Below are 72,089 nucleotides of genomic sequence, written 5' to 3' on the forward strand. Positions count from 1 at the left end.
ATTTTTTTTTGATATTTTGTTCTTAAGTATAGGCTGACAATGTTTTTGATGTCGATATTTTGGTCCCTATATTTTGATATGAGGATATTTTGAGGGTCGATATTTATTCAGTGAACCAGTGGGGATCTCTGTACATAAAAATTGGGAGAGGTGTAGTACAGTAGCGGCCGGTGGTGGAAGTGCTGCGGCACGGTGAGGCGGGGTTGGAGTGGAGCAGGGTGGGGAGTAGTACACTATGGAATACGGCTGAATAGAGGTAAGTATACAAATAAATAAATAAAACAAACTTCATTGCGCGTGTAGCATTGCCAAATGCGATGCAGCGCGGGCAACGAAATAGCCCTTCTGGATGACTATTTAAATATAAAATGCAAGTTGTGTATCAGGTCGTTTTGTTTCTAATTTCTAATAGAAGATTTTGTCTTTTGTTTTCCATCATACTATTGACTTTTATTAATGCATTTGATTTGGATTTTGACAATATTTTCTCAGGTGGTTCATTTATATGTTGCTGTTTTATTGTGCTATTGTTGCGGAAATTGATGTCTATCTAGTTACATCCCCCATGCCCCATTTAATTTTCGACTCACATCACATGCCCCATTTTATTTTTGACTTACTTCTCTCTTCATGGTGGTATGCATCACTCCATCTATTGGTCTTTGTGCAATTCCAGTGCAGTTACTGCTTGGTGGCCTCCTTACTTGAAAGCTCGGTTGTTTGTATAGTTGAGCATATATTGAAATACTACTTGATTAGGTCTGATTGATTCATTTGCTTTATAATATTACGCCCAGGCTCATTTGCACTTCTGTAGGTTTCTCAAGTGGACTTGCACTGCCCTCGCAGTGCCTCTCCTCCATTTGTTGCTTCGCACACCGATTTTTGAGTAAGCTACATTTTGGGGTCTATGGCTTTATTTCTAACTTTCTAGTTTTTTTAGCAGTGAGATAATACGTTCCTGTTGGAGAAATATTATGCCAGAGGACGTCTTGTTTTCACAGAATATATTTCAGCACGTTATTTTCAAAGTGGAAAATCCCCTATTGTCGGGATAAAATTTGTGAAATAGGCCCGCGGTGCTCCGACCACATCGAGATAGGAGACAACCCTGTTGTGTCGGGCGAGGTGGCAAACCCGACACTGTGGTGGTGGACCTTTGTGGGCTACAGGTAGGGGCTATGGCTATCAATAATGACAGGAGCCAGATTGCGTGTTAACTACTGGGCTTCGCCTCAGACGCCGAACTGGCGTACGTTTACAAGCCCATTACTTTTATTCAACAATGGTCCCAACAATAAACAAAACGAAAAGAACAACAAAAGTATCACTGTGAAAAAAGTGATGATCAGCAGGGTCTACATCAGAAACACCCCAGCACTCTTAATAGGCCATAACAGTATATGGAACAGTCTTACGTGAAGTAGTCCTTCAGCCAGGAAGATTGTTCCAGGTTTCTCTGCAGCAGATATTGGGACTGGCTTCGCCCTCCGACGGGAAGCCCAATCTGTCCCCCGAGGTATCTTCACTACGACTGCCTTCCAACGGAGCAGGAGACACCTCTGGCTCTGCCTGGCAGGGTTCAACAGGCCCGGAGTTATCCAAGCCGCCTAAGTCATCATAAGCACTCGAGAGAGCCCCTCCCATAGCCCCACTGCAGCTGTCCTCACTTTCCGGTCGAGTTGAAGGTAATCTCACTGCCTCAGGTTAATATCTCTTGAAATGGGAAACATTCTGTGCCACGGTCTCACGTCCTCGAGTGGCAATGACCCTGGTTCCTTTTATACTGACCACAGTCCATGTCAGTTTTTCATATGGTAGCTTAAACTTTCCTGTGGACAGGCAATTCTTGAGCAGTACCAGGTCCCCTTCCTGAACTCTTGTAGGTTGGGCATTTCTCCTTTGAATTAATTGAGCATACGCCTGCTTGCGCCGAGCATCAATCCTGGAATCAACAGGGTTTTGTGGCAGCCAGCAAAGATGATGTGGTATCGAGTCCGTGACTACTCGGCCCATCAGCAAATGAGCCTGCGCTACTCCAGTGGTGGAGTGAGGGGTTTTTGTCAGTAGCTACGGAGAAACGTGAATATTGCCAATTCTAATGACTGTTTCTTGTCATGTGCAATCCTGATTACCTTGTTGAGTATCCTCATGAATCTCTCCGCTTCACCATTGGCTTCTGGCCATCATGGCGTTATTCTATGGTTTCGAATACCAAGTGCAGCAAGATATGTGGCTAGTTCTTGTCCCTGAGAGGGAGGCGCATTGTCAGTACGCAACTCCTGAATCAACCCGTGTGCAGCCGCGATCTTCTCCATTTTGGTTATTACTTCCGCAGCATTGGGAGATGCCACAATCTCGAACTCTGGATACTTGGAGTGGTCATCAATGGCCCCTAGAGTGTGGGGGCCATCAGGCAGACTCCCAAAATCCATGCTGACACTGGACCACAGTACTCTCGGCCGAGGCTCTGCAATGACTGGAGCCGTACGGGGCTGGTCTCCAGTGGCTTGACATGATATGCACGACCGAACAGTGGACTCTAACAGCTCGTCCATTAACAGGAACCACACCTTGGTCCGAAGTCGAGACTAGGTTTTTACCATGCCCTGATGCCCCAAATGGGCTAACTGTACACACTGGTCCATTAGTGATGTGGGGATGACTAGCCGATGTCCTCTCAGCAGGCAGCCTGTCGGATCTTCAGTGAGTTCCTCTCTGACATGGTATAGACTCTCCATGAATCGCTGAGCTTGGGCCGTCAGGATTTTCCACTCATCCTTAACTTAGTGCCAGTTATTGCGTTGTAGAGCCAACTTTGCTCTCTGTAGGCATTCATCTGTGGACGTCACCTCTGCCAAATCCTGCATGGACAGAGGAATAGGGCATGACCGGGCCGTGACACACTTAACATATTCTTCAGTGTCAGCCGTGTCTTCCATTTCTTTGCTCGTAGCCGCTCGGGGATGTCGGGACAAGTAGTCCGCTGGATTGTGGGACCCCGGTTGGTCCGCTACTTTACAATTGTAGTCTTGGAGCTGTGGCATCCACTTCTCAATTCTCGGCGGAGTTGTTCTCCATGCGCTATGGGGGTCTTGAACTGCCCTAGGATCTTCAGAGGGGTTACTTGTCCGTAGGCAAACACCGTGATCGCGGAGGGGTATGGTACAGGTGCGGGAAACAGTTTCCGGTGTAGAGCTGCTGCCATGATGTTGATGTTGGCTCCGGTGTCCACTACAGCCATGACTTCCTGAGATCCCACATGGATGTTGCATTGTGGCAAGCAACGCGCTTTTCAGGTGGCGATGCTAACCATTTGTACCTTGTGTACCACTTTTTCTTCCGCCTCATCATCGTCCATGTCGCTGGGTGTCTTGTCCCCCTCTACCACTGCATTGGCCCTCTGTCACGGCCTCTGATATTTCTTGGATCGGCATAGTTTTTCAAAATGGTTGAATCACCCACGCCAGGAGCATCTTTTCCCTTTTGCTGGACACTCTGCTGGTTGATGCGGGGAACCGCCACAATATCCACACATCTTGGCTATTCCGGCCATCGCGGCAGTAGATCCTTTGTTGGTCCATTTTGTCGTGGGTTTGGTGGTCACCGTATTGACTGGTTCTGTCTTCACCGGGACTTGGAGGGCGGCCTCCATATGGGCAGCACAGGCTTTGGATAGCTCCTTGGTACGCCCCAGTGTTAGGAAGTCAGCGAGAGGATTGCAAGATTCTTCTAGAATGCGTTCTCGAAGTTTGGTCGAAGCACATCCCTGAATTATTTGACCCCTTATCTCCTTTGTTACGTCCTGGAACCCACACGTGGAGGCAAGGTTCTTCAGCCTCGCATAGTACGTGTCCAATGACTCTTCCGGAAGTTGTCGCGCCTGTCTGAATATAAACCTCTAATAGTCCTGATTAGCCACTGGCTCAAAATCCCCATTGAGCGCATATTTATGAGTGATGTGGTTCTTTGGCGAGACTTCCACAAGCGTTTTGACGATGTTGTGTATGTCCTTCCATCCTAAGTGCAACAGAATTGCACGTTTTTGATCCTTGTGCACCTTAGTGGCCTCAAATAATATTTGTACGCGATCCACCCAGTCTTTCCATTTGGGCGCAAGGGATGACGGGGACCCTTCCACAATGAAGGGCTCTACCGGCGGTATCTGCGACATGATTCAGTCTTAGAGAGCAGCGGCTGTTATCCCTCTTGGTGTTGTCATTCTCCAGCGTCCACCCGCCTTGGGGTTCCCAGCAGTGAGGCAAGCAGTGTTCCTATGAGCACGAGATGGTCGTCTACGTGGCTGGGGGGCACTTCCGTGATCAAATGCACATACACGTGCTGTTCTTAGACCGGTGCACTGTATTCCTTGGGGCTGTCTTGTCTTCCTAGTCCCCTTTTCCTTTCCTCACCAAGTTCTGATGGCTGTCCTGTGTTTGTCCGTATGTATTACCGGGCAGTCTTCACCCTGTTCACTGTACCTGCTCACCAGGCAGTATATTCGTGCTGCTTACAGCCTCTTACGTGGGCTTTTTCTTTCTATTTTAGGGCCTTTCCTCAAAGGGGCATGGCTTATTTGGGCCCAGGCCTGCCGGAGCACTTCACTTGATCTCCCAACGTGGCAGCACCGGCTCCGATGTAGGAGCGCTCCAGGGTGTGGGCCGCACTCGCGCTGCAGGCAGAGATCAGGTAGGACGGCCCGGCACTCAGAGTCTTTGGGAGGGGGCATGTCCGAAGGCCGCACCCAGCCGCGATGACAATACATGCGGCGGACGGCCCTTCAGGGATGTTGCGCCAGAGCAGCCTCACCTCCTGGCCGCACCAGGCCTCAGCAATACACGTCCCAGCATGGGACGGGGGAACCATGCCAGCTCGCTGGCACCAGGAAACGACGGCAGCAAACGCCAGGGGATGAGCACCGCGAGCACCAGGGCACGCTCGCGGCCGCCTCTCCAATGGACACGAGGGTACGACCACCCTCATCGCCAATTGTTGTGTCGGTAGAGGTGGCAACGCCGACTCTGTGGTGGTGGACCTTTGGGGGCTAGAGGTAAGGGCTATGGCTATCAATAATGACAAGAGCCAGATTGCGCTTTAACTGCTGGGCTTCGCCTCCAACGCCGAACTGTTTATTCAACAATGGTCACATGGTCACATGACCAGCACGCCTATCGTGTGATCGTGATGTCAACCCTGTCACGACATTATAAACCCTACACACTTGACAATTGCAACTGTATATTGTCACCGCAGTCGCACCCAGTTTGAAATAGAGATCGCAGTTAATATATTAATTGAGAGCTAGCTTATCACCTTTCCCAACAAATGCCTGAATTTGTTGTTCAGGAGTTATTTGCGTTTGCCTATTTCATCAACTCAAATTATTCTATACACTTTTAAAAAGCTTAATTGCTGTTTTATTTTGTCTGGAGTTCTTCACTCACTCACAACAGTGAACTGATCAGTGTCATTTCAGCCAATTATAAATTTGATACCTGCACCGAAATATGGTTTGAGGTACATGTTTGAGCATATGTAAGCAAGACAATTTTAATTAACAAATATCCCCATGGCATTTCGTTATTGACATCTTTCCACGGTGTAACACCATTTAAATTTAAAGATGGAAAATGATTCAGACAAAATGTAGTTATATGCGGAACATCGGACCTATAATAGCTAAGTTGCCCAGTGCGAACACAAAAAAAACTCGACAGTTCTTTTCCATGCACTTCATTTCTTTCAGCCGAGGTTATGTAAGCAAGCTGTTCATTATTTCTTGTAGGCAGGCATAAAATAATGATAGAAAGCTCGGCGTGGACTTGACTTTCTAAGTAATCTTCCAGCTAGGGGTCACACAGTAAACAGTATGCTTCTCTAATTGTTTATCATAACTCTGCGGCTCCTGGGCGATATTAACTGATGGCAGTCAGGCAGAAAGCATTAAAGGAGATGTTTCTGAGCAGAATAGTGATGCGTGAGCTCGTTAGTCCGTTTCTAAGCCACCCCCCCCCCCTCCCCGCACTCCAAGCTACAGCCCGCCCAGTCAACTCTGCCTTCCACCGTCTTTTGCATTGTTTGGTTTCAATATCGTTCTCCATTTCGACGCCGTTGGTACAAATCTTTCTCACGTTAGTGGTACGTGCTTCATTTTTTTCCTCTCAGCAATCCTTTAAGCATTGCCTCATAGAAAGTTTCAAAACTGATACTGAAACGTTTGTGACCAGTTTTACAAACTTCTACAAAGGTTTTGCTTCTCTTTGATTCTTGGCTAAGCCCCAAGTTTGTAAATTCACCAATAAGCAAAAGAAGCTCCCCCAATTTTTTAAGTTGACGCCCTTCTTTCTCAATCCAATTAGATCGTATGATTTAAAGTACTTTAACATGGCCTACTTATCAACCACTAGTCCTACTCTTTTTGTGAGTTTATATCTCAATCCGTAGTTACAGATGTGAGTGGATAGGATGCCTTCTCAATCTATTTATTCATTCCAATAGGAATGGGACTCAGTTCGAATCAGTGGAATAAATAAGCATTTTACTGTGCGAAAGCAACTGCTCGACCCATTATGTAATCTTTCGGCTATTTCTCCTCCTCAATCTGCAAACTGGGGGTTTTCTCGTAAGAGAATGTTAGTGTGATTTGATAAAGGAAGATGCTCCCAGATCCATCCATATTCTGCAGTCCATCCCACCTCAGCTTAGACAGTTATATGCAAATCAGCCTTGACCATGCTCCAGTAAGTAACAGTTCAGTTCGAACTTCCAGGCCACAGATTCCCTGAACCGGAACACAAACAACCCAGGACAGATTTCACCCTGACTGGAGCCTGATAATCAGGTGCAGCGTGGCTGCATTGGCAAAGTGAGCAGGAGACCCATGTCTGGTCATACCCATCTCACGTAGGCCATAACGCTGATGACTACAGAAAAGTTATGGATGGAATGCTTGATTAATCTCAGCCACTGGTAGTTCACAGGCGTCTTCCCAGTCTGTCGTTATTTTGCACAAAATGCCACCTCACCTTCAACAAAATGTGATGATTACTAACCAACCAGTCTACATTAGGTCCAGTAGGAGATTTTTGTGAGTCCTCGTGGAGAAATCAGTATTGAAGCAAGTAGGATTAAGGTAAGTTTAATTGTAATGCACAACCTGGCATCTGACCACCTCAGCAGTCCAGTACAACTGCCAACTGTCAAGTGACGTACGCCTGACATTCGGAAGATACAGAACATGGAATGCAACAAAAATGTGAGGAATTCAATATTCACGAAACAGGTAAGAACACATCATAACACACATCCTCTCCCTTAGTGAATAAAACAAACAAAACAACTACAAAAAAAATTAAAAAGTAACATAATATTTCATATACATGGGCGGTCTATGAACCCTATGATCCGCACTGACATTACTATCACTCCCACCCCTAATATCCTCACCTTGCAAGGTATGAGAAAAGACTTCAGTGGACTGTTGAGAACAACTGTCTTTGTAGTATGGATCAGGCATAAACATAGCACCAGAACATTCATCATCCGAATCAGAAACTTGACTGACACAACCTCCTCCTTTCTGATACAAAGCTACACTCCGTAAATTCCATCTCTCATCTCCTTCAACAACAGCAAAAAATTTGCTCACACTGATAACACGGAAAGGTCCCTTAAATTTGTTCACGCCAGCTTTAGTTCTGCCTCACTTCAATTTAACCCAATCACCAACCGTTATCCTGCCAGAAACAACTTCCGGAACACTCTGCCCACCTGAGTTTACCCAATCTTTCAACCAAGCCGGAATTAATCTTGAACCTGGAGAACGTCCACTCATAAGTTGAAAAGGTGACCTTTGTGTGACACTGTGAATGGTAATGCGATAAGACCAAATCATCTCCTCAATAAGACTTCTAGGGGACAAATTATTAGGTAAAGCCAATTGAATAGTACCTTTAATTAGTCTATTCGACCTTTCCACCATACCGTTTCCCATGGGATTATAGAAGGAAGTGCAAGAATGTTTAATTGCACACTTTTCAAAAAAACATCTCATCTCATTAGAAGTCAATTGAGTGCCATTGTCAGTCAAGATCATGTGTGGAAAGCCTTCCTGCAATAAGAGATTCTCTAACACTTCTATAATAGATTTAGTTGTGATATCTTTCATGAATTCAAAAAAAGCCATCTTTAGTGGACATTAATGACAACAGCAGCAAAGTGCATGTCCGCCGATAATTCAGAAAGAGGGCCTACCAAATCTAAACAAATTTTGATCCAAGGTTTTCCTGGATCAGTAATGTGGCCCCTTCTGCACTGAAGAACAACTCTCAATCTTTCCTCGCTCTCCTTGCAACAATAAGAAGCTTCCAACCAAGTATTAATTTGGTCATCCATCCCTGGCCACCAAAACTCGTGCTTGATCCTTCTAATGGTCATCCCTTGCTCTAAATGACCTTCATGTGCTAGTTTAAAAATATGTAATCTCAAACCACAAGGTGGTACATAACGATCTCCTCTCATAACTACACTCGTACCAGAAATAGGCAATTCATCTAACAGTTTCCAAAATGGTCTGACAGGAATAGACACCATACTCTCTCTAGAAGCACCCCTCTTTATCAACAATATGACTTGCACTTCCAGATCCACATCAGCCCCAAGACCACCCTCAGAGGCACCCTCATCTACAGACCCCCGGGACCACGCACACAATTCAGCGAAGACATCGCCGACTTCATCAGCCCCAACGCCCTCCCCTCCGCTGACTACATCCTCCTCGGGGACCTCAACTTCCACCTGGAGAACAACAACGACCGCAACACCACCACCCTGCTGGACAACCTCGCCAACCTCGGTCTCAAGCAGCTGGTGACCACCCCCACCCACTACGCCGGACACACACTCGACCCTGTGTTCTCATCCAGCAAGGACATCGCCTTCAGCCACGCCACCGGACTCCACTGGATGGACCACAGCTGCGTCCACTTCAGCTTTAGAAGGACCACGACCCACCACCACCAGCAACAGGTCGCACGCAGAAGCTGGAACAAGATCACAGCCGACCAGCTCACGACCTCCCTGAGCTTGAACCCTCCCACCAGCGTAACGAACCCTAGCCAGGCGGCCACCAACTTCGCGAAGTGGATCAGCAACTGCGCAGACGACCTCGCCCCTCTGAAGACCCCGCCCAGCAGACCCGGCAGCAAGAAAGCCCCATGGTTCACCGACGAACTCAAGAGCTCCAAGAAGAACTGCTGAGCCCTCGAGAAAGCCTGGCGCAGAGACCCTACACCGAACAACATGACTGCCCTCAAGCTCGCCACCCGAAAACGCCACCAACTGATCCACGCCACCAAGAAAACTGCATTCAAGGAGCGGCTGGACAACAACGCCCACAACAGCAAGGAACTCTTCAACATCGTTAAAGAGCTCTCCAACCCCAACGCCGGAAAGAACAACATCACCCCTTCGCAAGACCTCTGCAACTCCCTCGCCTCCTACTTCCACAACAAGATCGCGGACATACACAACAGCTTCAGCCCTCAACCGGCGCATGCCACGATCGAACCACCACCCCCCACCACCACCCTCCGCGCCTCGACCCCGATCCGCACCGAAGACACCATCCGCACGATGAACTCCATCCACTCCGGATCTCCGACCGACCCCTGCCCTCACCACGTCTTCAACAAGGTCGACGCAGTCATCGCACCCCACCTGCGAGACATCATCAACACCTCCTTCGACACCGCTTCCTTCCCGGAGAGCTGGAAGCACGCAGAACTCAGCGCTCTACTTAAGAAGCCATCAGCCGACCCCACCGACCTCAAGAACTACCGCCCCATCTCACTGCTCCCGTTTCCTACAAAAGTCATCGAGAAGACCATCAACAAGCAGCTGGCCGCCTTCCTCGAGACGAACGGATCCCTCGACCCATCGCAGTCTGGCTTCCGGGCCAACCACAGCACCGAGACCGCCCTGATCGCAGCTACCGATGACATCCGAGCCCTGCTCGACAATGGAGAAACAGCGGCCCTCATCCTCCTGGGCCTCTCCGCAGCCTTCGACACTGTCTGCCACCGCACCCTAGTGCAGCGCCTCAGCAACGTCGGAATCCAGGAGAAGGCACTGGAATGGATCACCTTGTTCCTCGCCGGAAGGACACAGAGAGTCCGCCTCCCCCGTTCAAATCAGAAGCCACCGAAGTCATCTGCGGCGTCCCTCAAGGCTCCTCGCTCAGCCCAACCCTCTTCAACGTCTACATGAGCCCCCTCGCAGCCATCGCACGCCAACACAACCTCAACATCGTCTCCTACGCCGACGACACCCTGCTGATCCTCTCCCTCACCAACGACCCCGCCACCTCCAGAGCCAACCTACACGAAGGGATGACAGACGTAGCCAAGTGGATGATGAGCAGCCGCCTGAAACTGAACTCGGACAAGACGGAAGTCCTCATCCTGGGATCTTCACCCTCCACCTGAGACGACTCCTGGTGGCCCCCCGCCCTGGGCAGCGCACCCAAACCGACAGACCATGCACGCAACCTAGGCTTCATCCTGGACTCCTCCCTCTCCATGACCAGACAAGTCCACGCCGTCTCCTCGTCATGCTTCAACATCCTGCGCATGCTACGGAAGATCTTCCGGTGGATCCCCACCGAGACCAGGAAGACGTCACCCAGGCCCTCGTCACCAGCCGTCTGGACTACGGCAACTCCCTATACGCCGGAACCACCGCCAAACTCCAGAAGAGACTCCAGCGGATCCAGAACGCCTCAGCACGACTCATCCTGGACATCCCCCGTCGCAGCCACATCTCCGGACACCTGAGAGATCTGCACTGGCTCCCGGTCAACAAGAGAATCACCTTCCGTCTCCTCACCCACGCACACAAGGCCCTCCACAACCAAGGCCCAGGATACCTCAACAGCCGCCTCAACTTCTACGCTCCCACACGCCAACTTCGATCGACCGGCCACACCCTCGCCGCCGTCCCCCGCATCCGAAGAACCACCACAGGAGGAAGATCCTTCTCCTACCTGGCCGCCAAGACCTGGAACTCCCTCCCGACCCACCTCCCCCTGACCCAGGACCACCTCGCCTTCAGGAAGCAGCTCAAGACCTGGCTGTTCGAGCAGTAGCGGACCCCCCCCCCCTAGCGCCTTGAGACCCTCCGGGTGAGTAGTGCGCTATGTAAATGTTGTGATTGATTGATTGATTGACTTCTTTTAAAGTTGGGTCCATTTGCATTTCCTTCATCCACTGAGCTTTAGAAAAGGCTCCAAGTGAGCATTCACAAACATCATTCTCTGAAGCCACAGCCTCTTTAGTATCCACATTCTCCACCAGATTTCCATCAACACTCTCCCAATCCACTGGTATTCGAGATAAACAGTCTGCCTGCACATTATTCCAGCCCTGAATAAATTAGATGTTGTAAAGATACTCTTGCAATCTAGCTGCAAATCGGGCAAGTTGAGCAGAGCCTTTCCCTGCTCCACCAGCTGAAAAAATCTTCAACAACGGCTTTTGGTCTGTTCTCAACACAAATTTAACTCCCTACAATTACACCCTAAAGTGTTCAACACTCCAGGCCGCAAAAAGTACTTTGCGCTCTATAACAGAATAATTTATTTCTGCCTGAGTGGGAGTCCTAGAAGTAAATGCAATAGTCTTCTCAACACCACGCTGCACCTGTGAGAAAACAAGTCCAATGCCTGTAAGCCTGGCATCTACAGATAAATCATATTTGCACCCAGCATCAAAAGAAGCTAAAATCCCAGCATTACAAATATAAATCTTAATGCGCTGGAAAGATTATTTTTGCAAATGTCCCCACACACACTTATTACCTTTGCGTAATAAAACTCTCAAAAGCGCAGAAATGTCCGCAAATCCCTTAACAAATTTTGAATAACATTCAACCAGGCCCAAAAATGACCTGAGTTGATCTTTGTCTTTAGGTGCAGGGGCCCTTCTGATGGCGTCTAACAAATTCCTCTTTGGAGAAATACGACCACTAGAAATGGTGTAACCTAAATATTTGAATTGTTCTGTTAGAAAAACACACTTGTCCTTGTTAACTGTTAAACCAGTATTCTCCAATTTCCATAATACTTGATGTAATCTAGCATTGTGTTCATTGACAGACTTCCCTGAAACCAGCATGTCATCCTGGAGAAATACAACACCCAATAACTCCTCAAACATATTAGACATCATACGTTTGAAAACGCTCGCAGCGGAGGCTTAGCCAAATGGCATAGGAGTAAATTGAAATTTTCCCTCTGCCGTAATGAATGCTGTAAGCATTTCAGACTCAGGGTGCAATCTGATTTGGTGGTAAGCACTTCTTAGGTCTATTTTCGAAAAGTACTTCCCACGAGCTACATACTGCAACAGTTTATTGATTTTGGGAAGGAGAAAAGTGTCTGTAATTATATCCCGGTTAAGCGATCTGAGGTCAATTCAAAATCTTAGACGACCATCAGACTTAAGTGTCAAAACAACTGGCGAAATCCTCTCGATTTTAATAAATCTTGTAACACATCCTTAGGACCTTGTCTCACAGACAAAGGTACCTTCCTAGGTATATGTTGACATTGGACTATAAAATAATTCTATGAAGAGAATTTTTAACGCAACCCTACTTATCTTCAAAAAATGTATGTGAAGCATTCCAAATATCACCAATCTGAACATCATCCTTGACCACCATGATGAGGTTGTGTGACCTAGGATTAATGATAATATTTAAATCAATTTGGTGCATCCAACCCAAAATTGGTGGTCCATCTTTAGCAATGTAAATTTTACCTTCAACACTCCTAGTTTCAAAGGTGATAGTACCAGATATATAGCCTAAAACTTCAATAGTCTGGCCTTGATAACCTACATGATTGATGTCTTTTTTGAATAGAGTAACACCCTCCCACAATGAGGTGAAAAGAGATGTGGGAATAATCAGGAACAAGGATCTTGAATCCACCATGAGCGAAACATTCTCCCACACACCATGAATTCTGCAGAAGGTCTTATTAACCAAGAGGATCAACATTGACATCCCCCACAATACTATCAGAATTTCCTTGTACAACCAACACTCTGTTAATTTTCTTAGTGAAATCCTATGATGGTTGTATGACATTAACCTTAGACTTAAACTTATCGGAACTCTCAGTAGACTTACACTTGTCAAAACTCTTGCCTTGTTTGCACATCATAGAATTGTGACCTTTGCGACCACATTTCCTACAAATTTGATCTAAGGCATAACATTTCTTGAAGTCACCAAGATGAAACTGGCTAACGCAACGCCAACAGTCCTTCCCTTTAATCCTAGGAGGAAAACTTGAGGCAGTATTAGATTTGTTAAATCATTTTGAAACTGCATTAACATCAAGACCATCCTCTTTGACATCAAGCCAATCTGGGATGAATTATTATCTCTGCGTTCTAACTCTTTCATACATTTTTGTGATTCTTTTATTACTTTTGCCATGTCTATGGCGTCCTTTAAAGAAGGATTTTTCACTTCCCAAAGTCTTTCTTGAATTTCCTGTGACGACATTGTACAATAAGCAGGTCACAAATTAATTCATCTGTCATGTTACCAAACCGACACTTTATGGAAAGTTCACGTAGTCTAGAAACAAAGTCATCTATACTCTCATTCTCCACTTGTGGTTGAGTATAAAATCTATTCCTGGCCATGACTAAATTAACCTCTTTGGCAAACCTTGTTTCCAGTCTCTTGAGAGACTCTTTATAAACATCTTCCATGGGTTGGCTGTTAGGACCCATTGCTGCAGGAATGTATTAAAAAATTCTCTGACCTTCACTACCAAGAGTGCTGAGTAAAAGTGCCTTATTCCTTTCAGGATGGAAATTTTTACCATCCAGAGCCGCAATATAGTTATCTAACATTTTCACCCAGTCTTCCCAAACTATTACAGGAGTGCCAGGAAGGGGAAGAAACATAGGAGGAGTAACTATATTTGAATTCACAATGGAAGTGAAGAAGTGCTGTGAAAATAATGATCAGAATAATTAAACAAATAACAATACTAAAATGGTTAAAATGAGGCACAATCTAAAAGATTATTTAGGCTAAAAATATCCAGAAAGGTTAATACATATGCAGGTAAATAAGATCAAAAAATGTATGCAAAGGTGTGCAAATCACTGTGAAGAAACTTGCACCAAAGTATGGTAAAATTACTTGAAAGGAACAAGGTGTCCAGAGGTGTGCAAAATAACTGTGAAGAAAAATGCACAAACGTAGATAATCACTAAGTGGAAAGACTACTGAAAAACAAGGTGTGCAAATCACCGTAAATCGATTTGCAGGAATGCTGACAATATAATGTCAAGCTAAATCTTCGTCGGTAAATAAATCATCCGGAAAATTCTGAGGAAGCAGCTTTGAGTAGACGCTGTTCACAAAGAAATCCAAGACGGTGCGCTACATGTCTATGACGAGGTGTGCTACACGTCAATGACGAGGGGTGCTAAGTACATAAGTAGGGACGTGTAGTATGCCCTCCAATGACGTTGTTAGAAGTAAACACAGCAACACAGATGTTGAAGAAGAGCTGGTTTATTCACGTCTTGGTCTCTGCACTGCCAGCCTCTCACACAACGTTCTAACTCAAGCGCCCCACCAACATTCCATGGGCCTAATAACAATGTACCATTGCAGCTATAACTTTACAAAGGAGATTACAACATATTTCGCTCTGTAAGGGGAATAACAATAGTTATGAAACAGACCTCTGGGGGAGGCAAGGTATACTTAAACAGCCCTAAGTTACATAGTCCTTTTGCCAACTTGGTGGCTGGCACACCCTGGTTTCTCTGGCCGCTTGAATGTCCGGAAGATTAACATCCTGGTTTTCCTCACAGTCAGTCATTTAAAGGCACACATCGGGGCAGGCACTTACATTGTCTATGCTCCATGTGCTTCCATCTTCCAGCACCAGCGAGTTATTGTTCACTCTCTGTACTCTTGCTGGTTTGGAGAAAGAGGACACTTTTGCATGTCCAATAACAGGTCTTTTGACTACAACCCATTGTCCAACATGGAACTTCCTGCTAGTGGTGCCCCACTTCTGGTCGTACCTGGTTTTGTAATCCAACTGATGTAAATCCACTTTTTCTTGCACAGACTCCCTGTCCACCCACACCGGACTACCACCATTCAACCAGTTGGGGCTGAGCTTTGACCCCGGATTCCTCCCTTTAAGGGATACGAACAGAGATACTCCTGTCACAGCATTGGGGGAAGAATGATAAGACCATAGTGTTTTTCTTATAGCTCCCTCTACAGGTTCATGCATTGAAACACGATTTGCATAGACTTCTTCAACATCCTATTTGCCCTTTCCACCATGCCATTAGCTTTAGGGCAGTAAAAAGGTTTTGTTATTTGTGAGATTGCTAACTCTGACAAGAACTTTTTCATTATATCCGAAGTAAATTGAACACCATTATCTGTTACCAGGGTGCTCGTTATACCTTCTGTAGCGAACACCTCCTGCAAAAACTCCACCAAGTCTTGTGTAGTTATTGAAGGTACAAATTTGGTACTGATCCAATGAGAGTGGTAATCTATGATTACAAACATAAACCTCTGGTTGGTGTTAAGTAAGTTCATGGGACCTATTATATCAATACCCAACTTGTCCCATGGTTTACTTGGTATCCTTACTGGAATGAGTGGTGCCTTGTGTATTACTATAGATTTGTCACATCTTCCACACGCTTCACAGTCTTTTACCGTGCTCTCCACCAACCCATCCATCCTAGGGAACCAATAATGTTGTCTGACCTTACTCTTCGTCATGCTTCTTCCAGGATGACCTTCGTGCGCTAACGCTATGATCCTGTCTTTCATGCCACCCGGAGGAATGACTTTATTCCCTCTCTATACCTGACCATTCATGTTGGATAACTCATTTCTCACTGCCCAATATGGTTTAAGGTTTTCAGCTAACTCAATGTTATGCTCAGGCCACCCTTCCTCAATCAACTTCCTCAATTTCTTTAACACCTGGTCACTTTGGGATTCATTCTCCGACTCCTTCTTACTGATTGCCGGGTGTCCTACTGCGAGAATTGCATCCTCTGGTGGACCACCCACGTTGTCCTCCCCCTGTATTGGCAACCTTGACATGGAGTCTGCTATGGTGTTTTTCTCACCGGCCACATAACACATGGTGAAATTGTAACCTTGCAATGCCAAAATCCATTTTGCAATGCGTGGAGTGGCCCTCTCAATGTTCTTGGAGGCAACAGGTTCTCTTCTGTCAGGAAGCTGCACATTTTGCTACATAATTTGGGAAAGCACGCTAGAGAAATGTATGATAATTTACCCGAAATTGTTCGCGAAAGCAGTGGAGGAGAGGATGGTGATGCTCCACCAGATGTATATCAAGTTGCTTTGAGGAAACTAGATGCAGAGTTTGGGAAGAAAATTAACATAGTTTTGGAGCGACACAAATTCTTTTCAAGGTCTCAAGGGAAGTATGAGAGAGTTGTGAATTATATAGCAGTCCTTAAAGGTTTGTCTTCCAATTGTGATTTTGGAAACCTCACTGATTCTCTAATCAGAGACAAATTGGTTAGGTGCACATCAGATAAAAAGATAAAAGAAAAGTTACTAGCAGGTGCCCCAGATTTGAAACAAGCTGTGGATATAGCAAAAAGCATTGAGCACACGGCATTCTGCATGAATGAGATGAAGGATGCTGTTGAAGTGAAACAAGTTTGTGAGGAAGAAATACGGAAAGTGTCTAATAAGCATGACAAAAGCAAATATGTACAAAAGGAAGTTCCTTTCTAAGGGCTGAAACCCAAAAGTTGAAATGTTTCCGTTGTGGCAATCCCAGTCACCTAGCGAATAGTGTGAAGTGTCCAGCAAGGGGAGGAAGTGCAAAAAAAGGGGACATTTTACCAAGGTATGTCATGACATGAAAAAAGAGGTGACCCATGTGATTTTGGATGAGGAGGAACCTAGAGGGGACATTGCATTCCAGGTTAACGAACGTCTTGAGAGTTCTGAGCGTAATTACTCTGAGAGTGAGATTATGCTTGACAATGTGCCCTATAATGTATATGCAGATTCTTGTTCACCCTACACACTTATAAATGAAACTACATTTAAAACAAGGTCTGTTGACAAAGAATATGAATTGTTACCCCCAGACATCAACCCAGGAGGATACAATCGTGACACCATACCCTTGGTAGGAATGGTCATTATGCACATCAGATTCAAGGATAGAGTCACTGTGGGGAAAGTGTATTTAACCTAGAAAGGTTCATGCTTACTGGGGTGGAAACATCAAAGAACCTAGGCATCATATTAGATCCTAATGCCCTCGAGCCAGTATACTTGATAGAACAACCAAGCATAGGTACTGAGGTGTGTGAGGATTACCCCGAGGTATTTTCAAGTGAGTTAGGATTATTGAATGGTTTCCTCCATAAGATAAAACTGAAGAAGCATTACAAACCTACGGTACATAAAGCTAGATCGGTGCCGTTGGTGGTGAGAGACGCATTAAAAAATGAACTGGAGAAATTGCAATCCATTGGGGTAATTGAAAAAATTGAGAGCTCGGAGTGGCTCGCCCCCATTGTGGTAGCTTCAAAGGGAGGTGGCAAAGGGATTCGTCTGTGTGTGGATCTCAGGGACCTCAATGACAACATCTTGGGTAGAGAGGCATCCTCTCCCTAGAATAAATGAGATTCTCAGTGTGTTGAAAGGTGCGAAATTCTTCAGTGTTTTGGACCTCTCGGCGGCTTACCACTAGGTTGCCCTACATCCAGAGTCAAAAAGCCTGACTTCCTTCATTACGCCATTTTGGGCATACCAATATAACTGTATGCCATTCGGGTTGGCATCCGCAGAGGCGGTTTTCCAACACATTATGCAGCACATCCTAGAAGGTCTTGGTAAAGTCCTGTGCTTCCAGGACAATAAACTAATTTATGGAGACTCAGAGGGTGAGCACAACTTGAACTTAAGAGAAGTTTTGAGCAAATTGAGTAAAGCAGGTTTTACTACCCAAAAGGACAAGTGCAAGATAGGGGTAAAGTCTGTAACTTACCTAGGGCACACCATTTCAGGAGAAGGAATTAAGCCTAAAACCAGCCAGGTGAATGCAGTAATGTTAGCGCCCGCTCCCTCTAACAAGGATGAGCTCAGATCCCTCCTGGGATTGGTGGAGTACATGACCAAGTTCATCGAAAACTTTTCTAGTCACACACGCACAATAAGGAAACTCTTGAAAAAGGGTAGTACTTTTATGTGGAATTGTGAGTGCCAAAAGGAATTCACGTATGTAAAGTCAGCCATTGCCAAGGCACCCACCTTAGGCATGTTTGATCCCAATGAAAAAACCACACTGACTACAGATGCAAGTAGCAAGGGCCTGGGGGCATCCCTTACTCAAAGGATTGGCGGATGCAAGAGAGTAATTGCTTTGGCTTCCAGGGCACTGAAGGACCCAGAGTCTAATTACTCTACCATCGAAAGAGAAGCCCTAGCGTGTTATTGGGCAATAAATCACTTTAAATTCTTCCTATGGGGAATCCCCTTTACCCTGAGGACCGACCATAAGCCGCTAATTCCCTTATTCTCTACAAAGAACATTGAGAGGGCCACTCCACGCATTTCAAAATGGATTTTGGCATTGCAAGGTTACAATTTCACCATGTGTTATGTGGCCGGTGAGAAAAACACCATAGCAGACTGCATGTCAAGGTTGCCAATACAGGGGGAGGACAACGTGGGTGGTCCACCAGAGGAGGGAATTCTCGCAGTAGGACACCCGGCAATCAGTAAGGAGGAGTGGGAGAATGAATCCCAAAGTGACCAGGTGTTAAAGAATTGAGGAAGTTGATTGAGGAAGGGTGGCCTGAGCATAACATTGATTTAGCTGAAAACCTTAAACCATATTGGGCAGTGAGAAACGAGTTATCCAACATGAATGGTCAGGTATAGAGAGGGAATAAAGTCATTCCTGCGGGTGGCATGAAAGACAGGATCATAGCGTTAGCTCACAAATGTCATCCTGGAAGAAGCATGACGAAGAGTAAGGTCAGACAACATTATTGGTTCCCTATGATGGATGGGTTGGTGGAGAGCTCATTAAAAGACTGTGAAGCGTGTGGAAGATGTGACAAATCTAAAGTAATACACAAGGCACCACTCATTCCAGTAGGGGTACCAAGTAAACTATGGGACAAGTTGGGGATTGATATCATAGGTCCCATGAACTTACTTAACACCAACCAGAGGTTTATGTTTGTAATCATAGATTACCACTCTCATTGGATCAGTACCAAATTTGTACCTGTCAGAAGCAGTACCTGAATTTTCCTGATTGCGTAGGAGCCGATGACCAAGGCTTCTAATGCTGAGTAATTCCAAATTCCCAAACACCCCTGGACCCGGATTTCTCTAAGCCCAGAAATGGAAGGGCAAGGGGAAGTGGATAACAAGCAAAGAGAGACTTCCACACTGGTCTTCATCCGCAATCTCTTGCATTCTGAAAGCTGGCGAAAACCTGTAACATTTAACTCAACATTACTACAGCTCTTGCACATATTGGCATACTACTCTACTAAAGCCCACTCCTCTCTATACCTGTTACTGTGTGGAATTTTGCCCCCTGTCTTGCAGTAATAAATAAGCAACTTGAAGATTGTTGTTCTTGTGCTGGTTTTGAGAACACAACTGGAATGAGACAAGGCGTTCTGTAGCGTCTGGTAGAGGTGGTATATAAAAGTATACTATATGCATATGGTTAATACTGCTATATACTAAAGACTGTCTATACTGCTCTTGCCTTGTAGTAAAGAAAATGATAATTCACAGTTCTCAAATCTCTTGTCGTAGGCAGTTCCTTCTCTGAAGAATTACACCAGAATTCTCTTGATACAAGTCTTTTAAGAGTTCAATGCACTCGACGGAAGTAGGAAGTTTCAGAAAAAACAGTTCAAATAATAAATGCTTCGCTTTACTCTCCAACAAAGCTACGTATTATGCAGCGCCGTGCTTCTCTGACTAAGCCTGCTTCTGGAAGCTTAAGGTCAGCGCTGACAGGACATACGAAATTGGTGAATGGGTATTTCTTACCACTCAAACAAGAACCTGGAGCGGAGATTTCACTTGCCAGAATACATTCCCTGAGGTGCACTGCAGTAGCTGACCCCACCGCACTCCACGGAATTCTCTTAATGCGGAGCTGCGACAGGAGTTCAACAATTCAGGATACCAAACTGAAGCCCAAAGTCCCTCAGAGGAAACCAGAAATAGGACTAAAGCCAAAATAGGAACTACGGGGAGAATTACGACTAAACTGTAAGTTCATAAGACGAGCGATAAGCAACGTCTATCTCCAAGCAAAATGACGGTTGAAGTGCGCCGCTCAATACGAGCAGGCGCGTGAAATGGCGGACGTAGGTAAATACACTAGAGCGCTAACCCAGGAGAGGAATGGAACCATCAGGAAGTGTAACCCAACCATCCTCCAAACTGCCGCCTTGGACCTATCTCTGCATCGAACCTCAAATAGGGAACTGGGGCAAGGCATTACCATGAACCCTAAACATTGATCTTGGGACGGTTCTGACAGTACCTTCAATAACTACGCAAGACTTGATGGAGTTTTTGCAGGAGGTGTTCGCTACAGAAGGTATACCGAGCACCCTGGTAACAGATAATGGCGTTCAATTTACGTCGGATATAATGAAAAAGTTCTTGTCAGAGTTAGCCATCTCACATATAAGAACACCTTTTTACTGTTCTAAAGCTAATGGCATGGTGGAAAGGGCAAATAGGATGTTGAAGAACTCTATTCAAATGGCAGTTTCAATGCATGAACCTGTAGAGGAAGCTATAAGAAAAACACTATGGTCTTATCATTCTTCCCCCAATGCTGTGACAGGAGTATCTCCGTTCGTATCTCTTAAAGGGAGGAATCCGGGGTCAAAGCTCAGCCCCAACTGGTTGAATGGTGGTAGTCCGGTGTGGGTGGACAGGGAGTCTGTGAAAGAAATAGTGGATTTACATCAGATGGATTACAAAACCAGGTACGACCAAAAGTGGGGCACCACTAGCAGGAAGTTCCATGTTGGACAATGGGTTGTAGTCAAAAGACCTGTTATTGGACGTGCAAAAGTGTCCTCTTTCTCCAAACCAGCAAGAGTACAGAGAGTGAACAATAATTTGCTGGTGCTGGAAGATGGAAGCACATGGAGCATAGACAATGTAAGTGCCTGCCCCGATGTATGCGATCCAATGGCTGACTGTGAGGAAAACCAGGATGTTAATCTTCCGAACATTCAAGCGGCCAGAGAAACCAGGGTGCGCCAGCCACCAAGTTGGCAAAAGGACTATGTAACTTAGGGCTGTTTAAGTATACCTTGCATCCCCCAGAGGTCTGTTTCATAACTATTGTTATTCCCCTTACAGAGGGAGATGTGTTGTAATCTCCTTTGTAAAGTTATAGCTGCAATGGTATGTTCTGCACACCCCTTCCCCTTTACATTGTTATCAGGCCCATGGAATGTTGGTGGGGCACTTGAGTTAGAACGTTGTGTGAGAGGCTGGCAGTGCAGAGACCAAGACGTGAATAAACCAGCTCTTCTTCAACATCTGTGTTGCTGTGTTTACTTCTAACAATTTTGCGCCCCACCAACATTTTTGGGATGAACGCAGCAAACAGAGAGGCAATCGCCGATCACCAGGTTGTGACAACAAGACCAGGAAAAACACAGCACGGCACATGATTGTCGCAAAAATTGTTGTGAGTCCTCGTGGAGAAATCAGTCTTGAGCAAGTAGGATTAAGGTAAGTTTAATCGTAATGCACAACCTGGCATCCAACCACCTCAACAGTCCAGTACAACTGCCAACTGTCGTGTGCCCTACGCCTGACATTCAGAAGATACCGAACACGGAATGCAACAAGAATGTGAGGAATGCAATATTCACGAGACAGGTAAGAACACATCATAACAGAGATCTAACTCTTTGTGTTGAATTTTTTGAATGATTGCATATGTTTATGTATGTAAAGTGATGAGGTTTTGCAATAAGGATTTTGAACATTAGAACAAGTGCCCACTGGTGTTAGTTTCTGATCACTAGAGGTGAGCCTTTCTTTAGGGTTACCCTAAGCCAGAGTTCTTCAAGCTGTGGGGCGCGTCCCCCTGGGGGGGGGCGCAACACCATCCTAGGGGGGGGCGCGCACTCGACTCTAATTTTACCTTTCATCTCCGCAAGTCGAGGGAAGAGGGAGGGGAAATAGACGGGGCACGAAGTGCCCATGCTTTTATTGTGTTCACCGGCCCAGGAGGGGGTTAATTCATTCAGCTTCAGCTGCAGTGAGGAGGCATTAAGTCCAACCTGCTGAAACCGAACGGACAGACAGCCTTTTCCTTTCCATTCGAAATTATAGTAGAGGAGACTCCTAGCCTCACACTGCAGCTGAAATGCCTGTCTGTTCATTTGCTTCCACTTTAAGCAGTGGAGACATCCTGCCTCTCACTGCAGCTGAAGCATTTCAGCTCTATGAATTAACCACCTCCTGGGAGGTTAGCACTTCCCAGAAAGGAGACCGAGGGGCATATTTACAACCCCTGCGCCTCTTTTATGCCGCTGTTGCATCATTTTTGTGACTAGCAGCGGCGCAAGAGATTCACCATGGTGCGGGGTATTTACAACGTGACGCATCTGGGTGATGCGTCATGTTGTAAACCCCTGCGCCAGAAGGTGGCATTCCTTTGCAGTGAGGGGCGTTCCAGCGCAGGAACTCCTCCTAAAAGTGGCTTAGTGAAATCTACAAGATTTCACTCAGTCACTTTTGGGACCATGCTGCATCAAAACCCTGCGCCTGCTTGAAGCAGGCGTAAGGATTGAAGCAGCATTGTACAAATAGGGCCCCCAGAGCATTGCCGGAGCTGCGTCGCGCTTGCGATGCAACTCCAGCAATGCGCCACTTTTACAGCACATGTGCCATTTTTGCCCCACAGTGCACCGCATTATAAATGCGGCGCATCCATGGTGGCGGAGCTGTGGCGCACAATAACTGGCTTATCCCCGCTGATAGGTAAGTAAAGAACTTAATTAGCAAACAATAGGATATCTACTGCCCTAATGTGATCCACATATCGTTTACATATTTTTATCAATCAATAACTCTTTGTGCATTGAGCAAAATGTTAACTGTTTAAGCCAGCTTGACTGTCTTTGCAACAATTATCAATTATAATGAACTGTTAGAAATATGAATACCAGAATATATTAGCCATGTTATACTCAAGACAAAATGAAAAATGATGACATGGATGATGAAAATATTGAATACATAACATACTAGTTAAAAGGAAACCTAATGAGAGAGGGATATCTTTAAATAACTGCTTACAAAAATCACGTAATAAATAGAAATGAATTACCGATTACAGTCTGAATCGAGTACAATAAATGTTTGTTGTAATGACCTAGTAGGTATTCTTACTTAAGAATGTTTCTATTTTTAAAAAAATATATCATATAATCACTCAAAATAGAGAAAAGTTAGAAGCTGTTATAGCCTAATAACTATGAAACTGAACTGACCCTGACTATTTACGTTTGCATATATCTGGAGAAAGCAATAACTGCTTTAAACCATGGTTACCAAATGACTGATATGTTTTTTGCTTTTTTACAGATCTTTGTGTAATTTTTTGTCTTGTAATATGTTTGTGTCGTATATGTAGGACGGTCACCTGATGAAGGCTACTGGCCGAAACGCGCGTTGTTTAACAACATATTGCCTACATCTGTAAAAACATCGACCAAAATTACGTTATGTATATGTATTTTTGTATTTTTTTCTGTCTATGTAAAATGTATGTATTTCGAAAAGATTTTATGAAATAAGAAAAGAAGGAAAAAACTAATGGACAAAATAATCATTTTCTAAAAAATATATCAAAAATAAATTATATTTCAAACTTATATTGTACTTATTATGTGCTCTATTTGAACGTCATTTGTTATATGTAAACGATATGTGGATCACATTAGGGCAGTAGATATCCTATTGTTTGCTAATTAAGTTCTTTACTTACCTGTTTGATTAGTCCCTACAATTAGCAAACGTAATAATACGTATGGGTCCCCTGTTTACAAAACAAAATTATCCCTGCTGATATGCAGGGATGCGCCAGTTATTGTAAATATGCCCCCAAGTTTCATTTAAAACTACACAGGCAGGCGCGTAAAATACCAGCCAGCCATGTATTCTTTTAAACAGACTGCAAATTGCTTGTCTATAAATAAAGAAGCATGTTCTCTTTTATTATCAGCCATAGATTATTCAGGTAGCCCTAGAACACAATTAAAAGTTATTTCAATTTATATTTGCTCTTCAAAGTATGCATGGACAAGTAATGACAATACAGCTTTAGGTGACTGCCTATTTTTGTACCGCCTGGGCCATCAAAATAAGGAGCTGGTAACCCTAATCACAAGACTGGAAGTGTTTTGCAGGATCACCACATTATTTATTTCCTCCACCCTCACCCCTCGTTACTGCCATATTAGCAATAGTTTAACACATTTGAAACCCTACACTGCCGCCAATAACATTCTGATTTAGTTCAAGTGTCTGGGAATGCACCTTGCATTCAGAAAACTCGCTTCTCATTCTCGCCCTTCACTGTCATGCTCACCCTGCACTCACACTGATCCCCATGCATTCACACCATTCACCCACTTACCCTGCACTCAAAGTGATCACTCTGCACTCGCAATGGACTTACACTGCTCACCCTGTACCTCACCCTGCAATCACACGAGCACACTACTCAACCTCCTCTCAAGTGACACTTCACTCACCTGTCCCCCTCACTGCTCAGTGTGCAATCTCACTCAAATAAGCCCATCACTAACCATACATTCATTCGTCCCACTCTGCATGTACATCTGCACTCAAAAAATTATATGGTCACCTCGCTCACCCTGCTGTCACTCCTCTTACCCTAATCGCAGACTGGTGCATGGCTCACCGTGCACTCACATGAGCACTCCTGCCACCCACACAGCGCAGAGGGTTAATGTGCCTGCTCCATAGAATGTGTACCATGCAGATCACAGAACTAAGTGTGAGTAAACAATGAGTAGCGCAATAACAAAATAAAGAGAGATGAGGTGCATCGTTGGTGAGTGGTAGTGAGGGAATTCATGGAGAAGGAGGAAATGTGGGAGGGGACACTGTCTCCCTTACAGTCCCTGTTTTGGCTGAAAATGTCTGCAGAATGTTCAGCTTTGAGAGAAACTGCTCTCAAAACTCTCTTGCCTTTCAGCTCATCCTATTTATGCGATATTGGGTTCTCAGCACTTGTGGTATTAAATACTAGGTGGCAGATTTACAAGCCCCCTGCGCCACCAGTACGTCTTTTTTCTTGACGTACTGGTGGCACAGGGGGCTCCTCCATGTTTACAAGGACGGGGAAAGCCACCCTACGTGACTTTTCCTCTCCTTGTAAATACAGCCCTTTCACACAGAGCACTTTGTTTGAAGGGTTATTCCATGGGTATTGCTGTGGGTGTTCCCATGCAACACCCGTGGAACAAGACACATCTCCAAATTTACGAAGAATTGTAAAGCAGGACATGCGTCTGAATGCTACGCCACCCTAGAGGTGGCTTAGCGAGGCGCAACGATGAGAAATGTTTTCATTTTTGTTTGTTTTTCCCTCTTTCAATGTGTGCTGCATTCTACAGCATGCATTGAAAGAGGGAAATGCCTGAAGTGATTGTTTATGTGCAGTAAGGTGCCCCTTCCTGCACAAAAACAATCTACCCACGACACAGGCATCCTTGCACCATGGTACAAGGATGCCTGCGCTAGCGCATGGCTGCAGTTTGTGCGCCAGTGCAGGGGGAAGCACAGAGATGCATCATATTCTTGTAAATATGTTGCATCCCAGTGCTTCGGAAGTGCCTCAGCCAAGGGGCTTGCGGTGCCACGCTGTGGCACTCCCTTGTAAATCTGCCCCTGGATGTGGAGATCAACCTGAGGATGGCAGTAGCAAAAATCCATCCACAGATTGACCGTCTGTGGCGAAAAACAGGCACACCTGTTACATTTATGTTGGTGGTGTTATCGATCAATGTCATGTGTAAAACAAAGCATCCTAGTAAAAACAATGTGTGCACATTTTATCTAGGAAAATGGTGGTTTGAGCTATATAATAATCTGTCATTTCAGCACACCCACTCGCAAACCTGCACTTAACTAAACACTCTTATTATGGTGAACATTATTTGCTGTACCAGATTCCAGAAATGTCTGTCAGGTGTTGGGGGGGCCCAACAGCTAAAACAAATTGAGTTGGGGGGCTCAACCTACAAAAGTTTGAAGACCTCTGCCCTAAGCTGACAATTATTATCTTCTGAAGAATGGCATTTTCAAGATTGAGGGTAGCTGCTGCTCATCCAGATCAACAAGAACATTCAATACCCTATTACTTGTCTACAAATTGACAGTGGACAGCAGCGTTCATTCAGTGAGAAGGACAAGGTGTGCCCCCCCCAGTTATGTAATACCAAAGTACCTGGGGTGCAAAATGCATGCACACAGGCCCATAGCTCTCCCGCCCCCTTAGCAGACTGTGTAATGCATATCATGGTCTACAAAAACTCAATGGAAGTAGTACATTTTAGCAAGTAGATTCTCCTTTTTTACAGTTCCTTTTTAGCAAAAGATCAGTGAATGTAAATGCAGCCCATTTACAAACGTCTTGCAACATTCTGCCCTTTTACAGTGACTACGCTGTGCTGCTATTAGGGTTCTGGTTTTCAAAAGCACTCTGATACTCATAGTCAAAAATATATTTAGCTTTTAAATACAGTGGCCGTGGTTTTACCTCTGTATTGTATGGTTGTCATGAAATAGTGTACTGTGATTTTTGTTTTAAAGCACATAATTGTATGTTGAGATGTTACTAAACGTTTTGTAAAAAACAAAAGGTTTGACATTGCTGACAGAATATTTACATATTTAATGAAAATGGGGAACTACATATCTCTATAGTGGAACAAAATATCTGTCATCAAGGAGGTGTTTTGCTATTTTGCTTGTCAATGGATTCTGTAAATGTAGGGAGAGCAGTTTCCATGGACCATAAAATATAAAGCTGTTACATCACAGATAAGTACACACTTTTCATGAAGGAGATGGCATGGTAGTGTGTGCCCATGGGAAGGCTATTTGCCCTGTAACCCGGTGCATATGGTGCATAATGCAATGCTGTGCCCATTATATAATACTACCCCTGATTATAGAAGATCACGAGGGATCAATTTCCATGCAAATTTGTGATTTATATGAAAACGAAATTCCCAAACTGAATAAATATTCACAAGGAACACACACACATATATACATATATATAGTAATCAAGCCCCACCACCGTCCCCAACGAGAGGCCACGCCCCGGGGATGGTGTCCCCGGGGCCATAAGTGGCCCAGTAGGGTGGCCATGCGGCCCCCTTCCCCAAAATAAATTTTTTTTAAAATCAAAAAAAGGCCGTCCTCAGGGGCCATAAGTGGGCTGAGGAGGGGGGGAACGCAGCACCCCTACTAAAGATTTAAAAATAAAAATAAAGGACATGCCCTGGGGGATGGGGTCCCTGCAGCCGACTAAGGCCTTGGGAAGGGGGCCAAGCGGCCCCCTTCGAAAAAAAAAAGGGGGGGGGTCAGGCCTTGGGGATGGGAGGGGCACACAACCGCCTTCTTAAAAATAATGGGGAAAAAATCCCGCCCCTCGATGCAGCACTAAGCAAACGTGCTCCCTGCCACGTTCGCAGATGGGGAACACATTCCCCTTGAATACTGGGGTCCCTGGGGGCGCACTAGCCCACCAGGAAACTCCAGTATGTGCCAGGGGGCTGCTCTGCAACGCAGCTCTGTGGCACCTAATGGAGGTAGCTGGTGGGCTAATTGCACCCCAGGGACCCTCAGGATTCAAGGGAAGTTAATTCCCCAACTTAAAATGCGCCACGGGGGTGAATGGCGGGGACGGGCCTGAGGTGATATTTGTGCAAACATGCCCTGTGGTGCGTTTTAAGCTGAGGAAATAATTCCTCTTCAATCCTGAGGGTCCCTGGGGGCCAAATAGCCCACCAGGTACCTCCAGTAGGCGCCAGGGAGCTGCGCTGCAGAGTGTTGTAAAAAGGGGCGTGGCCTCTGATCACCTTTCTGCAACGCAGCTCTCTGGCACATACTGGAGATACCTGGTGGGCTAGTTGGCCCCTAGGGACCCTCAGGGTTGAGGTGGAATTACTTTTCCAACTTAAAACGCGCCACAGGGTGTGTTTGCAGACATGTCACCTCAGGCCCACTCCTTTCCTTCACCATTGTGCAAACACCCACTGTGATGCGTTTTAAGTTGGGGAAATCCATCCAGCGGGCCCCTGGGAGCCAACTAGCCCACAAGGTGCATTACAGTAAGCGCCACTGCGCTGCCTTGTAGAGAGATGGACCAGGCTGTGCCCTTTTTTACACCTCTCTGCAACGCAGCTCTGTGGCACTAACTGGAGATACCTGGTGGGCTACTTGTACCCAAGGGACACTCAGAATTCAAGGGGACTTTATCCACCAAATTAAAACGGCCACAGGACTTGTTTGGTTGTTAGCATATGTCAGCTGAGCCCCCTCCTCCCTTCACCAGTGTGAAAATGCACCCTGTGGCGTGTTTTAAGAGGTAGTTTTCATCCCCCTGCCCTATTATATACTAGGGGCTTACAGAGGAGATCATGCTAATAATAGGGGAACCCCAAAGCATAGTGTTCCCTAGTGTATATAGTTGTTTTAACTGTATTCTAAGTGTATTTTAGCATAGCACTAGCTCTAGGACTGATTAGTCAGAGTCAGTTACCACCAGTACCCATCTGAAAAAGTTGAGGGTACAGGATGATTTTGCAACAAGGCCTCTTTCTGCTCCTCTGTTTGTTCTTTCTGCATCTCTTCCTTCTTCATGCACTTTTGAGGACTTCTGTTTCTTCTTTCTGTGTTTCTTTTTCTTTTTCTGTGTGCTTTTTCTTCTTTCTTTACATGTTCTACCTCTGTAGGCATAGTTAGAAACTAGCATTTAAATAACCTTTGAAATAAACTGAAAAAAACATAGGTTTCAGGCACGTTATAGTGACAAATTATCATTTAAAAAACATTTGAAATTCGCTGAAAAGACCATACGTTTCTGGCATGATATAGTTAGAAATTAGCATTTAAAAAACCTTAGAAATTCACTGAAAACACCATAGGTTTCAGGGGCGTTATAGTTAGCTGGACATTTCACTTGTACAAAACCATTGAAATTCCCCTGTTATAGTTAGTTCAGCTAACTATAACTCGCATGCCCACAATGCACTGCTAATGACGTTGCACATTACATCACTCATGACATGGTCAGTGATATCACTCATGACATCACTGATGACATCTCAAATGACAACACTGATGACATCATCCTTGTGATAGAGCGTAAACCTCCTCCCACCCAAATTTAACCTTTGATACACACACTCAAAAATAGAAACTAACATGTTTAAAAAAATGGAGATACCAATACCTGTTAAAACACACTTATACAGTAATTCTAAGATCTACACACAGATCCACTAAATCACCAATAGTTCTATACAGTCACTCATACATGTATTCACTCATCATATGTACTCATACATCTATACATCCTGTTACATACTGACACTCATCCATAGAGTTACTCACACACATAGTCACACAAGTAAACAAAGTATCAAACATCCATTTAGGTATATGTGCAGTTATACACACACCACCACACTTACTTCTACAGAAACTTACACATACTTACTCTCTTAAACAATCACTTATAGAAACACATACTTATTTATCCAGGAACTCTTTCAATCTCTTACTCTCACATACACCAATACTCACATATACTAGTTTAAAACATATGTAGTCACTCCTAAACACACTATTGAGGCAATCATTCACTCACTAACACACCCATACACACACTCATCCACCCATACAGTTCTGCATACATGCTGCCTTCAACACATACAAACAGTGAGTCACTCATTTGTGCATCTATGCACTAAGTAATATCCCCCAACGAACCATACAGACACTCAGACACTCATACTGATACTCAAAAACCAACTAATAACCCATATAAACACTCATGTAGGTACTCACCATCCCCTGCAGCCAGTTATACACAAAGTGAGAGACTGATACAGATAACTACATATTCAACCATTACTCACTAACCCATGTATTCACTAAGATACACATTAATAAGTCAATTATACAACCATTTTACAAACAAAATCATCCATTTAGACACTTATATACCCATTTATTCTTTTATCGAGCTTGATATGTAAATATATAAAACATATTTAAATTTAAAAAAACACAAATTCACTGGATGATGTCCTCAGTGATGTCTTTTGAGATGTCATCAGTGATGTCACTGACCATGTCATGAGTGATGTAATATGTGACGTCATCAGCAGTGCATTGCAGGCGCACGAGTTATAGTTAGCTGAACTAACTATGACTCAATAGTTCTGTATGAGTGAATTGTCCAGCTAACTATAACACCCCTGAAACCTAGTTTTTTTTCAGTGAATATATATATATAACTAGTTAGATGCTCTATTCAGCTGTTGTCTTGAAAATTTTGAGGTTTTCCATCAAGCGGGGCAGAAAAAAGGGGGCGTCCCTAAACACGTTTTCCCCAGGTTAATATTGATAGAAATCTTTAGACAGGGCTAAAGCCTGCACTGGTGAACAGAATTACATCACATATGGCAGAAAGGTAGCTGTTGATACAGAAAGTGCCCTTTTTGTGATTTTGTGTAAATCATTTCAGTAGTTTTTGAAATGTTAAGGAAAATCCATATTTTTATATATCGGGACACAGAGGATTCGTGACCCTCCCCATCTTGTCCTGAGATCTGATTGGTTGCCAGCACTTCATTCCAGTAAGTCACAGAAAAAACTTAAAAAAGAATGGGGGCAAAGTAGAAACACCCTGATGGCCTAGACCTCTTGGGAGGGGTCCCAAAGGGCCCAAAAAAGCGTTGTTTTTTGCAGGAGATGACCTATATCCCCATATACGGCTGAAAATGTAAAAAAAATGCTTCATTTTCAATTGTATCCAGTTGGGTCAGTTCCTAGGGCACTTTGATATTATAATAGGGGGTCTCATGGGAGACTTACTGGGGCTTACTAATGCCCCGGGGACCAACACTGCCTCAGTCTTCTTCTTAAAATATGGCCTCCAGTGCTGTTCCGAGGACCACCACCTCCCCGGCCTTATTTTGCATTTAAATTGGGGGCCTCTGGGGGCCTGACCAGTCCCAGGGACTGCCACTTACCCAGGGCTTTGCCTTTACTTAATGCTGGTGGAGCGTGGACCCCCACAGCCGCCAGGAGCCACCTCCCTGGGGCTTTACATTTAAATAATGGGGGTGGGCGAATGGAAACTCATTCAGACCTAGGGTCTGCCACCTCCCCGAGGCTCTTGTTAAACTAAATGGGGCGCATAGGCCTGCAGTCCCAGGGACCACCAACTCCCGGGGCTAAATCAAACTAAGGAGGGGGGTCATGCAACCCTCCCTCCTGGAGCCAATAATGGCCATGGGGACTACAACCAACAATGGCTGTCTTCTGCTATGTGCTGGGATGCCCACCCATGGGACATAGCTGTTTGCTATGGCTTGTCGGGAGCTTACCACTCACGCTAAGCCAGAGCAAACTGTAATCTGCTTCCAGCAAGTGAGAGTAGAAAAAAATGATCTCATTGCTAGAAGCAGAGCATAACTGCTTTGATTGATATGGAGCTTCCAGGGAGCTGCATGTTAGCAGCTCCCTCTCTGTCAAAGCAATGCTGGCTCCCACACTAGTTGGGGGACAAAGTCCCCTTGGCTCTTAAGTGTCTTTGATGAGGTCATAAATGATGTATTATGTGAGGTCATAAGCAGTGCATTTCTGGGGCATGAGTTATAGTTAGCTCAAGTAACTAAACATGCTGAGCAGGCGAAATGTAAGCCTAACTGTATTGTCCCTGCAAGTGTTGCTTTTAGAGTATCTTTGTAACCTTTAGATTTTCAATGAATTATGACTTTTTTTTATTTCCTAACTGTAACATGTAACCTTTGAATGTGTGTGAGTGGCTGTATAGGTAGGTGAGTGAGTGAGTTTGTGTATAAGTCTCTGAGTGGGTCATTGAATAGGAACATGAGTGTCTGAGTGGGTCTGTTAGTGGTGGATGAGTGTCTAAGTGGGTTTGTGAGAGAGTATGTGAATCTTTGTGTGGGACTATGAGTGGGTGTTGTGAGCATCTGAGTAAATCGGAGTGCTGTGTGAAGGCCTGAGTGAGTGCATGAGTGTGTGTGTGTGTGTGAGAGTCTCTCAATGGGTCTATGAGTGGGTGAAAGAGTGCTTGAATAGATCAGTGAGAGTGGGTACAAGTGTTTGAGTGTGTCTGTCAGCGGGTGCGTGAGTCTCAGAGAGAGTCAGTGTGTGGGTGTATCAGTATGTGCATGGGTCTGTCAGTGGGTTAATGGGTGTAACAGTGGGACTCTCAATGGAAGTGCAGTAAAAAATATTAGGGGGCACACAGGAGCAAGTCATCATACCAGCTCCTCCTGTCACTGTCCTCCTGTATATCCTGCCTGCAAACTGCTACCCTCTGGTGCCTTCGGTTTTGTGCCTTCTCTGTGCATTTTCTGCTTGTTTTTTTGCCTCTTCTCTGCTCTATGTTGGCTCTTTCTGGTCTTTTTGCCTTTTAGTTTGCCACTTTCTGCTCACTCCTGACCACTTTACCCTACTGTTGCACTCACTAGAGTGGGAATAGTACGTTTTACCCCTACACTATTCAGTACTTTCCCTATTGTTGCACTCTGTGGAGTGGGAATAGTAATTGTAACCCTTACGTCAGGGGTCTCCAAACCGGTCCTGGAGGGCCGGATCAATGCCAGATTTTTTGGATATCCCCATTGAGATAAATGTAGTTATTTTAAAAATCTGGCATGGATCCGGCCCTCCAGGAACGGTTTGGAGACCCCTCTCTTACGTTATCCAACACTTTGCCTACTGTTGCACTCACTGGAGTGGGAATAGTCATTTTTACCCCCACGCTATCCAATACTTTCCCTACTGTTGAACTCCCCAGAGTGGGAATAGTAATTTTAACCCCTACACTATCCAACACTTTCCCTACTGTTGCACTCACTCCAGTGGGAATAGTATTTTTGCCCCCACACTATCCAATACTTTCCCTACTGTTGCACTCTCTGAAGTGGGAATAGTAATTTTAACCCCTACGCTGTCCAACACTTTACCTACTGTTGCACTCCCTGGAGTGGGAATAGTAATTTTAGCCCCTAAGCTATTCGACATTTTCCCTACTGTTGCACTGACTGTTGTGGGAATAGTCATTTTTACCCCTATGCTATACAACACTTTCCATACGGTTCCACTGTTTGGAGTTGGAATAGTAATTTTTATTCTTACGCTATTCAACACTTTCTCTACTGTTGCACTATTTGGATTTGGAATAGTAATTTTATTCCCTCCGCTATATAATATTTTTTGTATTATTTAAGTTAATGTAGTATATTATTAATTTGTATATAGTTATTTAATTTTTATTTATATTAGTGTTTTATGTGTATAGATATGTTGATAATTTATAAGATATTTTTTTAATGTATGTATTAAAATAATTATTTAAACATATTAATAAGTAAGTATATATATTATATTCGCCATGTGATTAAGCTTTGTGGAAAGCGCAATGCGTATTGGCGGCTGGCTTGCTGGAGAAAATAAAGCACCTTGATTGAGCACTTAAAAACGGGTCTGTTCCTTCGTCATTGAAGTTTGGGCTGGGGCCGCTGCCTCATTTCGTGTGGCAAATTTACGTGCATATTATATTTTATATGTATATGTTTAATTTATTTTTACATTATATATATATATATATATATATATATATATATATATATATATATATATATATATATATATATATATATATATATATATATATATATATATATATATTACTTAGAATTGTTAAACATTTTGAAATATTTTTAACTATGTTAATTTTAATGATATGTATTATTTACTTTATTTTACATAATTTTTTTAACTTAACTAAAAAACAATATTTTTAACAACGATATTTTTGACGTTAATATTTTTTTCCAAGTTTTTTGTAGTTACCATAATGTAGATAGGATGTCGATATTCTTGACCGATATTCTTACTTCAATATTTTTGTAGGTCGGTATTCTGACCTTCGGTATTCTGTCAGTGATTCAAAAATTCTGATCTGCCTTACTGCTGTTTCTTCCTTGCTTGTGTGAAAGCCAGCACCTACCTTAAGGAAACAAGAGGCCTTGACCTACAAGTCCAAGAAGCCCTGTTTACACATTCCTCAAAGTTAGATGGATGTTTCCCAATATTAATCCTACATGTACACATGAGCTGAGTGTTGACTCTGACTAGTGAGCATATGCATGCCATTCATCCTTGTGTGTTCAACATCACTTATTCAATGGTGAGAATCCCAGCTAACCTCTTTCATTGACAAGATCTTTCCTTGCAGTGTGAGCCTTTGACCCGCTAACGTTAATACATTTGAAGTGCAATACATCCAAACGTTGAATGGCCTGTGAAGGAACAACCATATTCCAAGAGACAAAGAACATTGGCAAAGGAAAAACACTTGGAAGCAAAAATGTATAATTGGACTTGGATGTTTCAATGTAATTTTGAGGTTTTCCACATGTTTCCTTCTATGAATTATGAGTACTATAATTTTAAGGTAACTGATATCAATAGAGACTGTATACAGTATAGAAAGTAGGTAAGAATTTAGTTGGTGAACCAGTTATTAATATCTTTCATATTTTTATATCAGGAGTCTATAATTACTATGAGGCAGATTCATCGTATTACGTGATCCTGGCATGCACAATGTAAGCCATCATTTTTATTTGTGTGATCAGTCCACTTAAGAGACCTCATGGTCACAGGTTCAAATCCCGGCGGGTCCACTCAGCCTTTCATCCATCTGAGGTCGATAAAATGAGTATCATTGAGTTGGGTAACAATAAACATCTGGTATTCAGCGCCAAAATACCTAAAGGTGAATGTGCGCTTTACAAATACAAATGTTATGTTGTTTGTGAATGCTTAATTACAAATAGCATTCTGTTGGTGATTAGGTAAAGTTTAAAACTGTGTACTAAAAATGCAATTTTAGTAGGCCTGGTTCACACTTGGGGGTCTAAGATGGCAGTCTGAAGATCAGCCCGACAGCCATGGTAGCAGGAAACGTTCCCAACTAGGACTGCAGCATAACCGCTGGTCCGATTAGCATGCTCTGCAGTCGAAATCTGACTGTGGCGGTATGATTGCAGGCATTAACATTGCGGCGGTTGCTGCTGCCAGCAGCACCATCGCGATGTGAAAAGGAGCATGTCATGCATATCACTGCACTGCGTAGCAGGTACAGGGACATGTAGGGGGTACCATGGGTACCCCCCCAGTGCTCCATGCACCCCAACACATTGGGGGACGCAATGGGCTCCCAGAGACATTCTTTGCATGCCTCTATATGGCGGTCCCACTGCCGGGGAAAGGCTGGCTACCACTGGCATCATAATCATGCCAGCGGAGCCTGGCCCGGCACCTGCATGATTGTAGTGGTCCAGTTCCGCCTACTAGGCAAGCGTGTGGACTGGTACCGGCGGAAAAGTGGCGGGCGGAAAGTCTCAACGCCGCGATCATCACTGCCATGGTAATGGGACCTTCGGTTTTCCAGGTTGCAATCGCAGGCGGATGTCCGCCGCTGCTCCTGCGGTTGCCACCACCGGCCCGGTGGCGGCCATCCATCCGCCTTACTAATAGACCCCTTGGTATTCGTCATAAATACTGTGACAATTCATTATATTGTGTGAGTTCTCCTTTGTTCACTTTACTTTTTACTATGCACATATTGTGATAACAATGTTTTTCTATTAACTAATCATTGTGACTGGCCATTCTTTTAGCAGTGAGGTTACAGCATCATTTTCATTCTAGATGCTATACATTGACTGGGTAGTTGCAACATCTACTACTTGCAATATTTTCTTTAAAAGAGGGGTGCTGTTTGAGTATTTGAAAGCATCTGCATTGGAATCATGCATGGCTGTGAGGTCTGAGAATATCTGAGGGAATTAAGACCTTATGCTCCTTAGGACAGGACAATTTGGTTAATGTGAAAATATAATCCCATGTATTATGTCTTGAATCCCTTCTTGGGCAATATCGCTAAATTACAAAAAAACAGCCCCTGGAAGGTTAGAATGGGCTACAAAGTGACACATTTGGCCCATGATCCAGGTGCAAGCCTCTAGAGCTTCAACTCGCAGTAGCAAGATGTTTTCTTATATGCTGTGCAATGTCACAAAATGGCTTGGATATTTGAGTTGCAATTGTGCCAATCAAGGGATGGGTATGTGAGTAACTGTCTGCAACATAATATTTAATCCTAATAGTATCCTGACTTTATTTAGTATCAGAACCCTGTTCAGAGAGCCACAGGGCAAACAGGATCCGAGTGATGTGTGTGAATTAATGGAATATGAAAACTGAGAAATCACATTAGAGGAAGCCAAATTATGGAAAAACTATTTTAAGGAAAGATAATTTCAAGGAAATATAAAAGAATAAAAACTTCAAAGAAACATTTTAAAGGAAAGATAATCTTAAGAAAAAATTCAAAACTACATTTAACAGGTTGAGTTTAGGACTGCTGTAGGATTATCAGGTTCAGGGATGGGTAATGTTTGGGGTGATGATGGCTTTTTTAGGGGCCAGGAATTACATGTATTTATGTAAAGATTACAAAGGCCACCTGCCCTACTCTTTATGATGTTCTTATCTGTCCCATCTCCTTCCTGGATGTGTCCATGCCCCTTTGACTAGATCGTTCCCAATTTAAAAACACGTTTAAAGTGTACCAAAGAGCCTGGCTATTTCTTCCTCCAGTGAAAGTACCATCCAGCTCTTAAATGCAGCAAAACATCACATTTTTCTGGGGGCATATCTGCCTCCACAGGCTCATCCAGCAAGCTCTGGATATTCAAAAATTGAACCTAGTGACTTCCATGTATTGTGCCTTTCACAAGCACGCATACATCCTGTGAGCTAGCAACCCACACATGTGCAGGCTCTAGAGCATTGCATCCCCCTTTCACAGAAACACATACACCCCAGTGCACACATGCAGACATGAGCTCTGACTTCCATGTTCTGCACCCTTCACAGGCACATTCACCCCGGCACACATCCAGACATGCACCCTAACTAACTAAGCAGTTTTACTATTCATGTAATTCCTTCACATTGCATTCCTCTATCCAGTCTCCAACTATGTTCCAATTGCATTTTGTTTAGTTGCTTTAAACAGCAATAAAACAAATGGCGTTGTTCAATTTTTCTCTACCTTTTCCCCAGTTTGGCCACGTAGTAAAGTAAGATTGTAGATAGGCTTTATTTAGGCCAGTTTGAGACTCAGAGTTCCTGTCAAGCAAGACACAGATGAGGTGCATCAGCAGTATTTTTTTTTAATAATGTATAGATCTTTTACCCCCCAAATAAAGCCATTGGGACTGGATAAGGTAGGTACAAGTAAAATCAGAAGGCATGTTTAAACATCTAGATGTCTACTATTTTCCTAAAAACACATCTACTACATGAACCTTTCAATGTGTTGGCTAAATCTTTGGGCCTTATTATGAGTTTGACAGTCCAATGGACGACAACACCCACAGTGGCAGTGCAGCTACCGCCGATGGTCTGACCACCCTATAATAATTAGGGTGGTCGGACCACCATGGGACCGCTGCTGCCGCCTTGGATCCGTGATCCCTGGTGGTCTTGCAGTGGTCTGAAGCCCCTAATATGATAGAAGTGGCGCTGTGGCATGGCCAAGCCATTGTTTTCACAACCATAGTTTTCATGACATGCTTATGGTGGTGAGAAAACAAAGGGGGCTCCACGGATCACCTGTGGCCTCAGTGCTAGAGGATGCATTCAGGGTGGCACAGTTATTGCACAAATAGTCAATTATTAAACCTTTTAGAGTGAGTCTTGTTTGTCTGCTTCTGTGATCATAGGAAAGTGAGAAAGATTCTGCCACCTTGTGGGTCATTGTACACAACGTTGTTGGGTGTCGTGCTGAGTCTGAACCTATCTGTTGGCAGCAAGTTTTGCAATACCATATTTTTTTTGTTGAACTCTCACAACCCAATACAATGTGCATATCATTACACCTTCATACACATATTTGCCAATAAATCCACTGTACTTGTTAAATACATTTATTTATTTATTTATTTATTTATTTATTTATAAGCTTATATAGCGCTAGAATCGACCCCTCGAAGGGGTATCTCTGCGTTTAAGCAGAACATGAGGTAGAGGTGTGGCCCGGCAAACTAACAGGTGCCGAAAAGATTTGTTTTAAGCATCTTCCTGAAGTGTAGATGGTCTAGGCATTGTCTCAGATCTAGGGGCAGCTCATTCCAGTAATGAGGGCCAAGATAGGAAAGAGCCCTTCCTCCCAGTCTTGTTTTTTTCACTCGAGGTACCATCAGCATCTGTTTGGTGCTTGAGCGGAGAGCTCTCGGGGGAACATAAGGCTTGAATTTCTCAGAAAGATAAGAGGTGCCTAAGCTATACAATGCCTTGTGTATGGTGCAGCAGATTTTAAACTTGACCCTTTGGCGGATGGGAAGCCAGTGTAGTTCCATCAGAAGAGGGCGGGAGGGAGTTCTCGTGGAGCGTAAAGAACCAGTTGTGCTGCCGAGTTCTGAACTTCCTGTAATCTGGCCAATGAAGCTTCGTTGGCCAAGACTAACAGGCCATTACAGTAGTCAAGGCGACTCAGTATGAGTGCCTGGACAAGGGTTTTCCGGGAGGGATCAGGGAGTAGAGGGAAGATTCAGCGTAGTAGGCCCATTACATGGAATCAGGACCCCGCAGTTTGAGCCGAATGCTCCTTGATTGTGAGTGCCTGGTCTAGCCGGAGCCCCAGGTTTTTTACCACTTTCTTGGGTACAGGGTGGGGGCCTAGATTTATCAGCCACCAGTCCGGTGTCCACAGAAGGGGTGCCTCTCCAAAGAACATGATTTCTGTTTTTCCCACATTACACAGGAGGGAATTCTTCCTCATCCAGTGTGATAATGCTCTCATTCCATTGGAGAAGGCCACCCGAGCTTCTAAGGTGAGTTTGTTGAATGGGAAGAGTAATTGGGTGTCATCGGCATATGATAAGGGGATGAACCCATGGGACCTCAGGCTATTGGTCAAGGGAGCAACATAGATGTTAAATAATGTGGGGCTAAGGCATGAGCACTGAGGTACTTCCTCGGACAATTTTGTGGGGTCCCACGGTGAGGTCCTAGGTTGACCACCTGAAAGCGGTCAGATAGAAAGCTCTTCATCAATTGTAAGGCCATTTTTCTTAATCCGATTTCTTCCAGTCTTTTAGTCAGGATGTTATGTGAGACTGTGTTGAATGCTGTGGACAGGTCCAACTACACCAGAATCACAGAATGGCCATTATCTAGGGTCATCCTGATGTTGTCTCTGACCGCTAGTAATGCTGATTCAGTGCTGTATTTGGGCCTGAAACCGGACTGGGAAGGACCAAGACAACTAGCTTGTTCGACAAAATTAGAGAGGTGGGAGTTTACATGTTTTTCCAACAGCTTACTGACAAACAGAAGGAGCGAGATAGGACAGAGGTTAGAGAGTTCTGTCCATGGGAGTTTAGTATTGTTACGAATCAACCTAACCTGGGCGATTTTCCACTCTAATGGTACGTGCCCTTCTTTAAAGGAGAGGTTGATAAGACTCTGCATGGTGGAAGACAAATTTTTGGTCAGGCAAGGGAGAATCTTTGCAGGAATGTAATCTGCGGGAGAGCCAGATCTAATTTTATTAATCAATAATTCAACCCCCAATAGTGAGATAGTAGGGAAGTTGTCTAATGTCTGATTATCAGTAAGATTAAACTGATAAGTAATCATTTGGGTCTCTGGCATATCTCCTGCTCCAATAATTATTTCATAGATGAGCTCTATCTTTTGAGCAAGATAGTGGGCAGTTTCATGGCATAGTAATTGAGTGGGGGCCTCTATACTATCACAGGCTTTGGGGTTAACAAAAGATTGGAGAATTTGGTATAGCATTTTGGAAGAGTTGCCGCCCATGGCTAACTGAGAAGTAATATATGATTTGCGTAATGCCTTTATGTTTTTATGGTAACTTGATAGGGCGGACTGGAATTGAGCCTTGTCAGAGTCATTATGGGAGAGGCGCCACAGTCTCTCCAACTTCCTGCAGAGTTGTTTGTGAACTAGCAAGTGGCTGGAGAACCAAGCTGCCTGTGGTCTGTTAGGAGGACTAGGTACCTTTTTCAGAGGTGCAATATAGTCAGTAGCTGTGGAGACTGCCGAATTATATTCGAGCAGGGCTTCTTCAATATTATCTGATGTCAGAATTTTTGGCCTCTGAAAGACAGCTTGAAAGTTCTCCTCTGTGACTTTCTTCCACTGTCTGCGGTAGGAATGATTTTCAGGTTTGATTATTTCCAAATCAGTGGGATCAGAGATAGCAAATTCAATAACACAATGATCAGACCAGGTACATTTTGAGGGGCTTCACAATGAATCATAGGGGAGTTGGAAAAAATAATATCTAAGGTGTGTCCGGCTTTGTGGGTTGGACCTTCGTTGAGCTTGGATAAGCCTAGCAGAGATAGGTCAGTCAAAAATGTCTGTGCATCTGAGTTCAAGGAGCATTCACTGGGTACATTAAAATCTCCTAAGAGTAGAAAGTTTTTACACTAGTTTACATAAGGAACTAGCAGTTGGACCAGTTGCAGGAAGAAGTAAGCAAGGGGTCCTGTGGGACGATAAACTAATGCCCCTTTCCAAATTGCTTGCAGAAAGGATTCAATTCTGAAAATGGAGATCTGAATTCCTTCTCTATGTGCGATGGCAATTCCCCCTCCTGTTTTAGAGGTTCTATCTAATCTAACCATCTTATATCCTTCCGGTATTTGTTGTGTGATGGCGGGTACGCTGTGAGATTTGAGCCAGGTCTCAGTAAAAATACAGCTCAGGTTGAACCCAGGGTAATAGGTCCCATACTTCTATGGCATGTTTAGGCATCGATCTGATGTTGCATAAGAGATTTTTCCATTCCTTCCGTATGGGTTTAGCAGGGGTGACGATATCTTGGTTAGAGGAGAGGTGATTTGCCTGAATTCGACAGGCCCGACAGGCAAATGGGCCTTCTGTATATGGCCAGGATTCCCGCTGACATTTCGGAAGGGGATTAGTCTGTAAATTCATTAGTTGTTTTTTTGTGTAATGTATCTGCTTAGCCGGGCCTCGATTTGCAGATGGTTGACCAGGGTCCCTGGCACCTAGCGGCGTCCTGGCGCAGACGGGCGCAGACAGGCTTGCCCTTAGCGGGCCGCCAGCGCACCCGCTGTGCGCGTTCACTGGTCGCCCCACCTTGCATCCTAATTTTTACACGACTGAGGGTGGGGACTAGACCACCAACCCTTGTCTCTCCGGAAGTGCCGTCCCTCTACACAAACGGGATTGAGACCAGCTGTGGACCGGGGAGTCGGACCGGTAGTGGTGTGACGAAGAGTGCAGGTTTGTCCCTCAAAGTATAGTTCAAATGAGCAAAAATGTTTAAAAGCAGTGGTTGTGCAAATTCTTTAAAAACAATGTGGACAGTAACAGTAGATAGAGCGACAAGCAGCTAGCGCTGAGTAGAGAGAGCCAGAATACTACCTCATGCGCTTCTGCTGCGCTCTCCGCCTTGCATCTTAATTTATACAGGACTGAGGGTGTGGACTAGACCGCCAACCCTTGTCTCTCCGGAAGTGCCCTCCCTCCACACAAACGGGAATGAGACCCGCGGTGGACCGGGGAGTTGGACCGGAAGTGGTGTGAAGAAGAGTGCAGGTTTGTCCCTCAAAGTATAGTGCAAATGAGCAAAAGTGTTAAAAAGCAGTGGGTGTGCAAATTCTTTAAAAACAATGTGAACAGTAACAGTAGATAGAGCGACAAGCAGCTAGTGCTGAGTAGAGAGAGCCAGAATACTACCTCATGCGCGACCGCATTTCATTAAGGTGAGTCGACCTCAGCCTGCTGCACTCACATACTTTTTTCTGCTTTAACTTAAATGTGAGGTTTTCGAAGTTTCCTATAAAATAAGCATTACCCCTTTAACTGCATGTATGAGGCTGATAGTTTACTTGTACTTTTTAAAGTGATGGAAAAGATTTCGAAAACTGTGTTGCTCCCAAGCGAGAAATCTGGACTTTTCATGATATTTCCCTGACAGCTTCCTAATCTCCACATGTTGTTAGTAAGAGCTACATTAACTACGGGGATGAGCTATCATGCTGAGATGAGAGAAAGTGCTCTGTTAATTACAGACTAGTAGCATGCCATACTACTTTGACCTTTTCAATATTCTGTATTTTGTCTGTCAATGTGCTCAGTGCAGCATCCTTGCTCACCGTTTAGGAATAAACAACAAAAGGTCACTGGTTCTTTCGAAGCCATCATTTACAGCTAATGAAGATGGGGGAAAATTGGCGAATTGCATTTTTATTTGAGGTAGTACTTACAGCTTTTATTCTGCCTTTTCGCCATCTTATATTTTTGTTTTAAATGAGGGAAGTTTAAATGGTAAACCTATTTTAATCTACACACCTGAATATCCTAATCATCCTCATGTGCGATTATCAATCATAGGGCGTGTTGTGTCTTCTTTCCTTCAATAATTAATCATTTGAAGAAAACAAGAATGACATTTTTGAAGCAATCTTGACCAGAAAACCTTATGCAGTCTTCTGTAGAAAGTTACAATATTGAAAAAGTCCAATAGCAAACATTTTTTTTTAATTGAGCAGTGATCATTCTTTTCTATGAAACTCATATAGCTAGAAATGTATCATAAATCTCCAGAAAGATTTGTCTCAAAAGAGTTACAGCTGGATACATTTTTGAGTTTTAATAAATCAAACATTTAATATAAATGAAAAGATACGTTGACAACATAAGCATTTTGTGTCGAACCATAGAGGTTTTAACAGCATTTGGCAAGGCACATTTTAACACCTTCTTGAAAAAGTCATACAAAAGTATAAACAGATACTTTTGGCAAATCTATATATTTTTTTTAAGTTTGAAAAGCTTTATTGAGTTGAAGAAAACAATGTAAAACATCAGTACAATAGCACAAATAAAGAGCAATAGGAAGTAAAATAATTGTGGAGAATAATGTGCCAATAAACAAGAAAGGCCCCAAAAGGGGAAAACGCTATACAAAGAAAAAATGCTTTTATAACTTTTCATTTTGTGGGGAAGGAAGAGAGAAAGAAAGAGGGAAGAAAGGGGAAAATGGGGGAATGGAAGGGGAACAGCAATGGAAAAATATATGGTAAGAGAAATAAAGAGGTATGAAATACAGAGAAGTTCACAGTAATAATAATAACAGTAATAATAAATATAACAATAACATGAGGTCAAGAGGCACTTTTAGATAAAAAAGTCTGTTAAAGGGGACCAAAGTAAATCACGTTTTATCAGCAATGGAATAGAAGAAGCACATGCACGATCTAGTCTATGATGATGGCAGAGCAAATTCCACCAAGCATTATAAACCACGTGTCTTTCCAATTAGTTGTTATAATTTGAAAAGCGATAGCTATGCAAAGATCAATAAATTTACGAGTATGGAGTGGGACATCCCAAACTGGGGCCAAACCACCCAGGAATACAGAAGAAATAACAAAGGGAACATTAGTAGATAAAATCATTTTTGCGCTCTGTTGATATCCTGCAAATCTATATTTTGAGGGGAAAGTACTATAGAGTATCACATCAGCCAGCTAAAAAGTGGCCGATATTTGCCAATAGGACAGGTTTGAACATTAAAAGACACGCTGTATAACTGTTTAGTAAGGTATGGGAGATTGAATGCATTTGTGCTTGCTACAGGCAATGTGTGAAGAAACATCACGGAAATTTAAAGTGAAATCCGAACAACCAGGCATAAAATGGGCCCACAAACCTAAAAGAAACTGACCCACACACTAATCTATTTCACCAGCCTTCGGGCACTGTCTAATTAATAATCCTGGGAAAAGCGCTACGATATGCTCGCTAAGTTTGCACTGCACGCGTAGCGTAGCTTAGTGCAGTGGTCATTTTTTGCTTGCTCGCGGTCCTCAATGTCAAGTTGGCAACCTCGAGCAAGCAAAAAGACATCCCAGCAAGACTTTTTCCTCGTTCGCGATAAGCAAAATCAAGTTGCTGATCGCGGGCATGGAAAATAAACCTCCCGGCGATATTCTCAAAGCGGGGAGGTCAGGTTTCTCATTGTGAGTGGTCGCGTATACTCGCGACCCCTCGCGATGAGAAACTACCAGTCCGTGTTGAGAAAGATGCCTCTCGAGTAAAAATCTACTCGAGCAGCAGAAAATTACAGCTCGCACTGTGCAAGATGCCGTTTTCAATGATTGCACAGTGCTGGATGCTTGTCCGCACTGTGCAATCATTGAAAACAGCATCTTGCACAGTGCAAACAGGGTACTATGCAGAAGTAGAAGTTATCTACATGCCCCATGCACTGCTGTTGCACCACTTTTAATATATGAAATCATGATATACCAGCAGTGCAAGGGGCTTATAAATAAGCCCAGACATTGTTTGTTTATAATGGTGTGCCTCTTGAACATTGAAGAAACAATATTGATGGGGCAGAATAGTGAGGACAGAATATTAAACTAAAATAGGAACAGGTAAGTCTGGATTTTCTATTCCTAATTCCACATATAAGTATCTAGTAGATACATATATCTTCAAGGTACATAGATGAAGAGTTATGAATAGTAAATCTGTACTTCCCTTCATGCAATTGTCTTTCGATATTTTGTTCCATGCTATTCTGTCTCAATATTAGGATGCCACAATATTGCTGGGGTTGATATTCAGCAGTACAGCCATCTTCAATATGTTCCGCCATTGGGGCACCTATACTCCAATAATGCCAGGAAGAAATCAGAGTATGTTTTTATGATGGACAGAACATAAACGCTTTGTATCCTATACAAAGGTAATTAAAGATAATAGTATATTAGCAGTGGTGGCTCACTCAGGACTGGGATGGTGGGGTGGAGAGTGGATTAAAAGCAAATAAAAAATACGATTGCCTTCTCCGCCGCACCACGGCGCGGCGCGCTGCCGCTTCCTCTTCTCCGTCCACTTGAGGTCTGCTACAGCACTGGAGGCACTCAGAGACTCTCTCTGCCAATTACAATGTGCGTTATGATTGGTCTGAGCATTCGGTATGGACACTGAGACAGTGCCTGGGGAGGCTGGGAATGTTCTCCACTAGGCTTTGCAACAAAGTCCAATGAAGAACATGCCAAGTGCGCTTATCGCATGACATGTGCACTTAGAGGAGTCCATATCACTCCTCCCCTGCTCTGGAGTCACATAGCCAGCCCCGCCTGACTCCCGCATAGAAAAAAATTCTAATAATAATGTCCTGGTAATATATGGTCTTTTTCTTTGTTGCAGTGCTGAAATAGCAGTGGGGCGATGTTTCTCCACCTTAGCGGAGGAGCTGCCACTGGATAACAGATGACAAAGGAACTGATGCATACATTTCTTCTAGCATTGTGCACAGTAATGCACAGCAATGAAGCAAGTGTGGGCAGTCTAAGTCCTGAAAATCATGCTGATGGGTAATAAGGGTATTTTCCAATTTTCCTATGATAATTTGATGTGTGGTTTAAAGGCTCTGTCCCACTTGTCATCCACAATTTACTGCTCAAACAACAAGTCCATGGATGACCAACTTGGAGTTGTGAATAGTGAATAGGCAGGCTGCTCTCTATCATAAATATTGGGGATGCTTGGAAGGATAGAAACAAGGCGATATGGGAGAGCTGGACCATGAAGTGTTCATTTGGGTAGGGCGGTTGGAATACACCTTTACCTTTGGCAGCATGGCCTTTCTGTCTGGAAAACTCTGTGTGGGGGATAAAAGCAATGTCAGCCCCCTTTTTCCAGAGTACCTCCTTCCAGTAGAAGAATTAGTATGTTTGTGGGTAAAGACAAACATGTCGAAGGGTCATTCCCGTCCAGAAATCCTTCATGATGCTGCTGTCAGAAAATATTGGAGTAACCATCTTTCCAAGGTTAGATTGACTAGGGAAAACCTACAGATGCTCATGGGTGTGACGAGACGCTTCTCTAGAGGAAAAACAAATGCCTTTTTGGAGAAAATAAAAGTTCCATATTAATTCAGGCACATTGTTATACACTTCCAGGAATACCCACTGTTAATTTTCTAATTTCGACTTTAACACACAGGGCACGATTTATTAGAGCAAATTAAGCTCTGTAGTCACGCAACGTGAATTTACATGACTTATTCCATTTACTTACACTTCATAGTTTACAGAATGGTGTAATACTAGTGGGCAGTAAATCTGCCTTAATGCATAGAGAGTTGACGTTCCAGGCTTTGACACACACCACATATTGAACACCATCACACAATTGAGATTTTGTGGGTGTTTACAAACGTCTTCACACCCTGAAGTGGGTTGGTCTGTGTATGTATGAATGTATGAAGAATATCAATCATCATGAAAATAGATGGAAAGCAAAATCATAAAAACAGCCAGACACAAATATATATTTTCTAATGTCTATAGAAAACACTAAGCTATTCAAGACAAATGTAATATATCACTTTGTAGATTATACAAATCGGCGGACATTGATAACAGTTTAATCTGTTTTGCAGAACCTGAAAATTCACCAATCAGTGTCTAAAAATGAAACAATCGTTCATCAATGCAGTCCTACAATTATTCAGGACATACTAATAGATTAGCATTTGTCCATTGTGTACATTGGTTTATTTATTTTTAAAGTTTCATATAGCACAAACATGACGCTTGAGGGTATCAGAGTGTTTTACAAGTGGTCAGGAAAGGTGAAAAAGGTAGAGCTAAACACAATATATAATCACATTTAAGACCGGTACATTATGTAGTCACTCCCAAAGTGAGGGAAGTGACCCCCACTAGGACCTGATCCACAAAGAAGGACATAACAGAAGAGTATTGAACATGAGTGTAAACATTGCACCAAAATGTGTGCACATGCATAGGGTTTGTGGGTTCTAGGTCAGATATTTCTTCAATAGCATTTTAACTTTTTTTTGAGTGATACAGATGAGGTGATCAATCTGATTTCAGGGAGCTGGGAGTTACACATTTTCGGGGAACTACCCAAGAAGGCCCTTTTGTAGTTTTTTTTTTGATGAAATTTCTGGGGTTTCAATAATAAGGTACTGGTGCTTCTAGAGGATCTGCAGCCACCAGATAGCTCCAGATTTTTATGAAAGGTACCTTGGGTGTTAAAATGCAGGGCTTTTTGGGTTATGCAGGCAATTCTTAACTGTATCATGAGGTAGCCAGTTTAGAGACTTCAGATCAGGAATGATCTGGTTGCATCTTTGCAATCTTGTGATCAGCCTTGCAGCAGAGTTAAGAGGGTCCTTTTGTGTGGTTAACATATATCTAGGTAGGCCGCAGAGGGTTGCACTTCCATAGTCTAACATGGAAAAATCACAAGGGCTTCAACAGCTGACTTGAAGTCATGGAGGGTAAGGAAGGGTTTTATTTTTCTTAAGATGTTCATTTAGAAGTTCACTCCTTTGGTAGCTGAACTAATGTGTCTCTGCATGTTCAGATTCTTGTCCAGGATTATTCCCAGTGATCTTGTGCAATCAATAATGTGTGGCAAGCAGTTAAGAGCTGTTAGATGCTTCCTCCATTCTTCAATATTAGGTGACTGTTTGGGGGGGGCAATTAAGAGGAATTCTGTTTTGGGAGCATTAAGTTTGAGGTGGTTGCAGTTCAACCAGGTTTTTTTTGTAGACTTATGTTAAGAGACGCTGGGCGTGATTTAGCTCTTGCTGCACCGGTTACTCCATCACAACCGTGACAAACATCCAGTCTGCCAAAATATAAATCCCATTATATCGTATGGGATTTATATTTCGGCAGACAGGATATCCGGCACCATTGTGACAGAGCAACCCGTCCGCCAAGATCTAAATCTGACCCTTTATATATTCAGGAAAGAGATTTTAAAGTATAGTTTGGAGTCACAGACATACATGTGCTAGTGGATGTTAGATAATTTCAGAATTTCAGTTAAAGGCTCCATCCACAGGTTGTACAGAGTAGGTGAGAGCATGGACACCTGTGGAAACCCTTATATGACTGGTGTAGAATTCGACAGGAACTGATTCATCTTGATTCTTTGCATTTTGTTATAGAGAAACTAGGCAAACCAGGGAGGGACGGATCCTGAAATCCACAGCCTACCGTTCCAGTAGGTCTAGGAGGCTGTAATGTTGGACTGTATCAAAAGCTGACGAAAGGTCATGGAGGATTAGAATACAAGATCTGTTCTGATCCAGCGTTTTTTGTGTGTCGTCAACTATAGGAGTGAGAGCTGTTTCCATGCTGGGGGGCTGACAGAAGCCGGATTGGAATTGGTCTAAAATGCGGAATTGTCTATGTGGTGCCTAATTTGATATGGACACATTTTTCAAGAAGCATCACCAGAGTCAGAATTTTAGAGAGTGAACAGAAGTTGTTTAGGTCCTTGTGATCTACCCTGGGTTTTTTCACAATAGAGGGAGGCATTTGCTATCTTGGTCCAAAGGGGGAGTATAGATGTTTCCATCTCACTAAAGAAGTTCAGTGGCAGAGGGTTGCTGAAGTGCTTTGAAGATTTCAGTGATGCTAAAATATTGCAAATTACAATTTTATCAAAGGGTTTAAACATGTTCCACGATGCATTGTTTTTGGGGTGTGCACTGGGAAACAAGGGGGCTCTGATATGTAGTATGACCAGAAGGTGCTCCAATGCAGACCACACATCACTTTCAATCTTTTTTGTATTTTGTAGGAAGAAGAAGGCAAATTCCTTGCAGTTTGGATGTGGACTGGACTCAATTGGGGAATGGTTGTGTTGCCTATCAGATTGTAGTTTGATTAGTTCAAACAATTTTTTTGGGCAGTTTCTGGCTTTATCAAGTTGATTTCTAAAGAAGTTTGCTTTCGAGCTTCTGACATGTTTTGATATTTATTTATTTATTTATTTATTATTTGAATGTATGATGTGCAACAGCTACCCAAAAAAGGTTTCCTGGTGCAGAAAGCAGATCCAAGTTGTAGATGAAAAACATGTTGGCAAGTTATTTGTCAAAGAGCCACTTCTTTAAGGATTTCCCAAATTGAACATAGTTAGTTTGGTAATGCTGTGGGCATTGCGTTCCATAGAGAGGGACCAAGATAATTAATACATGTTCCTAATCAATCTCAAGTGTTTAAGGTGTTTGAGGAATGATGAGAGTCTTCACAAATGCTCAGCTAGCCTCAGATTGTATTTTTCAGCATTTAGGCTACCACTGAACCAAGGTTTGGAATCTTTTGTTAACATTCTATTTAGCTGTACTGGTGCAATCAAATCGAGAATGTTCATCAACGAGATTTTGTACTGATCAGTAAGGTCTTGGTCATCTGACATGTCCAAAGAAGGAAGCAAGTGTTATTGCTTAGGGATGTCATTTTGTTCATGTTTATGATTTGCATACTCCTTTCCCATTTCTGGGACACTTTGGTTGAGTTATTTTAGTCCCTGTGGATTCTGTGATGAGAAAGGTGATGCAGTAATGGTCTGTCCAGTTGCAAAGGATGATGGATTGAAGTTCAATGCAATCGACTTTAGCAACGATTACATTCAGGGTTGAACCATGATGTGTGTAGGATTGTGGCACATTCGGGTCAGGTTGAGGTCTGCTAGGAAGGTTTTGCGACTGTTCCCAGCAGCGTTAATTAGGTCGTTCAGTGGAGGCTGAAATTTCTGAGGAAGATCTGGGTGCACAGTTCGGCCGATCATGAACTCCTGATCGATCATGTCAGCAACACTGGCATCCAGGGTTTGGCTCTTAGGTGAATTTCCTCCTTTTTGCACAATCGATTCCAGGCAGACCGCCTTGCCAACTTCTCAGCCAAAAAAAACAGGTTGACCTGCGGGGTTCCCCAGGGCTCCTCCCTATCGCCCCTCCTGTTTAACTTATACATGCAACCCCTGATTGTATCATTATGCAACAGCCAAGTTACAACTTTTAACTATGCTGATGACCTCTAGCTGGTGTTCGAAATTGATTCTTCTAACACATCAGTCTCCTATTTGCAATCCACCATGACCTCTATTAGCGAATGGATGTATGCCAATCAATTAAAACTCAACCCAGGTAAAACTGAGCTGATCCTGACTGGAGGCACTGATAAACACCTGGAATCCTAACTTCTGGCCCCCACTCCTCGGCAGCCCCCCTCGCCCAGTGGATGCTGTAAAAGCCTTGGGGTCATAATCTGCAACGACCTGTCTATGAAACCCCAAATCAGCGCAGTGGTATCGTCTTGCTTTTTCCATCTACGCAGAATACGGAAGATCTGCAGATTTCTGACCACCGAGGCCCTCACCCTTGTCACTCTGGCCTTGGTCATCTCTCGCATTGATTATGCCAACTCACTTTATGTTGGCATTCCAGCATACTAACTCCACCGTTTACAACTGGTACAAATCCAAGCAGCCAGGCTCATTTTCCATCAACCCAAACATCAACATGTCAGCCCCCTGATGAAGAGCCTCCACTGGCTTCCAGTGGCCAAACGCTGTGCTTTCAAACTGGCCTGCACCATTTTTAAAACCCTCAGTGGCCAGGGCCCAGCCTTCAACTCGTCTAGGATCCATTGCTATTTCCCGGGCGCAAACTCCGCTCCTCCCACCTCAACCTGCTCATGATCCCCACCTTTAAACATAAAGAGCACGGTGGCCTCAGATTCTCCTTCCTGACCCCTCACTTCTGGAACTCCCTCCCTAGCGGACTAAGATCAGTAACCTCTTAAACCCAATTTAGAACACTTCTTAAAACCCTTCTCTTTTTGCAAGCATACAAGTAAGCCGCCCCCCGCTCTCAGCGCCATGAAACCGCTTGGTGTGAGATAGCTCTACAAATAATTTTAACACAACAGTTGTCCCACAATGGTTGAGAAGATTTCAATAATGTGTTCTATGAGTTAAAGGTTGTCTCCTGGTAGATGGTATATCCCATGTAGTTTTCATAATGACCTGTTGCTACTCATAATGTTGGTACATAGGTATTGGCAAGAGGCTAGAGCAACAGTTTGTGACTGTTTCACGGTGGGACTGGTATTGGGTATGTAGGCGACACCTCCACCTGGTCTGCTAGATCTTTCTAATCTTATGATGTCATGGCTCAGTGGGAATAGTCAGGATTAAGAGATCAAGCTCATGTGCAAGGTCCGCTGTGTGTCTCAATGCTTATTTGCAGTTGAGTAGCATGCATTTCATGTCTGAATTAGTATCCACTGAGTGATGGGAATTCGCTTAAGGTTGGATTTGTTAATGGCTCTGTAGTTGGGTCTGGGTTCTCTGTGTAGGTTCACAGGAATAGATTGGATTTTACCCAAATTGTCTGGATTACTGTGATGTGTAAAATTATACGAAAGGAGGAGGGAGTGAATGCCCCTGTTGGATAGTAGATCTTCAAGTCTAGTGGGATGAGTGGAGGCATTGGGGTAGGGTGTAATTCCTTCTGAGGTAGGGAGACAACGAGAATGTAGAGGTCATATTAAATAGGGGGTGGTAGCCTTGTGTAGGAGTTAGTAAATTGGGCACAGTGGTGTCTATTCTTCCCCAAAGTCCTGTTGGACCACCAGTTGTTCGACAACTCATAAGTGATGTTTATTAGGCTTTGTAAGTTTGCGTTATGTTGTTGAAGGTCCTGTGTACTCTCATCAAGTTTGGATTCCAACGAAGTGTGGGCTGAAATACACTTATGTATGTATTTGTCTATTTTCTTAAGACTGCATCCACCAATGGCATTTTGATGCTGGTGTTCAAAGGTAACCAGGGGAGGAGTTTAGCAAAAAAGGAAACTGTTCAGTTTCCTCTAAAACTGTTGAGCCTTCAAAAGATGGGGGAAGAACCAGGGGAAGTGCATTTTACTTCAGTAGGGTGACCACCTCTTCCATGTCACTACAGATATTAACTTTAGTCCTGATTTTTCCAGGTATCACAAAATGCTTCCTGGATGTTTCTTCCATTGCACTAATTTGAATAATACACTGATAACTATAATTTTTAGGTGAAAAAACTGTGTCCATAATGAGCTGCAGTGAGGATTTTACCCCACAGATCTCTGAATGATCTTTTGCCACAACCGGCTGAATCAAGAGAAGCTCAGTAGGCAAAGGTGCTCTCCTAAGAACACATGTGCAGGGTTGACTGGTCTATATGGCAACCAGGCTGTGCCCGATAGGCTGGTGTTACACATCAGTGTGTGTATTTTTTTCAGCCATTTTGGGACTGTTTTATGGGCAAGTGGGCAGATTTTTACTATTGATTTCTCTGCTATTAAGTCAAACATTGCCTGCATCAAACACAAATGCATTCACTATACTCTTACAGCATGGCTTTGCAAGTTCAAAACTGGCCCAATTCACAAATGGGGCATCTTCTTTAATTATCTGGTTTGCTAATGTGGGTCAATTTTATTTCGGCACACAGACTAGTTTTTTGTCCCAATCCAACTTTGCACACGGGGATACAGCACCATAAAATGTCTTCAAATGTATTTGTTACTGGACTACCAGCCCATGCAAAGCCCACCATGCTGCAGAAACATGATCATGAGGGCAGAGCCCACCCATCAACCTGGTGTAAGGTTTTGCAGTCCTTGAAGTTTTTTGACAGCTTTATCAGTAAGCGACAGCTGATGGAATTACAGTAGTCCAGATGTGACAACACACACGCTTGTTGCTACTAATATCGGATGCAGAGAAGGGGCAGGGAAAGTAACCCTCTGAGCAGAAGTTTAAGCTGCAGAAAGCCTGCAGCTCCGGCATTTTGCACATGGATGTGGTAAGATCTTCATTGAACAAAACTAAAAACAAACAACAGGCCTAGAAATCAGTTGACAAACCATCAATACCCTATTCTTCTCTCCCTTAAGTTTTGGGAATTTGTTAGCCACCAGGTTCTGTGTGGTACAAAAACAGCCACCAAACATTGATGTAACATTAGCACTCACAGCCCTTGAGCTCCAGGGGGCCCCCTCCAGCACTGTGCATGGTTGGCAGGTCCCTGACCTGAGAGCCTTTGCCAAAGTCTTTGGCCCCCTCCCCCAAGTGGTTAGCAGGGATACTCCCTTAAGATTCATTATGCCACTGGTCTGAAATGCTTCAGGCCAGAACAAACACAAAATTGGTAGGAAACCCATTGAATCTGGAACAGAGATATGAAACAGACAGTTAAGTATGATACTTGAAGGAAATGACAGAATGCACACCACATTTTCCTGAATCGACCATTGATTTGAGATGCGCAAAGGTATAAACGTTGTGGCTCAGCTTAGTTCTCTATCCCAAAAGCAAATTGATGAATTGCAAAACTGACTGTTACGCCTTTATGCTCAAGTAACTAGACGCACAGCAATGTAGATGAAAGCCATAAGATTCAATCCACTTGAAACATTTTTTGTCCATAATCCATATTTAATAATATTTTTGCCCATATTTGTCCAAGTTTGTCAGTACGTCCTGAGTGTACACAAATGCAACATGATTTATAAGCTTTAAATGACCAAGAAATGCTCATTCGGGCCTTTTTCAACAGCACTTTTCTAATTCACAACACATTCCAGATGACATTAGAATTTACCTAATGCATTTCGGGCTGACCAGCCCTTCATCAGGGGTAGGTGTAATATCAAAACATCTATCCACGAACATAATCAATCTCCCAGAATTACGTGTGTAAATATTCCCTTAAGACCATAAATATGCTGTGCACAAAATCTATGTTCACAAACCCAACATGCCTTTAACTCCACCACCAGAAAAAATGTGTGCCCAAAAATCCAAATTGAATGTTGGATTCACAAACGGCATGCAATGCAACAATATACATACTCCAACCCTGTGCCTGCAGTGCACCCCAGCTTTACACCATTCATGTGCATAAAGAAACTTGAAAAAACAACACACCAATAAAATATAATTTAAAAAATTAGATTTAAAATGAGCATACTTACAAGGCTCCATGTTTCTATGCAAAATTTTGAAACTTTCAACATCAGAACCAGCAGTGTGACCTTGTGATTGTGGTTATATAACACCAACTCAATAATGCTCCAAACCAACTAGTTATTTGTGTCTGTCATTGGGTTTGTGAGTGCTTGAGTGTGTGAATGTGTGTCTAAGTGTCTGTGTGGATGAGTCAATAGCTATGCCAGTGACTGGGCCACTTTCTACTGGTTAATTACTAAATACTGCCTCCTTAGATAAATGTCCTTTACGTATTCTGCACTACAGCTCTGCAATGGAGCATGAGGAAATGTCATCAGTGATCTTGTGTGCATTTTGTCACTGTAATTGTTCCGTGTGTGTCTTTTTCCAGAAATATTTGATAACGTGAATCTTCACATAAATATGACAGGAGTACAAAGAGGTGAATCTCCACCAAACAAAGGCCCTTGCTCTTAACTATATGAAGCAAGTGCCTCTTTGTTTCGTGGAGATGTCCTCATATTCCTAGGCATTAAGAACTCATCACCAAAATCGGCAGGAAAGGCGCAGTTGGGCCATTTGTGAAGCTGTCTTTCATCCTGGCAAAAAGCAGGAAGATCTTTGCATAATACTAGGGTGGGCAGGGCCAAAGAGGTGATGCTTCCAAGTGATTTGTACATTTCCATACTTGTAGTTATTTAAATGGAGAACCATGGACTCTCACCATGCTCCAATAGGTAAATGATGCATTCACCTCCACAAAGCATTTCAGATCATTTTTCAATATGGAATTGCAGAGAAAACATACTTGCTTTGCCTTCGCAAAGCCCAGGAGTAAGGGTCATTTACAGAAGTGGAGCATCAGCGGATGCGCCTGCTCTGTTTATGTTTGTAAGTGCCCCCCTATTGAGGTTTAATTTCTGTGGAATGCGCATTAGGGCCGAAATGGCCTCAGAAACCATAACCCCCCTGGGACCTATAGGTTTGTCTCAAGGTGCTTGGGAAAACGCCTAACCGCTGCATCCTACAGCGAACTGTCAGGCCGGTACTTGCTGGGTCATGACTGCATGACAACACCCATACTCACTGAAGCGGTGGGTGCTCCGGCACGCTGTGAGCATTTTCAGCTGGATGAAGGTCTGGGAATCCAGATTTCTCTCCACAACAATATCTAGGTTTCAGAGGTGAAGCGGCAGACACCGCCCACTGGGGCAGGTACTTACCTATGTGTCTCTGCAGCAAATGGACTCAGGACATCAAGATTGGATTACCCGCCCTCTGAAGCAAGATGGAGTGTCTTCACCAATCCCAGTGAGGCGCTCTACATTTTAAAAGTAGACAGTGAGTGATTTCAACAAGAGGCATCTGAAGAAGGCAATTGTGCCAAAATGCATTATGCCGCTCGTTTTGCTAAAATGGAATAAAAACAGGAATCCCAGCTTACCTGTGTGGGATTGCATCTTTTCAGAGGGGAAGGACTTTTGGTTTGGTGTTTGGTGCAGCCACAAGCACTTCAAGCCCCCATCCATAAGAGTTCGGCGGACAGTGGCAAGGTGCTAGGGAAAACGCCAAAGCGCCGCATCCTACAGCGAACTATCAGGCCGGTACTTGCTGGGTCATAACACCCATACTCACTGAAGTGGTGGGTGCTCCTGCAAGCTGTGGGCATTTTCGGCTGGATGAAGGTCTGGGAATCCATCTTTCTCTCCACAACAAGATCCAGGCTTCAAAGGTGGAGCTGCAGACACTGCCCACTGGGGCAGGTACTTATGTATGTATCTCTGCAGCAAACGGACTCAGGACATTGAGTTTGGATTAACCGCCCTCTGAAGCATGATGGAGTGTCTCCACCAATCCCAATGAGGCACTCTACATTTTAAAAGTGGACAGTGATTGATTTCGGAAGCGACAAGAAGGCAATTGTGCCAAAATGCATTATGCCGCTCGTTTTGCTGAAAAGAAATAAAAACAGGAATCCCTGCTTACCTGTGTGGGATTGGGTCTTTTTTATAGAGGAAGGACTTTTGGTTTGGTGTTTGGTCCAGCCAGGAGCACTTCAAGCCCCCATCCACAAGTGACATAACTGATGACATTTTCCAGTGACTGTGTGTTTCTGTAACGTTTATATATGTTTAATATATATAAGGAAAGGGGTATTGAAGAATGAGTGGGTGTATAAGTGTCTGAATGGATGATTTAGTAGGTGCATGACTGACTTTATAAGTGAGTGATTAAACGTATCTTACTGAATGCATGTGTTAGTGACTAAACTGTGTGAATGTCTGTATCCATCTTTCTGTTGGTGTATAAGTGAATGCATGGGTTTGCAAATAACTACATGAGTGTCTATATTAGTTATTGATTGGTTGTCTGAGTATCTGTATGGGTGCCTGAGTGTTTGTGTGTGTGAGGTGTGTGTGACTCCGTCCATATATGTGTGAGTGGGTGATTCACTGGGTGCATGGTTTCAAGAGTGCATCTGTGATGGACTGTATGGGTGGTGAGTGTCTGTATGGGTGTGTTAGTGAGTGAATGTATATCTCAGTGGTACATGTGATGGAGCAAGGATTCGCATGAGAAGCGACTTGCTTGGATTAATAAACCTCGAATAACCCTAACTATGTATTCAACATGTTTGTCTTACTAATTTGCCCCTTTTTCCTTATTATTGGGTGTCCGAGTGAAGCTTGCTTATGTGTTTTCTAATCCTAATGCGTTTGCCTTTAAAATAGCCGCTGCTACATGGGAATTTCTACTGCGCATGCGTCTGTCATACCCACGTGACATGACGTACTCGCAGCTTTGGAGGGAAATCTGTCGCCCTGTGTTCTCACATTTGAGAGGCTTGCACTGCTGCTTTTGCTAAGCTGTTCGTTACGCCTAATCCTAATGCTATAGTCTATTATAAAATAATGGGTATAGTGTAGAAATTCATGGTATACAGTGTATTCATTTATTCTGTGTTCTAAAATTGTTTCTTATCCATTTCATGTTACACTTTGAAACTTGGCCTGTCTGGTAACGCTGTACTCCATCTTTGTTGAAACTGAGGCTGCGCGAGATTCTCCAGTTTCAGAAACAAGTGACCTTTGGACTACAGCCAAGGAGCCGACTGGCTGAGAAGATGCTCCTGGGAACCTTCCCCGATGCACTCAAAAGTTTACAATGTATTTGTCAATAGAACATCCATTGTTATATGAGATGAAGACTTCATGTGAACCTGAAATTGATGGGTGTGAACATAAATTTGAATAGGAGACGGCAAAATTCAAAATATTAGATGATGTGATGACCCGTCCTCCTACTTTGTCCATTCGAAATTGGGGATCCTTACACTTGCAACATTTGGGGGTTGGTACACTGACCTGAAAAACAGTATAACTAGCGTAGGTTTAGCTAGAGAATTTGTCTGAATAGCTGACTTGTCATTGACACAACGCACTCAATAGGTGATAAAGAGCAGAGGGCAGCGGAGCATTCTGTCAGGAGGTTCGCTGACCCATTTGGGGTTCTGGGAAGTTGAAGTGATGGCGAAGCACTTTGCTGGTGAAATCTGTAACCCAATCAGGGTTTTGGCTGATTCCTTGCAGAAAGGGAGTAGCGCAGTCGTTGCAACCGAAACTGCGGGTGCTGGTCTTAACCTAGGTGGTCCCGTCCTGATCCAAATTCTGGGATTATCCTGTCCTGATATTCTGATCTGCACCTGCTGGCCTACTGGCACTGAAATCTTTGGGGTTTTTCTGTCCTTTCCAACTGACCCGTGGCCAGGGTTGGTTCACACTATTCTAGGTAAATATAAATCAGTGTGGAAAATTTTCAATATAATTTGCGTCTTCCCTAAAATTGCTTTAGCTTTGATTGCATATGTTCTTTTTCTTACCCTTCTCTTAGTAAATGATAAATTAATGTTTTGCTGTTTATTAGCGGGTTCCATTTTCTTACCCAAATTTTAGTAGAATTCTAATATTTTTATTTATTTATTTATTTATTTTATTTATTTAAGGTGTTTATAGAGCGCGTAGTCACCCAAGAGTATCCCAGCGCATAATTGCATAATTGTTCCCTTTATTTACCCTCCCTTTTTGAAATTAAGCTTGACTATCTGAATTCATAGTGTGTTCCATTTTTACCTTCCCTATAGTTATGTGCTAAATTTGAGTTTTGATATTTCTCATCCCGTTCTTTTTCGAAACCGTTGATAATTGCGATACTGTTGGTTTAGTATGTTCCTTTTTTTACCCTCCTTTAGTCAAGTTGCTAAAGTCTGTTTTTCGAAATAACATGTTTCTTGTTCTTACCTTCCCTTTATTTCCTGTTTGCTAAATGGTTGCCATATTATATCTTTTGCATAGTTATACACTGTTTCCAATCTTGGTTATTGATAGTCTAATTGCTTTTAATCTGTGGCGTATGACTTTTGATGATGATTAGATAAAGAGTTGAAACGTTCCCCGAGTCTGTGGTTATTATATGAGTGCAAATGTTATGGTATTTTGACTGCCTTATTTTCATCTAACTCCCTGATCCATGTGGTCATAGGTACCAAGTGACAAGGATTGGTAAGTCAATGGTATAGGAATTATTGAAATTAAAGTAAACTGGTAGCAGAGTGTGGGTTACCTGATTAAATAAATGTGTAATTGAATTATGGGCCTAGGTGAGTATTGGTAAAAATATAGTCTGGTGACCTGCGCGTTCTATCAGTATATTTCTTTGGTAGCAGTAGTATGGTTAGGGATTAGTTAAGATAGGTAGTTAGTTACTTGACTATGATCTCATATATTTGTTGATCGATCAAATGTGATATTGAAATGGTTTTGAAATGTTATTAATTCTGTTGCTGCTATATTGAATTTATGTATTTACAAAAATTGTTCGTACCTGTTATATGTTTTGTCTGGAATCCCCGGGGGCAGAATATCGGGTGGTAAATGGAAGCCACATCGCACTGAGGTCATTTACCCGTAGGAAGTTAGCGCATGGTTGGGCAGAACCGGAAGCACTATTTAGGTTTTTCTGTATGAATGTGTGAATAAATGATAGCTAAAAATTTGTTGTGATATCACCTAGTAAGGGTCACACGGAAGGAGTAGCAGGTTGGTCTGAGCCTGATTGATAGCAAAGGGGTTCGCTGGTAAAACTTTGGTCTTAGTATATATCCCGGAGTGGATAAAGTCGGAAGGAGTAGCAGGTTCTCTAATGCTTGTGTGAAGGGTAGGCGGAAGGGATCTAGTCATAGTGTAGTAAAAGTAAACAGAAGGGATTTACTTGCAGTGAAATATTTCTTTCCTTTCTAGTCACTCGGGTACAGTGGCAAATGCTTTTACGTTGTTGAATAATAAAATCTGCACTTTAAAATCAAAAGAATTGAGTTTTCGTATTACCTTGTGAAGGAGGGAGTCAGTTGCGGAGCTGCGCTGACGTCGCTCAGTGCCACGCTGGTATTGGTGGAGACAGCGGACGTGTAGCTGGGAGAGCATTGTAAAGGAGGGGTGAGCACAGGAGCGTGGGAAATCATCTCAGGAGAAAAGCTGCGCAATTATTGGTTGAAATTATTTGAAACCGTATTGTTGATTGGTTAAAGAAAAATAAAAGACGTGCTAGTATTGGGAGCATTTAGTAAACAGAATTGAGTATTTTCGTACGATTTCGAATTTCTAAAGATTTATGTGGCATTTATACAGTCCCAAAACTCGACCTGATAGAAGATACTTATGATTTGCTAGAGAACAGATGATGAGAGGCAGACCCTGCAAAATGTACGGAAGCAAGAGAAAAATTTCATTTGTAGACAAAGTAAAGAATTAATTTAAAAAAAGACAATCCCATTAAAACTAGAGAAGGAGTCATTATTCCACCTCCGAATACTCCCGCATCATTTATAATGTTTGACAGGGGTTACCACTCTTGTGTATGGTTAGAGAACTATGTGGAATACACAAAAGATGACGGAATTTTGGTATTTTCCTTAGAAGGCACATTTAATGGAAGAATTCTGTTCAATGTAAGGACTTGAATGAATGATTTACATCCACGACCTAGATTAATGCAATATGAGGCCCTAGAAGAATGGGAGAGTGAGGCTTTGAGCGAGACAGACCTAGAACTGACAAGGGATTGAGTAAATTATATCCTAAAGTTACACAAGATTACAAAGATAAAAAGATGAAAGAGTGGACAAAGAACATGTTAGTGGAAGGGCTATATCCTGTATTAACTTTATAAGAATCTACAGGAAGCAAAATGACTGAGAAAACCAAACATTTAATGACTAGCGGTGATTCAGACGATGATAATATGGAGGATTTATTAATGACAAATCCACCACCTTATAATGAGGAACCAAGTACGGTAAACCCGAATGCCCCGTTTTTATTACCTCCCATAATTCCGCAAGTGGGCCATGAGACCTCCATCGAAAGGGTGTTACAAGAGAGAGAAAGAGAAGCTTTAAATAAACAGAGAAGTGAATTAATTCAGAAAATTCCCCAACTTAATACAAGTCCCGAAGTTTTGACAATTCCAGTAACTATTGGCCCAGTTGTTCCTTTGTACGGAGATAAGCAAGCTAGTCCAAAAGCTCCGGTTATAACTACATCAGCAGTACAGCCAAGAAAGGAACCATTGATAATAGATGATAAGGCAAGCGAATGAGAGTCAGTAATCTCCTTAATGGGTTTACCAATAAGAGAACCAGAAGGTAGTTCAATAAGAAAGATCTCTCCTTCAAACTCGAGAGAAGTCCAGATAGAGACATCCTCAGGTACGAGAAGTGCCACTGTAGTCACTCCTGAAGAGATAGAGAGATGGACACAAGAAATAGAAAAAACAAAGATACAACCAAAACCAATAGATATATATATATTAAGAATCGAAATAGAGGAATTGATGGCTGGAAATGTGGGAATAGACAGGTTAAATACAATTACTGAGGATGAATTACTATTCATCTGTAAAAGTATTACTAGAAATACACGGGTGTTTCATGAGAAATTAATGGACACTGCAGCTAGCATGGGAATCGACATTGGAAAATCCAAAGTATTGCAGAAACCATATCCAGTAGAATTTTCTGAAAAAGATTTAGAAAACATGAATGTATCAGGAAAAAAGGTGCAGATAAGAGAGCTGTTGACACTATTACAAAAATGGGGAGAACTAGACAAATGGAAGGCCAGGTGGGCAAAGAAGAAGGAAGAGGTTGGATCAAGATGACATCAGAGTATGTTTAAAAAGAAGCAGAGAAGGTGGAATAATTATGTCCCATGCGAGAGGTACCAGGTGGAGGATATGTGCATGTTCCATGGTCCCGACAGGATATTTTGCCATTTACAAATGATTTCCCAAAACTTCGTGGAAAACCTGTAGAATGGTACAGACAAGTTGAGAGATTTGTAAAGGTGTCAAAGTGTCAGTTGAAAGACTTAGATGGATTATTTGACATTGTAGTTCCCGTAGATTTGAGGACGGAATACAAAATTGCTGTAGATTGGACAAGAGACCCAAAGACAGGGGCACCTTCCGAGGATGTAATGAAAAAATACAATCAGGTAATACTTTACCTGAAAGGAAAGGTGCCTGCAAAGGAAACAGACTTCATGAAAATAGATAGAACCACTCAGAATAAAGACGAGTCAGTGCATTCATATTATGAACATCTATTACAGACATTTAAACAATACAGTGGATTAGACAAAATTGACACGAAAGATATAACACATTTTATTTATCCATTTGTGCTAAGATTTAGACCAGAAATTTCACAATGGATTAAAGACAATTAAATTTGTTGGCAAGCTAAGCCCATAGATGAGGTCCTTAAATATGCAAAATATTGTGAAAATGAGCTAGAACATAAGTGGAAAGAATTGAAAGAGAAAGTCATGTGGGCTCAAGTAAAATTAGCAGAGCAACAAGAACAACAGGTAAGCAAGATCACTAGCAACCAGAATAAGGGCGATGGAAGTGGAGGAAGGCCAAGGGGAACATTCAATAGAGAGGATGCTAAGAAAAGTTCCCCTGTCACGGGTGTGGCAAGTTGGGGCACTGGAAGGACGAGTGTAAGGCTGTACAAAATGGTAATGTGCCAAATAATGATTTAAATCCACAGACACAGAATGAGGTGCCACGGAAGACCCAGCAGCAGGTAATACAGAATATATTACCCCCAGCACCTATGCCAAATTACAGGAGCAAAGCACAACAGAGTGTAGATACTTCGAATTGGGAAGGAAGGCAAAAGAGAGATTCAGCAACATCAGAATTTCTTTTGAATGACACATTCTTTTGTGAAGAACCTTACTGACGGTGCCTGAGGGGGGAGGACGAAGAGTGTGTGCTTGGCACCTCCTTGCCGGTAGACCAGTCAGGGCCACACATTGAAGGAAAGGTTGAAGTGTGGTATTGGGTTCCCAAGGCCTACATGCTCCGCAGAAATACCCACTTACACCAAAAGAACTGTTGGCACGGAAAAGGAAAAGTACAAAAGACAAGTTTATTAAGACCCCATGGGGTGGTGGTACATTCCTACAGCACCCGTCGGCAATGCAAGAAGTATCACACCGAACGTTGGTGTGAGTCCTTCTTTTATACAATTTACAGGTAATAAAAAGGTAGGCGGTACAAAGTTACAGAGTTTAGGTAAATATATGGTCATTTTTGGAACACAGCTAACTCATGGGAGGGGTTACAACTCCACTGGTCAGTTTTGGCGGAACATTCCTGAGGGGTGACTGGTCAATTGGAACTGCGCATGTACAGGCTTGACCATTACTAAAAATAACCTGTTGCTGGGCAAATTCGAGTGGTCAGCGGCACGGACAAAGGACTAAAGGGCATGCTGACCACGAGGCCGCTCATTCCCTAAAATGGCCGCCGTAGCATACAAAATGGCGTTTTCAAATAAGGCCAAGGTAAGGGAAATAACGTGTAGCAAAGCTAAGCGCTAACCCGGCCATTGTCAAATTACGACAGAAGGAAATGATGTCAACTTTCTGTTGGAAACTGGTGCTACCCGTTCTACTGTGTGAACAGTAGACGTTCCAAACCTACCCCTCTCGGGAGAAGCAATCCAAGTAGTGGGCATTTCTAATAAACAAATTAGTACCCCAGTTACAGAACCAATGGAAGTGAGAATAGGGAACTTTAAAGAAATGCATAGATTCTTTGTCTGTGACTCAAGTCCTGTAAACCTACTAGGACGAGATTTGTTGTTGTGCAAAATGAATTGCACCATTTTTGCACTCCAAATGGTGGTGAAATTCAAACCCCAGACGAAGATGGAATTTACAAATTAATGTTAGCGAGACCAGAGACAGAAATTAAACGAATGCCAATAAAAGACTTACCAGAAGAACTGCAACAGACTGTAAAACCAGAGGTATGGGACTTTACTGGAAAGGATGTAGGACTAATGGCAAATGTTGACCCAATAAAAGTAACCATAAAACAATATGCAGTTTACTCAAATACTCGACAGTACAAAATGAGTGCAGAAATAAAGGCAGGTGTTGCTGTAGAAATAAAGTGTTTAGTGGAAGCAGGTATTTTGCAGGAAGTAATGAGCAGTCCATGTAACTCTCCCATAATTAGTATAAAGAAACCGAGTGGTAAGTACAGGGTTGGACAGGACCTTCGAAAGGTTAATAAGATTGTTGTTCCTTGCTGTCCAGTCGTGCCAAATCCTGCAGTGATTCTGTATCAGATACCGTGGGAAGCTGGATGTTTTAAACTATGTCACACATTTTTCTTGATTTCATTGCACCCAGATAGCACATTTCTTTTCTCATTTGAATTCGACAGTCATGTCTATGTTTTGAATTGTGTCCCTCAGGGGTACACAGAAAGCCCCTCGATTTTTAATCAGATTCTGAAAAAGTGCCTTGAGTCAGTAGTACTATCTGGACAGTCAGTCTTGGTTCCGTATATAGATGACCTTTTGGTGGCGTCTAAAACACGAAAAGACTGTGTTATTGATACCATTGCTCTACTGAATCATCTGGGTGAAGGAGGACATAAAGTGTCCCCAGAGAAATTGCAATTTTGTGCTACCTAAGTGAAATATCTGGGGCATCAGATAGAGAGAGGTGTTCGAAAAGTTACATCAGAAAGAATCAGGATAATAAAAAATATGAATCTGCCCTAAACACAAAAGGAAATCAGAATGTTCCTTGGAGTTGTAGGATATTGCAGGCAATGGATTGTGGGATTTGTAGTTCTTGCAAAGCCCCTGATACAAATGACAAAGAAAAGAGCCAAAGACCCAGTAGAGTGAGGTGACGAACGTATGACTGCTTTTGTAAAATTACGAGACTGCTTGTGTACAGGGAATGCCTGACTATTCAAAAGATTTTGCACTTTTTTGTGACACACAAGATAATTGTGCACTTTCAGTCTTGACTCAGATTCATGGACTAGTGCGATGTCCTGTGGCATATTTTTCGTCCACATTAGACCCAGTGGCAGTTGCATTGCCCGGATGTCTGAAAGCGGTAGCTGCAACTTGCATGAGTCTTGAGCAGAGTGAATCCATCATTATGGGACATGCTGAAACTGTGTATGTTCCACATGCAGTTGTAATCTTGCTAACCAGAACTAAGACTCAGTATCTCACACCGAGCCGGCTGACTAAGTACGAGTGAATTCTTGTAGGTGCAGGCAATGTAACCATTGCTAGGTGTAATATTCTGAACCTAGCAACCCTGTAGCCCAATTCACATATTGCAGAACTGAAGGAAGAAGTTGAACATGACTGCATTGACCTGACCAAATACAGCACTAAACCACAACCAGTTATAAGAGAAGAGCCCTTAATTGATTCAGATTATGAGCTGTTTGTAGATGGCTCATGCATGAGACATGAGGAAGGAGGACTGAGTGCTACTTACGTAGTATGTACATTGGGGGGTCCAGTGAAAGCATCCCATTTAACTGGAGTCAAGTCTGCACAATTAGTCGAATTGGTTGCCCTGACAAAGGCCTGTAAATTTGGGAAAAATTGGAAAGTAACCATATACACTAAGAGCCAATATGGTTATGGGGTTGTGCATGACTATGGCCAATTATGGATGCAAAGGGAGTTTCTGACTTCTTCAGGTACTCCAATCGGAAATGGTCATTATGTGAAAGATTTACTGGAAGCAATCCAGTTGCCAAAAGAAGTGGCTGTGGTCAAGTGTGCTGCTCACAAATCTGACAATGACAAAGTGACAGCTCGTAATCGATATGCTGACCAATTAGCCCAACATTGTTCAAAATATAAGATGGCTGTAAACAAAAAGGTTGAGGTGGGTGGAAACAGCTGCCAATTTATGTTGCTGGATGGTGTGAATACATGGGAAGAAGTGAGAGATTTGCAGAATGCAGCAGAACCAAGGAAAAGGAACAATGGAGCAAATTAGGGGGTCAGAGAAGGGCTGAAGATGGTGTCATTGTTTATCTTGGCGAAACAGTAGTGTTACCCAACTGTTTGCTTGTTTCTATGGCTAGGTTTATTCATGGAGATTCACATTTGGGAAGAGATGCTATGATACGTCTGTTCAGATGAACATGGTTTAATGCGAAGTTCAGGAACACAGCAGAGGCACTCTGCCAGAGGTGTTTAATTTGCCAACAAATGAACCCAGGGAAGAAAACAGTGGTGTTACCAGGAAAGATTGGAAAGGCAGAAGGTCCTTTTATTCAATTACAGATTGATTTCATTCAGTTACCCCCTTGTCGAGGACTAAAATATGTACTTGTCATTGTCTGCCTGATTTCAAAAGGGTTGGAGCTTACCCTGCACGCAAAAACGATAGCATCACAGTAGCTAAGCTTCTACTTAGAGAGCTTATCCCACGTTTCGGTTTTCCAGTAACAATTGAATCAGACAGAGGAAAACATTTTAACAGTGAAATAATGGGTCTAATTTGTAAAGTATTCAACATTTAGAAAAAACTGCACTGTGAATATCGCCCAGAGTCTTCTGGAGTGGTAGAACAATTGAATGGCACTATCAAGTCAAGATTGGGAAAGATATATGAGTCTACTCGTTTGGAGTGGCCAGATGCTTTGCCACTTGTACTGATGGGACTTAGAAGTATTCCAGACTGGAAGACAGGCTTAAGCCCCCATGAAATACTGATGGGAAGACCAATGCGGTAATCATGGGTGCCAGGACACAAACTGCTAAGCATATCTGATGATTTAGCACTGGAATACTTGAAAGAACTGGCTGACCAAGTGCATTTTATCTCCCGCCAGGTTGGGGAAGACGCTGTCGCCAGACCAGCAACACCAGTTCTTGACCTGAACCCAGGTGATTGGGTAGTGATAAATAAACATACTTGAAAATCTTGTCTTGCACCCAGGTGGGGTAAACCACGTCAAGTGATTTTGGTTACCACCACAGCTGTAAAGTGTGCAGGAGTTCCACACTGGATTCATGCCAGTCATACAAAGAAGGTGACGGAATCTGATGAAACTGAGGCTGAAGGTTGCGCAGCTGAAGGGTCCCAAGAGATAGATCCTGAGGTAGCTGAAGAGGGACAGCCGAGCACCAGTCAAGATGATTGGATTCCAGTAATTGACATACCTGCAGAATATGTGCGGACAAGAAGTCAAACCTATCTAGACAGACAGAGTGATAGTGAGGATGAGACAGGTGTAGAAAAAGATACTCAGATCATAGAAATCCAAGTCAAAAGTGATTCTGAGGAGGATCAGATAGGGAAAGATGAAGTAATCAACAAGTAATTTAACGATTTCCCGCGCCCAGAGGGTCCCAGCTCAGCCGTTTCCAAATTCCACACTCCCCCATACAATCCTTCTGAACTTTTCTGATGTTCGAATCAAAGAGACCATCCTGTCCAAGGCCATCCAAAAGAGACAGTTTGCACTTAACAAAACTATCAAATGTAGAATTTTTTCCGACATGTCTGCAGCTGCAGCCCGCAGAAGGAAAGAGTTTGTGAAAATTTGACATCTGTTTGAAGCTAAGGGGGCCCAAGCCACTATCACCCAGCAGTCGAAACTAAAAGTTTTGGTTAAGGGCAAATTCTATATTCTGTCAAATGTAGATGAAGCGCAGAAACTGCTGAGAGAAATTTTGCATGGCGCGAAGGGCTAGATATTCTCATGTCAATTTTTTTTTTTTCTTAAAGATATGCTGTTAGAGGCTCGGGGGGTAGAGAGGGTGAGGGGCGAGGGGCTCAGGGGGTTAAGGGGTGTAATAACATAACATCTAATGGAGGGGGTAAGGCTCTGTGGCCAGCGTGGGGTAAGGGATTAGGAGTAGGAGTAGGGCCACAGGTTGGGGGAGGTGCTAAGGGTTTGGAGCACGGGTGGGGTGTGGAAAAAACAAAAAATGAAGTCCTTTGTGCGACTGTTTACCAACTTTTTAATTTTAAACTATGTGTTCTTTAAAATGAATGTAATCGTTAAAAGAAAATAAGGAGTAGTCAGACAGAGAATGCTCAATGTTTTTGAGATGTTTTTTTTCCCCCAGGTTTTTGATCTTGCTACATTATTAGAATGGGTCTGAAAATTATTTCTTTTAATGTAAATGGTTTAAACAATAAGAAAAAAATGTGCACCATAGAACTGTGGGTCAAGACTGAGAACTGAGAATCCAGCTGTAATATTGTTACAAGAGACTCATATCCCAGTTATAAAAATTGAGGAGTTTTCTATGTTTAAATGATGGTCTTCATATCGAGGCTTCTCCTTGTTCTCTGAGTCTCAGCGGGGGGTTGCGCTCTTTTTTTAAATAAGAATTTACATGCTGAGATTATACAGACAGAACAGGGTGGTTCAGGTCGTTGGTGCTGGGCCACATGCAAAAATAATAATAGACAAAGGCCCATCACTTTTGCTTTTACGCCCCAGTTGAAGATAAATCAGAGATCTATGAGGATTTATTTAAATCCCTATTGATGGTGGGAGGGGATATTGTTATCGGAGGCAATTTTAATATTGCGATGAATTTAAAGTTGGATTCATCTACTCATATGAAAAAACTGTTTAAACCTAAATCACTCAGATCCATTTTCAATATTATGACAACATTTAATCTTTGCGACCCTTGGCGAACACAAAAAACATTAAAAAAAGAATATACCTGTTGGTCCGGCAGATTTAAGTCCTCTTCCTGTATTGATTTGTTTCTTGTTTCACGAAAGCTTAATTTTTGCTATCAGAAGATTTTGCATAACGGGTTCTCTGATCATGCAATGTTAATTATCGAATTGGCATTGGTGGGTAATATAAGGGTCCCCAAGCGATGGGTGTTTAATAAAAAGTATTTGCATGATGAAGCATGGGTGGCATCATTCAAACTAGAAATTTCTGAATTTATTGCTCGTAATATTGAAACAGCTCCCCTTAATTTTGTTTGGGATTCCTTGAAGGCTTTTATTCGGGGAATAATTATTAGGAAAGATGCTGCAGAATTGTCTGTTGCCAGGAATATACATAATTCACTTCAACAAAATGTACAGGTTTTAACTGAACTTAGACAGCAGAATCCCGTCAGCAGTGTACAGAAACAATTAAAGAAAGCCAAGAGGAAACTTAGCCAAAACTTTTTCACTCAAAGCGAAGAGATTTTTCTCTCAATTTCACTGGTAAATTTTTGGCCTGGCAGGCTAGAGAACAAGCTGCCGCAAATCTGATTCATTCCCTAAAATGCCCTGTTACTCATACAGAAACATCTGTGTCGGCAGAGATAGGGAGGATAATGCTTTCTCACTACAATAAAAGCTACTCGATTTTTTAGGTAAATATGCACTGCCTACTCTTTCCCCAATAGATACATTTACAATGGTCAAACCATTTACTAGGGAGGAAGTAGAGCTGGTGGTGAATAGGCTAGGCTTGTGGGCCGGATGGGTTCCCCGCCGAGTTCTTCAAGGGATTTTTTTGTTCTTTTTCTGATATTTTTTTGCAACTATTAAATACAATGTTGGATGGAGGTTCAATTCCAGAGTCGTTTTGGGAAGGCACTGTGGTCAGCTTTTTGAAGAGGGGGAAAAAAGAAGCTAAAGATTCGAATTCATACAGACCCATCACATTATTAAATTCGGTCTACAAAATTACCACAAAATTATTATCCTTACGTTTTAATTCCATCTCTGCAGATTTGATTCATCCGTATCAAAATGGTTTTATAGCCGGTCGACAATTGATAACCAACACACATTTTTTGATTGAGGCCTTAGATTATTTTGAAACACGAGGGGTTCCTGCTTTAATTTTGTTAATTGATGCTGAAAAGGCTTTTGGTTTGGTGGTTTGGGAGACACTTTTTATTATTTTACAACATTTTGGGATCCCAGAGAAAATCACAAATTTTATTCAGAATCTTTACACAGGTGCTCAAGCCAACGTCATTATTAATGCAGCTTCGGTGGGATCAGTGTAAGTTAAACAGGGCACCAGGCAGGGTTGCCCATTGTCCTCCGTTCTTTTTGCATTTTTCATTAAACATTTAGCAACCACAATAGGAACTGTATAAATATTTCTCCCCCTGTCACCTCCATGGCCAAGATTAAATTATATGCCGATGATATAATGTTGTTAATCAAACCTGATATGCAATCTCAAACACACGCCTTGAAGATTTTTGAAGAATTTGAGGCTCACGGAAGATATCGGATTAATAAAAAAAACTGAAATTTTTGATTGTGGGGGCATAGACCCAGAACTTCATTCTGATATAAGCAGCTGCATTATTAATAGACCCAAAAGATATCTAGGGTTTTTTTTCTCCCCTTCAGTTAAAGATTTGCATATTTTAAACTTTGATCCTCTTCTTCAGAAGGTTCGTGCAATGCTTGCACGCTGAAATCCATTGCCATTATCTATTCTTGGCCGGGTTGCGCTAATAAAAATGTCTGTTCTTCCCTTATTCAATTTCTTATTTTCCACTATTTCTTGTTTTTTACCCGGGTCTTTCTTCTCCAAAGCAGAATCTTTGTTGTCAGCATTTGTCTGGGCCAAAAAGACATCTCTGATCTCTTTCTGAGGATAAGGAGCAAGGCGGCCTTGCTCTACCAAATCTTAAGGACTATTATAATGCATATTTTGCACAATACTTGGCAAGATTTAAGAATCAAATTCATGGTCAGAAGCTATTTATATATTTTATTTTATTTAATTTGTCATGAGATTCAGATACCCTACCCGCTTCATGTACTTAAATCACCCAAATTTGTTCGTGATAAGACACTGAATTGGTTTTTAAAGAGACGCTCTGCGATGCTTAAAAGATACGCCCTTCCCATTTTTAATTTAAAACCCCCTTGAAGAGTGTATTTTCACTCATAGGGATGGAAATATGCCCCAGATATTGGTAAACTGGCGGCGGGCAGGGTTTACCATGTTAAGGGATTTTGTCATGAATAAATCTTGGATAATCCTGACAGACATGGCATCCCTAATCCATGTGAATTTTTTATTGATAGGCGCATATAATTTGATTCATAAAATGTTGGGACAAATGGACCCTACATTGATTAGTTCATCTACTCAATTGGTTAATGATCTTTTTGTGCACCCACGGGAGAGGAAACCTGGGGAGTGGAAATGCTGTTTAATTTTGAGTGGGGAGGGGGACTTAAGCCTATAAGCAATTAGTAAATGGCAGATATAGGAAAATCATGTGTTATCTCCAACTACTTGGAAGACCATTAATAGGCTCAACTTCCCAGCATTAAGGGGAGCCAATTGGTGTAGAATGCTATTCTTCAGCAAATGGCTTCTGTATCGCACACCGGCGGTTATAGCCAAAATGTACATTAATAATTCATCTAATTGTTTCAGGTGTTTACATTATGCTCCGGATAATTGTCCCATATAATCGCCTTTTGTCCAAAAATTTCAGCATTCTGGGATGGATTTTTTGTGTTTTTTCAAAAAACATGATAATATTATGATTTTCTGGAATGTTAAGTTAATATTGTATGGTTTTGATGCAGACCCCATGCTTTCTGAACAGCTAGTAAAACTGGTTTATATAGCAACGGTGGTGGCTAGATCACTACTACTGCAGAATTGGTGTTCACAGCATTGCCCCTTGGTACAGGAAGGGTTCCATAAAATGGAAAGAGTCAGAAAAAGCGAACAAATTTATGCTCAAAGAATTGGAGGGGTGAAAACATTTGATCTTATTTTGATTAAGTGTCTTTTAAGATTTGGTGGAGAAAAAATGTATGCATATGTATTTTTTGTATTTATGGCCAGACTTTGCTTTAAGATATGTTTATTCTGTTTTTTGTGCTATGATGTATGTATCACTAAAAGTCTAATAAAACATTTTTTTAAAAAAGTCATCGACACTCCACCAAGAACTCCTGAGCCTGAAGAGGGACAGATAGAAATTAGGGCGAAAACTCAAGAAGAAGAAAATCAAGGGTTCGAAGAGCTTGAGCAGGACCACGCAGGAATAGACAATTGTGTTCGTGATGAAGAAAGTGAAGCAAACAAAAGTCAAATACAACAGATTCCTGAACAAGGCCAGCTTAGTAACCATGCAGAAGAAACCGAAGTAAGACCTGGATCTAGTCAGATAGAGAGGGAAACAGAAGACAGCATTGAAATTAATGTGCCACAACTGAATGAAAATAAAAGAGCATTTGAAGAAAACCCGAGCACAGTGCCAGTTAAAAGACTCAGAAAAGGAGACACATGGCCTAGGTATGTCAAAAGACCGAGACTGCGTTTAAAGAGAATTAATGAAGAACCTGA

Source organism: Lissotriton vulgaris, chromosome 3_1, assembly GCF_964263255.1.
Source record: "Lissotriton vulgaris chromosome 3_1, aLisVul1.2, whole genome shotgun sequence".
Classification (NCBI taxonomy): Eukaryota; Metazoa; Chordata; class Amphibia; order Caudata; family Salamandridae; genus Lissotriton; species Lissotriton vulgaris.